Source organism: Cervus elaphus, chromosome 27 (assembly GCF_910594005.1).
Source record: "Cervus elaphus chromosome 27, mCerEla1.1, whole genome shotgun sequence".
In the NCBI taxonomy this organism is placed as follows: domain Eukaryota; kingdom Metazoa; phylum Chordata; class Mammalia; order Artiodactyla; family Cervidae; genus Cervus; species Cervus elaphus.
The window spans coordinates 41,857,951-41,930,039 of NC_057841.1; the positions used below are offsets into that span (position 1 = coordinate 41,857,951).

At 43.1% G+C, this 72,089-nt stretch overlaps 3 protein-coding genes across 4 annotated transcripts; 1 reads left to right on the forward strand and 2 right to left on the reverse strand.

Annotated features, from left to right (window-relative positions):
- Positions 1 to 17,256: 17,256 nt before the first annotated feature.
- On the reverse strand, positions 17,257 to 24,332 carry ZBTB14 (zinc finger and BTB domain containing 14). Of its 2 annotated transcripts, none has more exons than XM_043888970.1 (3): positions 24,099 to 24,332; positions 21,801 to 21,884; positions 17,257 to 20,720 (listed from the first exon to the last, which is right to left on the reverse strand). In XM_043888970.1, exons 2-3 carry the CDS (start codon positions 21,801 to 21,803, stop codon positions 19,374 to 19,376), a joined length of 1,350 nt encoding a protein of 449 aa, XP_043744905.1. In that variant the 5' UTR covers positions 21,804 to 21,884; positions 24,099 to 24,332; the 3' UTR covers positions 17,257 to 19,373. The 2 variants fall into 2 exon arrangements, with proteins under 2 accessions (XP_043744905.1, XP_043744906.1); XM_043888971.1 differs by lacking the exon at positions 24,099 to 24,332 and adding an exon at positions 21,986 to 23,083.
- Positions 24,170 to 29,643, forward strand: LOC122684717 (splicing factor, arginine/serine-rich 19-like). Its single transcript, XM_043888972.1, has 2 exons — positions 24,170 to 27,786; positions 29,166 to 29,643. Exon 1 carries the CDS (start codon positions 24,170 to 24,172, stop codon positions 25,244 to 25,246), a length of 1,077 nt encoding a protein of 358 aa, XP_043744907.1. The 3' UTR covers positions 25,247 to 27,786; positions 29,166 to 29,643.
- A 24,675-nt stretch (positions 29,644 to 54,318) lies between these two features.
- On the reverse strand, positions 54,319 to 55,178 carry LOC122685015 (40S ribosomal protein S3a-like). Its single transcript, XM_043889643.1, has one exon. The coding sequence runs from the start codon at positions 55,157 to 55,159 to the stop codon at positions 54,365 to 54,367; it is 795 nt and encodes a 264-aa protein (XP_043745578.1). The 5' UTR covers positions 55,160 to 55,178; the 3' UTR covers positions 54,319 to 54,364.
- Positions 55,179 to 72,089: the final 16,911 nt, after the last annotated feature.

The following is a 72,089-nucleotide window of genomic DNA, read 5'->3' on the forward strand; positions in this document are numbered from 1 at the left end:
ACCTGAGAATTTGCATTTCTGACTTCTAGTTCCTAGGTGATAGTGATGCTGTTGGTGTGAGGGTAAAAGAAATTAGAAGTAACAAGAATATCAAATGCTCCGTGGTGCAAAGAAAAAGATCATTAACTTTAGAAAACTTGCCCTTGTGGCCTCTTTCTCTGCCTTTTGAAATGTATGTAGGTCTTTGTGAAGGCTGAGTAAGCCCCTTGCCTAGTTTACAACACAGGAATTTTCTCTTTGAAAGGGGCCTGGGAGCCAGCACAAGGAATGTAACCATCAAGAAAGCAGTAATAGCTCACCTCTCTCCCAGTTTCCTGGGAGTCTAGAAGCCTAATTCTAGCCGGGGGTGGGGGAGGGCAGGGGGCGGTTACTGTGTGTGTGTCTGTGTGTCTGTGTGTCTCTGTGGACCCTAGCCCATGAGGCACCTGTGTCCATGGGATTCTCCAGGCAAAAATGCTGGAGTGGGTTGCCATGCCCTCCTCCAGGGAAGATCCCAATCCATAGATCAAACCTGTATCTCAGGTCTTCTGCATTGGCAGGTGAGTTCTTTACCCCTTCAGTTCAGTTCAGTTGCTCAGTCGTGTCTGACTCTTTGCAATCCATGGACTGCAGCACACCAGGCCTCCCTGTCCATCACCAACTCCCGGAGTTTACTCAAACTCACGCCCATTGAGTCGGTGATGCCATCCAACCATCTCATCCTCTGTCGTCCCCTTCTCCTTCCGCCTTCAATCTTTCCCAGCATCAGGGTCTTTTCAGATGAGTCAGCTCTTCACATCAGGTGGCCAAAGTATTGGAGTTTCCGCTTCAACATCAGTCCTTCCAATGAATATTCAGGACTGATTTCCTTTGGGATGGACTGGTTGGATCTTCTTGCAGTCCAAGGGACTCTCAAGATTCTTCTCCAACACCACAGTTCAAAAGTGTCAATTCTTTACCCCTAGTGCCACCTGGGAAGCCCAATTTCAGCAGGTACCTGTCCCCAAATGCCTTCTGTCGTAAAGGTAGAAGAAATTAATTTTTCCTTCATATGAAGGTAGTTAGTCCTCTCACTTGAGCATCAGTTACCCTTTATCTTGAAAACATGGAGGTAATGGGTTTCATTTTCCTGGCTACCTAAATAAGTGCAATTTCTTGATGTCATTGCTATCTGTTTAGTGGCTTTTTTGTGATTCATATCACTTTCTGGTTTAATGCTTATTCAAAACAAAACCATTTTCTTTCTCGTCTATCTTTCTGAAGAGGTTTTCTAGGTTGACAAGAGATTTTGTTTTGACTCTCTTTTCCTGACATCGGTCAGAGCCACACTTTGAGAACCACTGCACAACATGAACCGACCTGTTGAATTTAAAATCTCTCTCTGGAACTTTACCTTGTTGGTCTCAGCCTGTGGTATTTTATTTGATTTTTGGCTGGGCTGGATCTTTGCTGCTGCTCATGGACTTTCTCCAGTTGCGGAGAGCAAGGGCTGCTTCTCTAGTTTTGATGCACAGGCTTCTCCCTGTGGTGGCTTCTCTTGTGCAGAGCACCAGCTCTAGGGCCTCTGGGCTGTAGTAGTTGTGGCTTCCAGGCTTCAGTCAGTTCAGTCGCTCAGTCATGTCCGACTCTTTGCGACCCCATGGACTGCAGCACACCAGGCCTCCCTGTCCATCACCAACTCCCAGAGTTTACTCAAACTCATGTCCATTGAGTCGGTGATGCCATCCAACCATCTCAACCCCTTCTCCTCCCACCTTGAATCTTTCCCAGCACGAGGGTCTTTTCAAATGAGTCAGTTCTTCACATCAGGTGGCCAAAGTATTGGAGTTTCAGCTTCAGCATCAGTCCTTCCAGTGAATAATCAGGACCGATTTCCTTTAGGATGGACCAGTTGGATCTCCTTGCTGTCCAAGAGACTCTCAAGAGTCAAGAGTCTTCTCCAGCACCGCAGTTCAAAAGCATCAGTTCTCTGGCACTCAGCTCTCACATCCGTACATGACTACTGGAAAAACCATAGCTTTGACTAGATGGACCTTTGTTGGCAAAGTGATGTCACAGGCTTAATAGTTGTAGCGTACAGGCTTAGCTGCTCTGCAGCATGTGGTATTGTCTAAGATCAGGGATCAAGCCCATATTCTCCTTCATTGGCAGGCAGATTCTTGACCACTGAGCCACCAGGGAAGCCCCAGCCTGAGGCATTTTAAATCTTTGAATTTTCCAGTTCTGAGTCTGTCATTCTCCCTACTTTATATCAGAGTTGATGAACTGATGAATCTACAAAACTGATGAATCTACGTTTTCCAAAGCATTAGTCAGTTCAGGAAAGAGGCAGCACGGGTCCCTGTAACTGCACTGCTTACACTATTAGTCACCAGCCAACCATCTATTACTTACTCGGCTAGTGCTGTGGACACAGTACTAACAAGACAATCCTGATTCTCCAGAAGAGAAAGAAACTGGCCAGCATCATGCTAGACTGCAGCCAGGAGGAGGCAGGAGGAGCGTGCCTGTGATGCACGAAGGGGTGCCCCAAGCCCAGCCATGGACTGAATGTGTGTGTCCCTCCAAAATGCACATGATAAGTCCCAACCCCCAGAAGGGATAGTTAGGGAGTTGGGAATGGTCATGTACATGCTGCTCTATTTAAAATGGATCACCAACAAGGACCTACTGTATAGCACAGAGGACTCTGCTCAATGTTAGGTGGCAGCCTGGATGGGAGGGGAGTTTGGGGGAGAATGGATACATGCATATGCCCACAAGGTTGCTCCCTGTTCACTGAAACTATGGCAACATTGTTAATTGGCTATACCCCAATACAAAATGAACAGTTCAAAAGGAAAAAAAGAGAAATCCTAAGCCCCCCGACATGCTTGGGAGTAATTAGGTCCCGATGGTGGGGCCCACATAAATGGGATTAGAGGCCTTATAAGAAAAGACTGGAGAGCCTGCTTCCTCTCTCTACCAGGTGAAGGTATGGAAAAGAAAGAAAGAAGGAAAGTGAAGTCGCTCAGTTGTGTCCATGTCGGACACCACTGAGCCACTAACACTTAACTTTGGAGATGGAAATCACAGACTAGACAGATAAATGGATGTGGCGGGTGTTTCTTCCTCTCTCCACTGTCAGGAATATTGCAGATCCTATTTCCATTTTTCTGCATCCCATTTGTTTCTCTCCAAGAACAAAGGAGGGAATAAAGTGATTGGGCAAAGCTCACTAGTCTTCTGACATCTCTTTCCTTGTGGAGAGGTCTGGGGACACTCTTAGCCCCACCATTTGCTCTGCAGAGCCGGTCCTCTGGTTCTTACTGTCCCTCTGCAGTTTGTCACTATGACAACAGACTCCCGGCTACATTCCTTCTTACGCCCCTCCAGCCCACTGTCTACACAGGTCATGGTTACTTTTTTTGTTTAATTTCCTCAATAGTTATTTGATTTACCTGACCAGACTTGGAAGTCTATTTTTGGCCTGCAACAATGTGGATGTTAGTAAGAAGCATTTCCAGTCAACTTTCTTCTTCTTGATGCAAAAATGATGCCACTTTAATAAAATAGTATTATTCACACTTTCCATTTTTCTCACTGGCCTCTATTGTTTGGCATCACCCCTTTGTCAGGGGAGTGTAAATATCTGCATCAAAAACTAAAGCCATACAGAATCTCCTGCTGTTTTGAAAATGAGAGACGAATAGGTTGATAGAGATATTTTCCATGTTTGAAAGGCTTATTAAAAATAAAACCCCAAGAATCCATTACAAGTTATGAAAAATGCATTGACTGACATTTGATGTTCAAGCAGGCTCCAAAAGAGCAGGATAATTAAAGAAGACAAGTAAAAAGCCCAAGAAAATATATGAAGCTTGACTAATGAGCATGTTTAAAATAAATAATGCATCTTTGAGTTATTGATGATCTTATAATTCATGAATGCGGAGAAAAACATAACAAGGAGTGATTTGTAAAAAGTCATCAAAAACAAGGAAGGACATAACCAGCTCATTGCTTATCTTGTAACTGATTAAAGTTCTAAAAAGAAAGGAAAAAAAGCAAAGCAGGGTGGAGGGGATGGATAAACAGAAAGGAGTCTGATTGAATAATGTCTCCCCCCAACTTTTTTGTCCACCCAAGAACTTAAAACATGACCTTATATAGATAGGACCTTTGCAGATTTAATTGGTTAGGTTAAATTGAGAGCATGTTGGATTAGGATGAGTCCTAAATATAACAAGGCTGGTGTCTGTATAAGAGGAGAGGATGCAGAGAGCCATAGAAACATGCAAGGCAGATAGGCGAGTGGCCACGGAGGCAGAGACGGAGCCATGCAGGGGAAGTCAAGGATGCCAAGGCAGAAGTTGTGAAAGAAACACGGAAACCCCAGAGGGAGCATGGCCCTACTCAAACCTTGACTGATGCTCCCTGAACTTTGAGAGAACTGTAAGCCACCCAGTCTGTGGTACTTTGCTATGGCAGCCCCAGTAAAGTAATACAGAAGAAAAGAAAGAAAGGGAGGCGGGGAGGGAGAGAGAAAAAGAAGGAAAAGAGGAAGAAGAAGAAAGTGGGGGAGGGGGAGGGAGCGGGAAGAAGGGAGGGTAGAGAAGGGCAAGGTAGGGAGAAAAAAATTAGTGTGATTTCAGACAGTAAGTCATGCCTTAAAGAACAGAGAAAGATCATAATCTGTGGGTCTCTCTCCTCCCCTGGCAAAGTCATTAAACTCATCTGACCATTGTGAAGGATTCATGGTCAGATTCTGCCTTATTTTCTACTTCCACGGAGACCTTAATAGGCAGAACTCAGTCTCTGCTTCTATCTCCCCAAACTCTGAAACTGAATCCCCTGCAGGACTCCTCCTAGAACCTGGTCTGTCTGCCTGGCTCTGACCCACTCAAGACTGAGATCTTACATCCTGAGCCCCTGAACAGCTCGGGTACCAGATCTCTGACTACCCGTCTCTGTGGATCGGTCCTTAAGACCAGATCTGGTTGTTCAGTTTATCTGACTACCCAGCCTGGTTCCCAAAACTCTAGGGCCTGTCCTGCGGTCAAACAGCCAGGTTTGGGTAGAAACATGAGTACTTGCCAGATTCCTCCCTGGGAGGGGTTAATAGTGTAGACTTTGTCAAAACTTCCTATATATGCATAATTCCCTTGAATAGAACAAATGTTTGGTACTCTAGAAAACTTAACACATGAACATCTGTACGTGCAAAAATCTATGAGAGCCAAGTCTTTATGTTTAGTAAACTGCCAATGCCATTTTGAAATGATGAATTAGCTTCAGTCCCAAAAACGTATAGCTTTCATACTTACAGGGATTAAACACACACACACACACACACACACACACACACACACACACAGCCTTTTAACAGACTTATGTGAGCCTAGAAGACAGTGTAATTGCAAACAATATGATTTGTTTATGCAATAATAACAGCAAATATTAACTGAGATCTGAACAATCTGTCACCATTATAGTGGTTTCACCCCATAGAGAGGTAAGCTCAGGATGAAGTATTCTTGAAGTTTCACGTTACAGTTTTTAATGCTGAAACTCACCGAGCAAAAAACGAAGTACCAGCAGCATCCATGCTCTCAGGTTCCCAAGTAGCCACCTCTACTTTTTTTCCATGGCACTGAACTTCTTGCCTTGTTAAATAGTATCTGTGACTGAGGGATTACATTATGTCTCTTTTCTCTGCCTCCAGATTTATGTCTGGAGACCAGAGACCAAGTTTTATTCATCTTTGTGTCTACTTTTCTCACCAATATTCACAGCTTAGAGCTTCCCTTGTATATTTAATGTCCAACTGGGAGTTAATTTGAGAAACAAGAGCTGGAGATGGAGAGTTAGGGTGGATCAGTAAAGATATGTGTGTATCTCTTTGTACCAGTTCGTGATAATTCTTTCTTAGCTATTATAATGAAAGTGAAAGTGAAGTCACTCAGTCAGTGTCCGACTCTTTGTGACCCCATGGACTGTAGCCTACCAGGTTCCTCCATCCATGGGATTTTCAAGGCAACAGTACTGGAGTGGGTTGCTATTTCCTTCTCCAAGGGATCTTCCCAGCCCAGGAATCAAACCTGGGTCTCCTGTATTGTAGGCAGATACTTTACCATCTGAGCCACTAGGGAAGTCCCTATTATAATAGTGATTCTCATATTGGAATATTGTACACATATCTTTTAAAATAAAAAAAAAAAGATTCTCATCTATCCCTGGGGCTGGCTTCAATTATTAGAATGTCACGTAAGCATATACAAATTAAGGCAACTATAAATCCTTATATGAGTTAAATATATGGAGCTCTCACACAACTATTAAAATCACAAATTAAATATAAACCAAATTTCAAAACCAACAATGGGCTTAAGATCTATTTTAAAGAAAACAGTAGTATTATGGTTATGAATTATTAAGATTATGACAACTTAATCATCTAATCCACAAGAAATGTCTTGAACTTCTATCATATGGAAGTAAAAAAATGTACATTTAAGTTGTTAATGTTTAAGGTACATGTTACTTTACCAAAATTTTTGATTAAGTGACCAATCTTTTATTTGCTCAGTGCCATTTGCAAGATTGCAACTCTTAAGCACTAAATCTACCTTCATCCTTATTATTCCATGATAATACTAGTAGAATTTTCTGGTGTCCAAATACGAAAAGTAGAACATGCAAGCAACTGGCAGTCATGTCTTGTTTATCAGGGTGACTTCCACAAAATACTGGGCATTAATTTTTTATTATTATAAAAATAAAGATAATATTTAGAATTTCTTATAGAAAACATGCAGTAGTATTATGGGTGTGAATTGTTATGGGTAATATATTAATGAAATATTTCATTCCTAAGTAAAAAAATTTTTTTTTATAGGAACCTTCTAAATGAGAGTCTTTTAGAAGATAAAAGTACTCTCCAGGAAACCACTGAAAAGGTTATTTCACCCTATTTAAGTGACTTTCACAAAATTAGACTGAATATGATACCATACAGAGCATGCAATAGACCGAAAAAAGAAGATTCTTATCTTCAAAGGATCAAATCATTACTGGTTTCTTCAATTTTATCTTGAAAAACTGAAGCTATTTCTATACCCCCTACACCTGCTAGTGTGTTAAAAGAAATTGTATGAAACTGGTAGAAATATAAATAATACCACCTTTCTGAGATGCAAACTGGCAGCTGGTGACGAGACTTTATAATTGTCTATATATCTTGACCCAACGAGTGATTTTTATCTTGATTAAACCAGTCAGTCCTAAAGGAAATCAACCCTGAATATTCACTGGAAGGACTGATGCTGAAGCTGAAGCTGCAAAACTTCGTATACCGGATGCAAAGTGAAAGTGAAAGTGAAGTCGCTCAGTCGTGTCTGACTCTTTGCGACCCCATGGACTGTAGCCTACCGGGATCCTCAGTCCATGGGATTTTCCAGGCAAGAGTACTGGAGTGGGTTGCCATTTCCTTCTCCAGGGGTCTGATGCAAAGAGCCTACTAACTGGAAAAGACCCTGATGCTGGGAAAGATTGTGGGCAAAAGAAGGGGGCAGTAGAGGATAAGATGGTTAGAGAGTATTACCAACACAATGGACATGAATCTGAGTGAACTCTGGGAGGTAGAGAAGGACAGGGGAGCCTACCTTGCTGCAGTCCATGGGGTTGCAGAGTCAGACATGACATAGCAACTGAACAAGTCTACCTCCTAAGACGAATCTGAGGGACGTATCCTGTGCTGGGATGTGAACAAATATTTGGTCAGAATGCTGAGCTTTGGACACACGAAAAAGTTAAACATAGTGTTAAAAAAAAAAATCATAAAAGTAAAAGCTTGAATAAATAAACTATTTCAAATACTGGAATACTACCCAAAAACAAAATTATACTGTGCAAGAACAGTATTGTTACTGAAAAATGCTGTTTAATGAAAGAAGAATGGTAAAAACAGGGTATATAACATGATCCTATGTTTATTTAAATATATTTATAAATACATAATAGAAGGTAGCTTCTATTGGTCCGATGCATGATACAGGGTGCTCAGGGCTGGTGCACTGGGATGACCCAGAGGGATGGGATGGGGAGGGAGGTGGGAGCGGGGTTCAGGATGGGGAACACATGTACACCCATGGTGGATTCAAGTCAATGTATGGCAAAACCAATACAATATTGTAAAGAAAATAAATAAAACTGAAAAAAAAAAAGAAGGTAGCTTAAAAGAAGCTTCCCCGATGGCTAAAGAATCCACCTGCAATGCAGGAGACACAGGTTCAATTTCTGGGTCAGGAAAATTCCCTGGAGGAGGAAATGGCAACCCACTCCAGTATTCTTGCGTGAAAAATCCCATGGACGTATGATCCTGGTGGGCTCCAGTCCATGAAGTCATGAAGAGTCAGACATGACTGAGCAACTAAGGACAAGCATAAAAATCGAGAAAAACGCCTGGAAGGCGCACACAAAAATGTCAAGAGAAATTTACACATTTCTCGGATTATCTAGGGAATATACTGCGAGGGATAAAACAGACTGAATTCCAATTATAATGGAGTTTGTATTCCAGTGGGGGAAAGAGAAAACAAACAAAATAGTAAATTTACAATAGTAAGACATAGCATGTCACCTGCTAATAAGTACAATGGACAATAAATGCCTAGGTGGAGGTGGGAGGTAGGGGATACTGTCTGAATAAAGGGGTCAAGAAGACTTCACTGATGAGGTGACATTTGGGTAGTGACCTAAAGGACCTTAGGCATGTGGTGGAAGGGATATAAAAGAAAGAAGAGGTTTTATAGCCTCAACAGGTGGGAGGATGGGGTTGCCATTCAGTAAGACAGGAAAGATCGAGTGGGGAGATCTGAGGGTCAAGTCAGGAGGACGATTTTGAATTTGTCATATCCAAGATGCCTACCAGAAATCAATATGGAGACCACATGTGATGTAGTTAGTATGCAGAAATCCTTCTCTCCAAGAACCTCCCTTCACCCCAAGTATGAACTGGGTGCTCTTTCCCTGTGGGACACCACCAGTACCCCACGCCCAAACTCCCCTTGCATGAGACTACAACTGCTTCTGGATCTTTCTTTCCTCACTCAATTGTGAGGATTCTCACTGTATCCAGGCTCCTCCTACAGGACCTGGCTTGTAATAAAGTGCAGTAAGTATGGAGTTGGACCATAAAGAAGGCTGAATGCTGGAAAATGGACGCTTTCCAACTGTATTGCTCGGGAAGACTCTTCAGAGTCCCCTGGATGGCAAGGATATCAAGCCAGTCCATCCTAAAGGAAATCAGTCCTGAATATTCATTGGAAGGACTGATGCTGAAGCTGAAACTCCAGAACTTTGGCCACCTGATGCAAAGACCTGAATCATCAGAAAAGGCCCTGATGCTGGGAAAGACTGAAGGCGGGAGGAGCAGGGGGCAGCAGAGGATGAGATGGTTGGATGGCATCATCAACTCAATGGATGTGAATTTGAGCAAACTCTGGGAGATGATGAAGGACAGAGGAGCCTGGTGTGCCGCAGTCTGTGGGGTCACAAGGAGTTGGACACAACTTAGTGACTGAACAACAACAAAATATAACTGAGTTACGTTGCTGTATGGCAGAGACTGACACAACATTGTAAATCAACAATACTTCAGTTAAAAAATTTAAAACCCTAAGAAAACCCAAAATAATCCAATTAAACATAGTCAAAGGACCTGAATAGACATTTTCCCAAAAATACATAAATGGCCAACAAACACATAAAAAAGGTGCTCAATTCATTGCTTCCTCGTAGCTCAGTTGGTAAAGAATTTGTCTGCAATGCAGGAGACCCCAGTTTGGTTCCTGGGTTGGGAAGATCTGCTGGAGAAGGGATAGGCTACCCACTCCAGTATTCTTGGGCTTCCCTTGTGGCTCAGCTGGTAAAGAATCCGCCTGCAATGTGGGAGACCTGGGTTCAATCCCTGGGTTGGGAAGATCCCCTGGAGAAGGAACAGGCTACCCACTCATGTTCTGGCCTGGAGAATTCCATGGACTGTATAGTCCGTGGGGTCGCAAAGAGTCAGACACGACTGAGTGACTTTCACTGATTAGAGAAATGCAAATTAAAACCACAAGGAGATATCATCTCATGCTTGGTAAAATGCCTGATTTCACTTATATGTGGAATCTAAAAAACAAAGCAAATGAAGAAGCATAACAAAACAGAAACAGTCATAAAGAGAACAAACAGGTAGTTGACAAGGGGAGGTAGGGAGAGAGAAATAGGTAAGGGAGATAAGGAGGTACAAACTTCCAGTTACAAAATAAATGAGTCACAGGTGTGAAATATTCAGTGTGGGGAGCAGAGTCAATAATCACCTAGTATCTTTGTGTGATGACAGATGGTAACTAGACTTTCCATGACGATCATTTTGTAATGGATGAAAATACTGAATCACTATGTCACGAACCAGGAACTAACACAGTGTAGGTCAATTATATCTCAGAAACAAAGTCATAGGAAAAGAGATTAGGTTTGTGGTTTTCAGAGATACAGGGCCGGGGGAGGGAAATTGGATGAAGGTGGTCAAAATGTACAAACTTCCAGTTATATGATAAATAAATACTAGGGATGTGATACCCAACATGATAATTTACACCAGAGTATGTTAAATATGAAAGTTTTTAGGAGAGTAAATCCTGCATGTTCTCATCACAAGGAAAAATAAATTTTTATATTTATTTAATTTTGTATCTATATGAGATGGATGTTCACTAAATTTACATGGAAAAAAAATCAAGGACTCTTATGGTCTCATAATTCAAAGAAGTGAGTTTAGGGAAGTAATGATTAGTTACACAGGACCTAAAATTAATTCATCCCTACTATTTTTCATTCCTCAGTTCTCAATGCCACATTTTATTACAGGCTATCAAATATAATCTTATCTATGCTTATCAGACCAATTGATCAGTAGCCTTCCAATCTGGTTAATACTTTCTGCTTCATACTGGCTGAAAGCTTGCTGGGAGATTACAGAAAAGCAGCTACAATATTCTAAGATTTAGAAAAACCCAGTCCTCATACACATGCCTTTCACTTAATTAAATGTACAAGAATGAAGTGTAATTAATTTCCTCTTATCCTTCTAACCTCTGTATGGGTCATCCAGCTTGAGGCCGGTAACATTTTAAACCAATTATATTTGATCTTACAAAACATGTTAAAACTAAACTTCCTGTTAAATTATGCAAAAAGTGAATTTATCTTTGAAATATTAAGCAAGAGTGGAGTCAGCTGAGCAAGGAATCACTGTTTGCATTTTGGCTGAAGAAATTAAGAGATTATGCAACCAGCCCAAAGTGGTGACAGCTTGAAAATGGTAGAGATAGAACCTGAATTCGCGTTTTCTAGCACCTTTCAGAGAGAAGGGAGTGAAGGGAGAGAAGGGAGAACTCCTGACATAGGTAACTATTTTTATACCTAAAGAGTTAATCCTGCTGCCAAAGTCGATGGTCTCTGGTCTGGTGGGATTTTCCTGGCTCAGTGCATAACGGGACGTGTAAAGAAAGCAGACGGCTAGCTTTGTTATTTTGCAATCATCCATGACATTCTGTCTGCAGTTTTCCACATTATTTGGGGGCAGCCTCCAGACCGGAAAAGAGACAAAACAATGTTGGTTAGTATTTAGGTCCCTTGCATGGGAAACATCCACAGAAATTAAAATACTGGTACTAATTTATTATACAAACTTAGAGGCAGCAGTTTACATAAATGCCCCCTCTGTCCTCCAGTTGCTCCCCTAACAATGGACTGAAGGTGGTAAGAACGTGGGCAGGGTCAGAGTTGCTCCTCTGCCTGTTTGAGGGCATATAACACAGTGACTACGGGCGCAGGCCCTGGAAGCAGGTGGCCTGGTCCCTCTGTTGTGGCTCTGAAGACAACTTGACGTTGGCAGCATTTTTAACTTCTTTGAATCTTGACATCTTAATCCATAATAATGCATACCCACGAGTCGTCACAAATCATACAAAGAGATTGTCTGAATAGTGCCTGATACCTGGTAAACATTCCACATGTGCTAGTTTTTATGCTTTAATTCCTGATCCTCTTGACTATCCAGGGACAGAAGTTCAAAGCGACAAGTGAAAACAAAAAAAAAAAAAAAGGAAAAGAAACAGCCATGATCTGTAAGAATCACTTATAGGAATCATCTATGAAAGACTTCTGCCCTCTGATTGAAACCAAAAAATAACCACATTCCAAGTAAGTGGAACAGCACCGGATGCTTTGCACAGAGCTCCATCGAAATGGCAGGGCACCTCATGGTGACCCAAAAGCAACAGATGAGATTTCCCTTCTTCTTTCCTTTAGCTTGCTTGCCACCCTGCCCTGACCTGTGCACTCTAAAGGAAGACCTGCTGAATCTCAGTTGGATATTCTGTATTGCTCATAGAGGTCCCTTCTTCCCAGATATTACTATCTTTGTTCAATGCTGTAGGAAGCCCAAGTTATCATGCTTTTACTCTCCTAACTTTCTCTACATCAGTACCCTTTTATTTTTATTTATTTATTTATTTTTTCATTTATTTTTATTAGTTGGAGGCTAATTACTTTACAATATTGTAGTGGTTTTTGTCATACATGTAAATCCATGGCTGATTCATCAGTACCCTTTAAAAAAAAAATACTTGACTGTGCTGGGTCCTAGTTGTGACATGTGGGATCTAGGTCCCAGGGATAGAACCTGGGCCCCCTGCATGCACAGTCTCAACCACTGAACCACCAGGGAAGTACCTAAGTACTCTTACTTGATAACAGCATTCATTATTTTTAAGAAATAAACCATAGTCTCTTTTTACACACCTAATTCCAAAATCCAGTATCAGTGAGAAAAGTTGAGAACCATTCTATGAAAATGGTCACATTGAACAAATATATTTCCTCAGTATACATTCAAATGTCATCTGAGAATGTTTCTTTTGGTACAACCAAACTTCAAGACTATGCATTCAAAATGTTTACTTATATCCTAAAGTATATTCCATGAACTGCACTGAAATACACGTGAGAACAGAGTTTTTAAAGCATTTTTCACATTTATGATTGCTTGTAAAATTTAGCAAAACTTGGGGAAGTCATTGTTGAACTCCATCCTGGAACGTAAGCTCCATGAGAATAGGACAGGTGTCAGCCCTGTTCACCATCACCTCCCCAGTGTCCGGTCCAAGGCCTGGCACACACGAGACATCCAGGAAGCATTTGTTGACCAATACACTTTAATCTTAATCTACAGAAAGTAGTTTTATGTAAGATTGATGGAAATATCCTCCAAAAAAAAGAGCAAAGTGATTCAGTAAAATGGTATTCTGGAACTAAAAAAAGACCTGAATTCCTGAGCAGTAGTGTAAGTCCCTTTTGTGAGAATGCAACAAGTCATCCTGGAATTCATGTAAACTAGAAAGGCAAAGGTCAGGTGTAGGCCAAACACACACAATATCTGAAAAGTACATGTAAACGTATCTCCCCAAACGCATGATTTCTGAGAGGAAACTCAAAAGCCAGCTGTCAAAACTGCAATTCTGACTCTGCCATCACAGATATTTCCGAATAGCAGGGAGCCATCCGGAGACCAGTGTTTACACTTAATCACACTCCCGTGAACTACTTAAAGGATGGGAGACTACAGAACCAAAGACAACTCTTAGAGGAATACAGGAGTTTGTGAGGACAAGGCTGTGAACTGGTTAAAGATTACAGAAATGCTACGATAAACACATCTTCTACAGATATCACCTGATAAGAAGACTAAGTGAGATCTAGGTCTACAGCTTATGGCCAATGATTGATGTCAGTCAAGAGAAATTCAATCTTGTTTCTGCTTCTCTATTGAGAACGCCCCTTAAGAAGCAGGGAACACTTTTGGTGCACCTCAAAAGCAGTAGGTATGTACTGGTTATCACTAATTTTTGTAGCAGACCATGAAGAAGAAATCCCAGTCACTGTTTTAGAAATAATGAAATTAAGGCTCAGGGCAGCTAAGAATTTGCCTAAATGTATGTGATGTGATGTGCTCAGTCACTAAATCATGCCCACCAGGCTCCTCTGTCCATGGGATTCTCCAGGCAAAAATACTGGAGTGTGTTGCCATTTCCTCCTCCACGGGATCTTCCTGACCCAGCTATCAAACCCTCGTCTCCTACGTCTCTTGGATTGCAAGTGGATTCTTTACCGCTGAGCCGTCGGGGAAGCCTAAACGTATACATTAATTGAAAAGCAGAATCGGGATCCAATTCAAGTCTGACTTGAAAATTCTTCCCATGAACCCACCATCCCTCCTTGCTATACTGAAAAGATTTATGTGAAGAAAGGTAATGGGGAGCATCTCTGGAAGAGATCATGGAGTCACAACTGATAAAATCAGTTGTAATCCAGATAAATCACACCCAGGCCCCCTGAGATAAGATCAGTATGGTGACCTTTAAGAAATCAGAGGCAAACACCATCTTTGTTTTATAAGATTGCTGAAGACAAGACTGGGAAAGGACTACCCTCCTAGCCAGGGTCCAAATCTTCCTTTGTATCTCAGGGTTCAGCCCTTGGCCTCACACAATGCTTAATACACAGTGAATTAAGGACATGCTATTTTCTCCATGGGCTTCCCTGGTGGCTCAGGTGGTAAAGAATCTGCCTGCAATACAGGAGACCGGGGTTTGATCCCCGGGTCAGGAAGATGCCCTGGAGAAGGGAATGGCTACCCTCTCCAGTATTCTTGCCTGGAGAATCCCATGGACAGAGGAGCCTTGCACGGGTCACAAAGAGTCGGACACAACTACTCACACACACTTATCTTCACGTACCTAAAGCTTTGTCAACCAGGGTTAAACCAATTTTGAACAGTTCCAATAGGTAGAAGGTTCAAGGAGGTAGGCAAAAAATGGATACAGAAAGGCACAAGGAGCAGTGAGAGGTCCCAGGAAAGGAATGGGTGTTCACCAAGGGGACAGGGAACCCCTACCACTTCGAGTGCTCACAGTTTTCAGTGGAGGACTAGAAGGAAGGAGGGAATACATTTAGGCCCTCGTCTGTCCCTGGAATGGTTTTCAGCACTCACTCTGCCTGCAGTTGGATGTCTGGTTTCCCGTACATTTGGTGGGGGTGGGGAGCTGAATGGGAGAGAGAGGCAGGCAAATGCTCAAGGTGAAGGGCAGAGAGGAACCTGAGAGTTGTTCTCCCTTCTTCCTTAATTCCTAACTCAGAATTCAAGACCAGAAGTTCTGTTAAACTAGTTCATTTCCACTTACACAAAAGGCTTTTTACATCTGCTGGGGGAACTAATCACCACTATCACCACTACTTGGGAAAATTCCAGGTTCCCAAAGACTCAAGTTCCTGGAGGAGGGAATGGCAATCCACTCTCATATTCTTGCCTGGAGAATCCCCATGGATAAAGGAGCCTGGAGGGCCACAGTCCATGGGGTTGCAAAGAGTCGGACACAACTGAGCAACTCAGCACAGCACACAGAGACTAAGTTGGGCTTCCCCAGTGGCTCACCGTAAAGAACTGACCTAATGCAGGAGACACAGGTTCAATCCCTGGGTCGGGAAGATCCCCAGGAGGGCACAGCAACCTACTCCAGTATTCTTGCCTGGAGAATCACATGGACTCAGGAGTCTGGCAAGTTACAGTCCATGGAGTTGGCCTGACTGAGCATACACACACAATGACTAAGTTATAGATAACCTTACACAACATAATCCATGAAGTTGGAAACTACATCAACCAGAATCACTCTCTCATCATAAACACCACCCCCCTCCCAACAGGAGGAATTTGTTACTATCAGCCTGACTTGATAGTGACCTCTGTGATTTCTAACAATTCTAAATTTGTGATCAAGTTAAGAGAAGGCAGATTACCTGCATTTTAGACTGTCTAAAATTCCCTTCCTCAATCATTACCGAAGCCATGCAAGTTGGCATAAAAGCTACCATCAAGCTACCACCAATGTTTGTAGACATTCTCTTTGAACAAATAGAAAAAAAAAAAGTAGGTGGTTTTCATATAATGAAAAAGTAGTTCTAGCAGTGGACAGAGAACCCTGCACCTGCTCCACAAGTGAAAGGTAGACTCAGGAACTGATACTTACAATCATGCCCCGAAATGAAAGAAGGAAGCGGTCACATCAGCATGGCAACAGTCTTACCGTATTTACTGCCCAGCAGGACTGTTTGAGTGTCAGTAAGCTACAAGTGAACACAAAACAGCCCGCTTTCAGACTGGCGACCCTGATCACAGGACTCAAAGAGTGAATTCCACCAGCCATAGGAAGCCAAGGACCCCCATCTCGACTGATCTCCCTGGCATCAGTTCCATGGGAGTGCCCCCATGGGACATAATCCTATTATAACATGCGTCTCCCCAACAATGTGCATGGGAAGCTGCAATCTTCATTTTACACTCTGCACACCTATCAGTAGGGACCATCTCAGATCAATGGTGTCCCAAGCTCTCAGTCTAGCCAGTCCCATTTTACACCTTGCTAAAAGGCACCAAACCTCAGAGGGCAACCAAAACGACAAACAGCATTTTTTTAAATTAAATGATGTCTGATACTGCTGTAAGGCAGCAGCATACCCACCCAATGCTAGGGGCCATCAGAAAAACCACCAGGCATGTACCCCGAATGCGGCTCCAATTCTGAGTTGCCAGGCTAGAACCAGGCAGACACTTGGATGCTTCGTGGGCTTTAAAAATAAATAAAAAGTGATCCTTTAATGATATTGTTAGAACTTCAAAGGGCTTCCTTGATGCCTTAGCTGGTAAATAGTCCACCTGCAATGCAGAAGACAAAGGAGATGCATGTTCGATCCCTGGGTGGGGAAGATCCCCTGGAGGAGGCAATGGCAACCCACCCAGTATTCTTGCCTGGGAAATCCCATGGATAGAGGAGCCTGGTGGGGTAGCAAAGCGAGCATGAGCACTTCAAAGGATTAAAATATATCTTTAAAAAATATTATATTTTCATTCTAATCTGTGGAAAAACAAAGTAGTAATGTTGACACTGGCATTTCCTTCCTTCTCACAAGGCATATTCGGTGTAAGCATGTTAACTCGCTGTGAAGGGAGGCACCCCAGAACTGCTGGACACGAGGGTTTCATCGTCCCCGGGACACTATAGCCAGCGAGGTGGGAGAGAGGCAGGCTTCAGGACCAGGAGGCAGGAGAGCTGCCATGTCACAACCTCGCTGCCCAGAACACAACAAAAACATGCACCCTAAACACAGATGAACCCAGCACCGGCGGTGGAAATTACAACACAATTATATTTCTCATGCAAAATAGGACCAATGACACATATTTACACGATGCAAATAAAGTGCTGAAAAACCTTTCTCTTGGGGATACCATTGTGATTATGTGGTTTCAGTGAAGGTTAATGCCACATGGGGAACTTGCAACTCTGTATAACCAAGATGAAGATAGTATAGAAAATGCACTTGGGTAGAAACCTGGGTGTGTGACAGGCTGCTAGGAAAAAACGAAAACAGGAATGACAGAAGTATATTTTCTTTTATATACAAAAACGAAGGCCCCAGGTATGATTTGCTGAAGTAGCCATCCACAAGATGTTAAATTACTTTTCCTTTGCTTTGGTTAAAACAGTCTACGAACGGCAATCAGTTCCCCTTCTATGAAGAGCATATAAACACAGCGACAGGACTGCTTTCAGGAGAAAATAAACAACATTTAAGAAAAGAAATTAAATTAGTTTTAAACTAAAACATTTACCAATAAATAAGATTCTTAAAAAGGTAACATCTTCATCCTACAATTATGGGCATAACATATACAAAAAATAAACTTTCTCTCACAATAATAATAATTACAGGTGTTAATGCAACGAGCTAGAAAATGAAATTACTTTAATGTATCTTAAGAAAAAAAAAATCCTAGCAACCAAAAATAAATTTTAAAAATCGACTTTTGAAAATGGTACATTCTAAAAGAACTAATTATTACAGAACATAATTCAAACTATTGTTGGTATTTCAATGTATTCCTAAAGAAATGTTTAAAAAGAAATTTCGTACACCAGAATTGGAACAGCACTCATAATTCAGTTTACGGCTATGAGAAGGCAATCATCTTCCACTTAAAACTGTAACCCGTGATGAAATATACTTCAAGAACATAAACATTTGGTCTGACAATCTTTAATACTGGTTGAAAACAGACTGATGTTTGTTGCTGATGGGAGATATCGTTAACCCAATGTGCAAAAAAAGTGCAGCTGTCTATTTGTACTTGAGATATGTAAGACCAATGCTTCTGTACTATTTACATATGTAAAAGATTTTAAACATAATGATTTCAGGAAGGACACTGCATCTTCTTTATGGATAATCACGTGCTACCGAGAGCCCAAAAGCTTGATGACACTCTGTAAGTTACACAAACGTATCCAAAGAAGTATACCTGTTCTTGCCCTAATTTTGATCCTAAACAAAAACCCAATTTCAAAATCAGGAATTATTTTGATCTAGGAAATCTTGGACTTGTTGCAAATGTACAAACCTTGTCTCTGAGAGCCAGTTTCCTACACTCCCTTTTCTAATCCCGTCACCACTCATCCAGCCCACAAACCCCATCAGCTGCAGAGTAGCAATACCCCAAATGAGAGTAAAAAAAACTCAGCCCTCAAACCACCCACATGCCTTCTGGTCATGTGACATCTTCAGGGGCGGGTACAGGCAATCAAAAAGGATGAAGAAACACTTCAGCAAAGCAACCATTATTTGTCCACAAAAACCATGAAAAACAGTGATAGAAAATTAACAAACCAAATATATAAATCTGACACCATTTTGCATTTCCAGAACTTGTTTTCCTATCTGTGCACGCAGGGTTCTTGGTCAACCACCCACCCGTATTTCCTGCGTCTACACGAAGTACTTTTACTAAAGTTCTTAAAAATGTCGCCGTGACCCGTAAGTCACACAGAATGGTGATGGTCAGGAAATCAATCCACTCAATTATCACTCTGTGCGGTGCACTCCCTGGCGCAGCAGGCGGAGAGGGGGACTTTTAAAAAGGGACAAAGTCTCTCACTTCTGAACTGGGCCCAGGAGTTCTCAAATTAAAATCAGAAATCATAAAAAAAAAGGGGAGGGGGGGCGCGGCGGGGGCCGGGTGCTCACTGGCAACATTAATACAAGACACCAGACGGGACAGTGAAACAGTTTGGTCAGAACCAAGGAACGGTTATTTCCTTGCAAAGTTTTCAGAACACCCAACCAAGCACTGCCTTATGTCCAGCGAGTACAAGTTCTCGGTAAGTTTTCACCGAAACGGGGAGGCTGGCGTTCATGGGTCGGGATGCGGGATGCGGATAAAGGGTGCTGAGCATCCCGGCCCCCCGCCTCTAGCTGCAGGCGATGGTCTCCAGCTGCTGCTCGGCCTCCGCGGCCATGGCCGCCGCCTGCAGCTGCTCCGTCTCGCTCTGCATGGCGCTGGGGGTGACCTGCTTGCGTTCGCTGTGCATGTTGTTCTCGTGCCGCTTCAGGTCGGACGCCTTGGCGAAGGCCTTGGTGCAGGAGCCGCACACGAAGGGCTTCTCGCCGCGGTGACGGCGCTCGTGGTCCTTGAGGTGGGACTTGTGCTTGAAGGCCTTGTCGCACATGTGGCAGGCGAAGGGCCGCTCGTTGCTGTGCACCCGCTCATGCTTCTTCAAGTCCGGGGCGCGGATGAACGACTTGCCGCACACCTCGCAGCTGTAGGGCTTGTAGCCCGTGTGGATCTTCAGGTGCTCCTTCAGATGCGCCTGCGTGGTGAAGCCCTTGGTGCACATCTCGCACACGAAGGGCCGGTCGGCCGTGTGCAGCTTCTCGTGCTTCCTCAGCCGACCCTCGTCCGAAAACGTCTTCCCGCACGCCTGGCAGGCGATCTGCTCCCGATGGTGCCCGTACAACAGGTACTCGAACTTCATGTCGCTGGCCGCCGTGGTCCAGCCCGGGGTCTGCTCATCCTTCACTTCGCTCATCCCGTCGTTAAAGGTTAAGGCCTGAGGGGTCTGGGACCCCAGGTCCTTGGACTCGGGGGTCTCCATGGACTCCACCTCCTGGCCGTAGCAATTGACCTTCCGCACCTCCTCGCTGCCCAGCTCTTTCAGGATGGCCTCCTGCACCCTGAGCGTCGTGGTGGGCGATTTGCCGTCCTCCTGACTCGGGGGGGTGCCTTCTACCGTGTCATCCGAGGGGCTGTCGTCCTGGTCTCCGATTTCCTCCACGTCGTCATCCTGGGGGTCGGCAGCATCCCCAATGGGGCGGTTGATCTTCAGGCAGTACTTGCTTTTCGACTGACCGTTGTTTTCGTCCGGGCTGGACACGTCCCGCTTCTGAGAGCAGAGTTTATCCAGGAATCGGATGCCGAGAATCTGACCGGATGACATCATTAAGTTAACATCTTCTTTTTTCACGGAGATCTTTGCCGTGTACATGTAATTCAGGACCTCTTCAAATATATCAGAACGGAGGAAATCTATTTCTATTACTGAGGAACTATCTACCTCAAGTTTCTTGAAAAGCTTTTTAAAGTAGGTGCTGCAGGCAGCGAGGACACACCTGTGCGCTCTGAACTTCACATCCTCAACCACAATCGCGATGTCGCAAAATTCTCCTTCCAAGCGTTGCTCGTTGAGTGTTTTCAGAAACAGAGTTTTATGATCATCGTCATTATATTTAATGGTTTCAGACATACTGATGAAAAACTCCTACAAGAAAATGTTTACAAAGAAAAAGAATTTTGGTAATTATGAACAGTACTTTTATAAGAATTTCAGGGAGATTTTCATTTTCTGACCACTTTCTGGTTCCTAACAATTTCAGAAACGTCACTGTCAGGAGGGGGTTCAAGAACAGGAGGAGAAAAGACAGATCCAAATTTAGAGATTTCCACACTGTTCCTTCTACTTATCTTCACTGTACTCAGCGTATGCTTACTCATAATAACAACTCCTACTGAGCGCGCAATACGTGCCTGGCATTGTGCTATGCACTTTTCATGTCTTCACAAAGGCAGTGATCAAAGGACCTTGAGAGATAGGCATTATTACCCTACTTTATGGATGAATTGAGGAACCTGCCCAATATTCTAGCTATTTAGTGGACCATCAGGGCTCTAGCTCTAGCAAATCCAGGCACTCTAGTTGCAAAACCAGTGCTTCCTGATAACTAGAGGTAATAATGACAACTCAGCTTCAAGGCAGTGCCGTCTGCTATGTCTAATCTCATGCCGAGGAAGATTCAGTAAAATAACTAGCAGCTCTCAAGGTTCTGTTTCCTTGACGGAAGAGACAGATCACTCCTGCAGACCCAGAAAGGGAAATCATTTCCAGAACACTCCATTCAGTGTTGTCCTCTAGTTTTTTCACACCAGTGTTGAGCTACTTCTGAACAAGGGGCAGAGTTTAATAGGACCCTCAGAGAATCAGATGACATTTGGGAAGACAGTGACAAGCAGCTTCATTCCCCTTGGATGCCAGTCTATCTGTCATCCGAATCAAAGTGTCATCAGAACTGGATGCACGTGACAAGTGCGGCGGGGGTTTTATGAGCAAATGATATGTAGAACTGGCAGGGAAGACATCTGCCACGTGTTAAAGAAGTGATCATTTTTAAAATAATGTATCCTGTGTGTTTCTTTTCAAAAACCTTGCTTTTCTTTTATTCGACCAAGCATAAGTATGAGGAAAATACCTAGTCCCCTAAAGAATGCTAATACATAACTGAGAGACATTTTAAAGCTGACACCAATAATATTCTAAAGACTTAATATGCAAAGTCATAGTTACCATGAACAACTCAGGCTATTATCTTAATGCTTTAAACACCAAAATCTTCGGATCAGAATAACTCTGATCAGGGGCACACCAGTCCTACAAGAGAAAAGGACATACAAGAGTAAAGTTGGCTCTTTCCCTATCCCCAGTTGTAAACAAGAATGTTCTCAAAAATTAATTTTTAAAAAGAAACTTTCCTTTTTTGTCCTGTCACTGGCACCTGTACCCATTTTCAGGTTGGGAACAAAGAGGAGGGTGGCTGGCAGCGTCGGGTTCAGCTCTGAACAGATATGAAGGAGAAAAGGTAAGGGCTGGAGCACTAGCAGCCTGGAGGGGGTGTGAGACGGGAATGGGAAGGAGGGGCTGGGGAACCACTAAGGGATTCCCCCAACAAAGCCTCCGTCTGTATTTGCAAGGATTTTGATTGCTGCACAGATAGAGTAAAAGCTGGTAAGTACCTCGTTGCCCCTACCATTTCCTGCTGGATTCACAGCCTTCCACATTTTTTTCTGCTTGGCTTATATAAACATAGACTATATATTTTTTACATCGACATATATAGACAAAGTTAAGAAAAGTACATATACTCAACAGTTAACAGTGGGGGAGAGAGAACAGTAGCTGTTTACTTCTATCCACTCTTCTGTATGATGTAGTACAGTTACTTAAATCACTGGTCTTGAGCTTGCATTAGAGAACTCCAGGTGTGTCTGCCTCTATCCCTACAGGGAAGCTCAAAGGATTCTAGATTATTTCCAGTTTAAACTCCATTTTGCAGACCAACATCCTGAAAAACATCAAGCCTTCTCTACCGAACCGTGATCACACAAACTTGAGTGTGGCAGAACCAGAGTCCTGAAAACCGTTTACAGAAAAGCAAAAACATCATTAAGCTGCCTAAAGTGGCAGGCTGTTTTCTTATTTGCCAAGTGCGAGGACTGGACAGAATAATTTCTACGGGTGCACCCCAGCCTGTAGCCGTCTCTCTGGAGCTTGTGGGATAAAGGTGCATGGACTTGGCACAGGAGAGGCGTACAGTACCCATGGCAACATACTTGGATTTTTTTTTTTTTAAGCCTATGTGTTATTTGGCCCCACTCTCTCTCCAGATCTCCATTTTCCCCCCTCTGTTGAGATGTTCCCATTGCTAAGTTCAGGTGAGTCAAAAGGGAAGATCCCCGTTGCCAGTATCCCTACAGGTGGAGGGCAAGATGCCGTCCCAACCACACCTCCTGGACGAAGCTGCCCCTGCATGTCGTTTCTCCAAAGCGCCGGCGCGTGGGGCCCCGCTAAGGTGAACCTACAGAAGCCGCGGCGACCAGCCGGCCGCCTCCCCGACCCCGGGGCCGCCGCGACAATGGCGGCGGCACCACTTCCCGGTCGAGAGCTCGCCGCTTCTGGATGGGGAGGGAGCAGGGAACCGAGCGCAGGACCCGGGCCGCCTCCGAAACCTCTCCGAGCCTCGCTCCCATCCCGCTCGGCCCGGGAGGTGGGGAACGGGATCCAGCGGCTGGCATTCCTTCCCGAACAAAAGCTCCGGCCCGGGAAGCCGGGCGGAGCACCAGCCGTTTTCCCTTTTAGAATCGGGCTCTTCGGCGCGGGCTAGGGCCGCGGCTCCTAGCGCGAGAGGGAGGACCCACGGCGGCCCCGGCGGCGGAGATCGGGAGCGGGCGTGCGGCCGGGCTCCGCAGCCCCGCGCCGCGCCGCGCCGCGCCCCGCTCCGCCCGCGAGCCCGGAGCTCGCGCCCCGCGCACTCCCCGGCCGGCTCGCGCCGGGCCCTCCCCCGCCCTCCCGCGGCCGGGGGCGGGGGCGGCGCGCGGCCGGCTTCCCGAGCTCCGCGGGCGCTCCCGGGAGTGCGAGCGCGGGGGTCCCGGCCCCCTCCTCCGCGGGCTGCTGGGGGGCGGCGCGGCGGGGCCCGCGGCGCGGAGGGGCGGCGCCCGGCGGGCCGCGCTCGGCGCCGGGCTCCGGGCCGTCCCCACCCCCATCGCGGTGCACTGCGGCGGTGCGAGCGGGGGCGGCCATAAACTCCGCCGCCGAGGCTCGGCGAGCGCGCGCGCGGGGCCGCCACTGTCGCCGCCTGGCCGCTGCCCGAGCCCGCTCGCCGGCCTGCGCGGCCCCCGGAGCGCCCCAGCCCCACGCCCGGCCCCGCTCGAGCCGCGCCACCGGGGCCGCCCGCACCTCCTGGAGCTGACGGGTGCCCCAGAGCGCGGCGAGAACGCGCTTCTTCCGGGCAGCCCCGCCGCGCCCGCCGCCCCCGCGCCCGCCTCGCGGCCGGCCCGGGCCCCTTCCGCACCCCCGGCCCGCGCTTACCTGCAGCCTGGCACAGCCACAGACACTCGCCGTGGGCTCCCCGCGCTCGCTGCACGCAGGCCGGGGACGGGATGGACGCGGGGCGCGGGGGCACGGTGGGTGGCAGTGTGTTTTGGATTTTTTTTTTTTTTTTTGGAGTTTGGGGAGGGGGCGGGGTGGGGGGGAAATCGTGCACGTCCCTGATGGTAGCAGCCCTCCTCCTGCACGGGCACAGAATGTCTAGCCGGCCGCGAACACCCCCACCGGCACCCCCCCCTTCCCGTGCATGCGCGGTGCGGGCCAGGGGGAAGGCGCGCCGCCGGCTTGCGCAGGCACGGAACCCGACCGGGCCTCTAAATGGGCGAGCGGGGAAAGGGTTAATCCGGGACCTTGCGACGTTTTCGTTGGAGTCTACGGGGCCGCCCCCGGAGGGCCCTGGCCTGCGCACGCGCGCGCACGCGCGCGGGTTGGGGCGCGCGGAGCCCGCGCGCGGGAGAAGGGGGTGGGCGGGGCCGGGGCGGGGCTTAGGAGCGGAGGAGCGAATGCACGAGCGCCGCTCGCGGGCACCCGCCCCGCCTGCCGCTCCCGCCTCCCGCTCGGACGCCCGAGCTCCCGCCCGCGCCCGGCGCCGGCGCCGGCGCGGCACCGGGGACGCGGGAGCCCGGCGCTCCCGTGCGTGTGCATGTGCGTGGGCAGTGCCGCCCTCGGGCGCGCGCAGGGCGGGCGCCGCGGCTGCGGGGCTCGCCCGCGAGTCCCAGACGGGCGTTCAGGGCACCCTGCCTTCCGCGCTCGCCGGAGACAGCGAGACGCGCGCTCGCGGGCGTTGGGTCTTAGCGGGTATCGCCGCCGCATTTTGTCTATGGGCGAGTTATAGGCGCTCAGTAAGCGTTTGTAGAAGAGATGCAAAGGTGCTATCTTTTCATTTGGACTGTAAGGGGCGATCCCAGTCCCAGAGAGGAAAGGGATCTCATACACACACACACCCAAAGCTCGGGAGCCAGTCAGGGACGCGCCCACGCTCCCGCATCTCCCCGGAAACTCGCAAGGAAACGTCTCAGGGCTGGAGGCCGAATAGCCCATCCCTGGCGGTGGAGCCCCTGGGTGAGGCTTCTTTTGCAGCTCGCTCGGAGAACTCTGATAACTCAGCGCCGTTTCTACATCCCTGTTGAGCAGAGTAACGACTCCTGAGCTGTGGGAGCATCATTGCCTCCCCTCCCTTGCGGTGACGGTGCTGGGGAGTCCCTCCCGCTCCCCCGTTTTCTGCTCATCTATGCACAGGAAGCTGGACGCTGCCGCGGCTCCCTCGTGTCGCTTGTGCAGCTTTATCACACTTGTTTTAACAGTGTTTCGCCAAAACATTCGTAATTCACATCTAAAAATTAGAGCAGGACCATCCTTGTGGGCTTGTGCGATAATTAACAAAAATTAATGCTTGTAACGGGTCCATCATACACCTTGAAGAAATTATATTATGATTGTGTTTAATTCCAAAGAAATTCTGTTCGTCCTGAGGTGATTTGTTGTACTAATTGATGTCGGTTTCAGTGTTTCCAAAGGTGCTTTTCATACACATCCTTTTTGATGTTCACAAAAGCCTGAGGGTTAGTGGGTCTGTTGAATGAAGAGAGGTAGAATAGACCAGTTCTAAAGTCAGACATACTCAGCTCAAATATTGGGTATATGATCTAGCTTCCCTAAACCTTACTTCTTGTTCTCTGATACGAGCAGGAAATTGTGAGGATTAAATGGAATAATGCTCAATTAGGTGATTAGCTCAAATACTAGCGCCATGGTGTTAAGTGACCTGCCAAGTCTGTCTGGATAGTGGGTTTCAATGGCAAGAACAGAACCAGAACCACCAGGGGTCAGGTCCACACTAGATCCCTAGGCAGCCCACATCCCCTCTGATGCCACGCTGGGCCAGATTATGTGTTTCTTTAGTCACTAAGTGGTGTCTGACTCCTTTGCAACCCCAGACTGTAGCCCACCAGGCTCCTCTGTCCTTGGGGTTTCCCGTAGCTTTTAAGGTTACATTTCAATCCTGTCTGTGGTTTTATAGGGGGATAACAAAAGCAGTATATCATAGGATTATGTTATCAAGCAATAAAGCTGTCATTTCATTTAGCAATGTGTGGGCATAGCTCTCTTAGTTAGGGTTCATCTGATGCAACCACTCCCTCCATACCACTTAATTGCATAGCTTTATACACTCATTCTGCATATATTGATTACCTATCTACTATGTAAAGACTGTCTCTTGGCATATGGCTAGGTAAAGTCTTTCAGGATTTGACTAATCTGATCCAATTAAAATGGCTCAGAAGAGTTCTTGAGCAGCAGAATGCAGTTCTCAAGTGACAGATCCTTGACATCTTGATTTTGCGTTAATCATTCTGCTTTTTCATTTGCTTTTTTGCACTCATCGCCTGGGCTCTGACCGACTATCCCTTACTGAATGGGAATCATGGGATGAGTGTAAACGAAAGAGGAAATTCTGTGGGCTGGAGGAGGGAGGAGGGGAAGCTACAAAGGAAGTGTCTGACCCACACCTGGCACCTCGCCTTAGCACAGCAACCTTACCTCGGGCCTCCCAGCATCCCTTAGGCCCTCCATAAATACGGGCTGACAGGTAGGTGATGACTCACGCAGTACTGTAGGGAGTTACAAGGACATGCTGTGGGGTTGATGTGGGCTCAGGACCTTTCTGAAACTCACAGATCTGAGGCCCTTGAAGGAAGTCTTCTGCCTCTCCTGCTCCGAATGCTGTCACTCTGTGGGACTCTCAAGCCAACAACCATGCTGGGAACACACTGTTCCTCCCCCTAGGGTGCTCATGGCTGCCTCCTAACTGGAACCTGCTTGTAAGGCCAGGACCTCCCTGGTGGTTTGGTTAAGAATCTGCCTGCCAATGCAGGGGACATGGTTTTGATCTCTGGGCTGGGAAGGCAACTAAGCGCTGTGCCACAACTACTGAACCTGTGTCTAGCGCCTGGGAGCTGCAGCCACTGAACCCACACATTCTGAACCCATGCAAAGCCTGCATTCTGGATCCTGGGCTCTGACCAAGAGACGCCACCACAGTGAGAAGCCTGGACGCCACAACGAAGACCCAGTATATCCAAAAATAAATAAAAATCTAAAAAAAAGTAATTGTAAGGCAGGAGTCTGGGGTGCCAAGGCCTAGAATGGCTTTGGAACGGCCCCAGAGGGACATGGGTGATGTTAGATCATTTGCATGGAGTTGATTCTCTGTTACACTGACCTTGGGCCCTCTGATCAGTGGAAGATGTGCAGAAAAGTGGGCGCCATATGTTCTGAACAGAGGCTTTGAGAAGCGGCTTGTGTTCCCCTCTCCCGCCTAGGTTTGTGTGGTCGTCTGTGAGGACTGGGCCTAGGTTGCCACTGTTTCTTTTGCCTGGGCCCTCAAATGACAAGCAGGCCTCAGAGAAGGAAGCTGACCTGAAACCCAAACCCTGCCAAGCCCAGGCAGGCGACAGCTCATCCACAAACTCATGAGTGAGAAAGAAACGCTTGCTTCCTTAGGTGCCGGAAGGCTGTGTTTTATACTTGGTCATTGCAGCCAAACGTAAAACACCTGCACAAGGAAAAGTGTCCCGCCAAGTACCAGGAGCACTCTCCCCCTGCTGCTCGGAAAACACTGCACACGGTACATGCATCGGAAGCAGACCTAATCCCGGATGATGCGGAGGTATGGAAACACACATTCAAACAGGATCACATGAGTAATTTTATAACTGCACATGCTGATAATGCTACTATTAAAAAGGTGCAAAGCTCAGGATGTCATGAAACAGAGGAACTCAGTCTGGTTGCGAACTCAGTGAAAGCTTCTTCGAAGATGGATATTTGAGACCAGAAGAGTGAGGGGAGACAGGCATCTTTGGGGTTGGGGGCCAGCATTTCAGGCAGACAGGGAATAGCATGAAGGAAAAGATGGAAGAGACTTGGTGGGTTGAGGCTCTAGGGGAGGACAGTGACCAAAGCTCAGTGGGCGTGAGACAGGTCAGTGGGAGAGTGGAGCTCAGCAGAGCCGGGGCTTTGCCGTCCGCAGTGAGGGCTGTGGATTTTATACTATGCACAGTGAGCGCCATCAGAGGGTAAGCTAACATTCACTTGGGTAAATATGTTAATCGTATAACTAGGGTAAATGCAGGCTATGGAAAGCAGATGTAGACTTTGAATTTCAAATACCTCCAATGGTGTGACTGCTCATGTAAAACTTTTCTCATAATTCAGGTTGTGGGAAATGATTTTCTGACACCAGCAACTGAAATCCTATCTTTCTTTATCTAGAAATAAAAGTTAATAATTCCCTCATGAAATTTTACTTTCGAATGAAATACATTCATCACACTATCCTAAGAAAAGATTCTGATCAAACTTCCATTTGAATGACTATATGAGGACTTAACAGCTTTGAAATGAAATGAGTGAAAATGCTGAATTAGCAGAGATACAAAACACTGCTCTATTTCTGGATCAAGATAAGAAATTTGTTATTAATAGATAGCAACAATGGAAATACTATACACTATCTGGAAATCAAATAAAAATAAAGCTAACTACTGATGAGATTCACATTTACAGAATACACATTTATAGAACATTATCCTAAGAATTATGTTCCTATGAGGTTTTCACTGGAGTTACTGTATAAACACTTAAATGATAGCAATGAAACCAAAAGAGAAAAAGCTCAAACTCATTTTAGAAGAAAGATCAAAAATTATTGCTGTGTTTCTGGATGATTTCAGTGGTCTTGTTAAGAACAAAAATACCTGAATTATACTACCTAGAAATAGAATAAAATGGAAGCAATTAATTGATAAGATTCACATTTAAACAATCTACAGTTATAAAACATTATTCTAAGAATTCTAATTATATCAGGCTTCCACTTGAACCACTGTATAATCTCTTAATTAACAGCAATAAAAGTAAGGGACAAAAAAAGTTTTCTTCAGTAGAAAGAGGGGAAAGGCACCTTGCTATATAGTTCTGTATCTTCAGAAATATGCTTATTGGAAGATGGGTCTGCTTACAAGATACTTCACTCTTGTTTTCCAGCTTTGTAGATACAAGATTTAACTGAGCCCTTGCTATGGACATTTCTTGCTGCCCATTTTGGCTGTGCTGGGCCAGGGAATTCCCTCGGTGGAATGAATTTCTAGGGAGGTTTATTCTCATTTTCGAGAGGAAGAGAAGAACAGGGTATCCTCAGGAAGTGCCCCTTGGAACTTCTCTGTCATACCTGACCTCTGAAGAGAGAACCTAAGCTAACAGCAACCTTTCAGGTGGGAGGGGTGAATCAAAAAAGTTCCGAACATCTTCCAAGGTAAGGAGCATAAGGACAAGCTTTGCTTTGCCCATGGGGAAAAACTGTTGCACAAAGATGGGTTGGCTGCCACCAAATGACCCTGCAGTCTCACTCCTGGGCATATATCCAGAGAAAATCATGGCTCAAAAAGACACATGCACCCCAGTGTTCACTGAAGCACTGTTTACAATAACCAAGACACAGAAGCAACCTAAATGTCCATCAACAGAGGAATGGATAAAGAAGATGTGCTACATGTATACAATGGAATATTACTCAGCCTTTTAAAAGAATGAAGCAATGCCATTTACAGCAACATGGATGGATCTAGAGAATGTCATACTGAGTAAAGTAAGTCAGATGGAGAAGGAGAAATATCATATGACATCCCTTATATGTGGAATCTAAAAAGAAATGATACAAATGAACTTACTTACAAAACAGAAAGAGACTCACAGACTTAGAAAACAAACTTATGGTTGCTGGGGGGAAGGGATAGTTAGGGACTTTGGGAAGGTCATGTCCATGCTGCGATATTCAAAATGGATAATCAGCAAGGACCTATTGTATAGCACAAGAAACTCTGCTCAATGTTATGTGGCAGCCTGGATGGGAGGGGAGTTTGGGGGAGGATGGGTTCTTGTATATGTATGACTGAGTCCCTTCACGGTTCACCTGAAACTACCACAACATTGTTAATTGGCTGTACCCCAATAAAAAATGTTTTTGATGTTAAAAAGAAGATGGAGTTGGCTGAATGAAAGGATCCTTCCCCTGTAGGCTTGAACTTGGTGGGGAATCTGGTCTACCCTGGGTAGACCTTCACACCTAGACAGCCTTTGTCTTCCTCCTCTTGAAGCTGGTCATCCAGAGGATGCTCTCTTGGTTCTCTTGGGTTAACATTAGAGGAAGCTGGGTGAAGGGTTTATAGGAGCACTTTATATTTTTGATAACTTCTGCATGTATATTATTATTTCAAAACAAAAAGGTTTTCTGTGTAGGTAATTCTTTTTCTCTGGTTACCTTCAAGATGTTTTCCTTTAGTTTTCAGCATTTTAATTATGATATTTCTGGGGATGCATTTTATTAAGATTATCTGATTTGGGATTTACTGAGCTTCTTGAATCTGTAGGTTTATAAATTTCTGTAACTGGGAGAACTTTTTGGCCATTATTTCTTCACATTTTTTTTTTCCAGTATCACATTCTTTCTCCTCTTCTGAGATTCTAATGACATAGACATTGGATTAAAAATTTTTTTTCTCTTAGGATTGTAAGACTTCTCATTTTTAAAAACATTTGTTTCCCTCTTGTTCAGATTGAATAATTTCTATTGCTCTATCAAGTTAACTGATTTGCCCCTTTTTCATCTCCAATCTGCTAGTTAGCCCACTCAGTGAGATTTTTCATCTGTCTATTTCAGTCTAAAATATACATTTTTTTTCTTTGTCTTTCTTTTCTGAGACTTTCTAGTTTTGTATTTAAGAGTGTTCCTAATTGTTTGTTGGAGAATTTTAATAAAGCTGCCTCTAAGTCTTTGTTACTTAATTCCAGCATCTCTGTCATCTCACTGTTACTTTCTATTGACTGTCTTTTTAGAAGTGAATTGAGATTTCCTGGGTCTTTTCATACACAGTAATTTTGAATTGTGTCTTAGGCATTTTAAATACTATGTTACAAGACTCTGGGCCATGTGAAATCCTATGGAAAAATGTTGATTTCTTTTTCTTTAAATTTTGGTAGACAATAAGCTAGGTTAAGTTCTGGTCAGTTTTTAACACACGTTCAGAGGGTGCTTGCTGGGTAATGTGTGCTCAGTCAGTGTCTGACTCTTTGAGACCCCTTGGACTGTGGCCTGCCAGACTCGTCTGTCCATGGAATCTTCTAGGCAAGAATACAGGAGTGGGTTGCCATTTCATACTCCAGGGGCTCTTCCGGACCCAGGGATAGACTCTGGGTCTACCCACATTGCAGGCAGATCCTTTACCATCTGAGCCACCAGGGAAGCCCCCTTGCTTGGTATATTTGGATGCTATTCGGATCTATCACAAGTCTTCTCATGCATTGGCCAGCGTAGGACCTGGGCGGCAATCATTAGTTCAGGATCACATCCTTCCACGTGCAGCTCAAAGGTGAACCTAGGATTTATAAACAGCTTTATGGCATTGCTCTCCTGGACTTCTTTCTTTCTGTGGCTGCCTGGTAACTTCTGCCTTGCTGGGGCTCCTTTATCTATCCTTCAACCAGAAACTGGGGGCACCTGATGGCTGCCCCTGCATCGAGAGCCGAGCAGTAGGAGAACCAGAATGAAAAAAAATTGGCTTGCTGATAAGGTTGCTTGTTTTCTTTCTTTCTTTTATTTTCCATTTATTTTTATTAGTTGGAGGCTAATTACTTTACAATATTGTAGTGGTTTTTGCCATACATTGACATGAATCAGGTTGCTTGTTTTCTGATGCATTTATTTCAAAGAGCTCTGTCTACATTTCCTCATCAGGACTGCTTTTCCCTTTTCAACATATTTGTCTGTGTAGTTTTACTTGCATTTAGTTCTATGTATTTCTTAGGTTTCTTTATGACTGCCTTTTTAACTCATGTTATTTAGTAATCCAAGTGTGATAAATGTTATTTTGTTTCAAATTATATGGAAATTGAGTTATCTTTTCTTGGGTAGCTTCTTATTTTGAAAGAATACAGTAAGAAGAATTTCTATGTTTATTTTGTGTGTGTTAGTTGCTCAGTGATGTCCAACTCTTGCGATCTCGTGGACTGTAGCTCGCCAGGTTCCTCTGTCCATGGAATCATCCAAGCAAGAATATTGGAGTGGGTTGCTATTTCCCTCTGCACGGATATTTATTTTACCTTATCCAGATTTACAGGGGGGCTTCCTGGGTGGCACTAGTGGTAAAGAACCTGCCTGGCAATGCAGGAGACATAAGAGATGTGGGCTTGACTCCTGGGTTGGAAGATCCTCAGGAGGAGAATATGGCAAGTCACTCCAGTATTCTTGCCTGGAGAATCCCATGGACAAAGGAGCCTGGAAGACTACAGTCCATGGTTTTGCAAAGAGTCGGATATGACTGAAGTGACTTAGCATGCAAATTTACCAGTTGTTAACAATTTGCCACCATTTCTTTAATGTTTGTTGAAGAGGAAATGGCAAAACACTCTAATTTAATGATGACCACATTCTTCCAGGCAGATTCTAGCAAGGCTTCAGACTCCTGGGATTAAAATCTTCTAAGGGGAAGTGACAGTGGTGGGTAGATCATGATGGCAACAAAGAGGGGTAGTAGGTTGGATAGTTAGATGATCAGATAGTCACAGCTGTGGGCTTTTATGGAGAAGAGAGGGGGAAAGGTTTGGGAAGAGAAGGTGGGCACCTCTCAGCTCTAGGCAGGAGCACAAACAGTCACTGTCCAGAGGGGTACAGGGAGCCACATCCTCTGGTGAAGACCAGAGTCCAGCAGATGCCTGAGAGCAGTCCTTGTCAATCTTGGCTACTCACAGTCATCACCTGGGAGACTTTAAAGATACTTCCCCCGTGGTCTCACCCTCAGAGTTTCTAATTAATTGTGTTGGGGTGTAGACTGAGTCATCTGGAGTTACAACAGATCTCCAGGTGATCAGAAGGTACAGCCACCCATGAAAATCAGCAAAGAGGAAGGGGCCAATCAGGGACATTCAGAGTGTCGAGAGATTTACATAAGATGATTCTTTTAAGATATTAACACAGTTCCTGGAACAGAGTCTGCTGTTGGCTTCCCTCTTCAGGCTCCAGTGCTTAACTTCTGGCATGACTAAGTAGGGAACATTTGCTTTGCAGGACAGGGTTGACACTAAATGGATAAGGACATCTCAGTGGAATTCTTCACTCCATCACGTTAATATCTCTACAGCCCTCATCCATCTTTCATGATCGGCTCATAGTTCTTTCCAGATATGAGCTATTCCTCAGCTTCCATGCTTTACAAATGAGACAGCAGATAAGGTCAAGTGGAGTAAGTAGAAAGTTCATTTTCTCCTCTTAATCTAGTTGACGACTCACACAGATTTGTCTGTATAACTAGATACCACTTTGATTCTAAATTCTTTGGGATGAATAGGTTGAGCATGAATTTCAGCCAGTTAATCTATTAGCTGCTACAATATTCAAACTGTAAAATAATAAATGTAACAGATGACCCTAAATATTCCATGACTATCTTTATGCTTAGGGAATAAGTTAATATATTTTCCCATGCTTCTCTTATCTGATATTAATAAAAGTCACAGTCTCAATCACCAGTTAAAAGAGGAACAGTTCAACAAGAGTCCTAAGAAATTCATCAAGACACATAAATCTTTTCAGAGTTAATATTTGAGCCAATTCTGTAATAGGAAAAGGAAATGATCTGACAGATTATGTCATTGGTTTCTCCTACTGTGTCCTCAGCTTTGGAGGGAAACTGTTTATCTTTCTAAATAGATCTTTTTGGAAAAATCTACACTATATTTAGGGGCTTCCCTTGTGGCTCAGATGGTGAAGAATCTGCCTGCAATGTAGGAGACCCAAGTTTGATCCCTGGGTCGGGAAGAGCCCCTGGAGAAGGGAATGACTTCCCACTCCAGTATTCTTGCCTGGGAAATCCCATGGACTAAAGAGCCTGGTGGGCTATTGTCCATGGCGTGGCAAAGAGTTGGACACAACTGAGTGAACACACACAGTTCACACACTATTTTCTAAATAACTAAATATATATGTATTCCAGTTTTCTAAACCTTGGCCTCTAATTTCACTCAAGTGATGAGTGGGCAGGGAAGCCCACATAATACATGGACCGCAGAAGATTAATTTTATGCTTTTCCCATAAGCCATGTGTCCTGCATGCATTTTTAGATTTATGATAGATTTTACCAGTCTACTAAATATCTCCATTCTCGGCTACAGTTATCCATTGAAGACAAATAGATCATATGTTACTTTAGAATAAAAAGAAATAAATGAACAATCCAATTTCTAAAAAAGAACAGCAATGTATTCAATTATGGGGCCATCAAGAATGAGACAGATGCTTCCAGGTGTAGGAATCCATGATGCTGGAGTGAGAACAGGAGGAAAAGTTTGAAGAGAAAGAAATGAACAAAGAGAGGGGAGGAGAAAGAAGGAATTGCTGGTCAGCAGGCAATCCATTTTGTCCACCAGATTTTATAGTTGCCTTATTTCCTTTTATTGTTGTTCACTCAGTCATGTCCGACTCTGCTACCCTATGGACTGCAGCATGCCAGCCTTCCCTGTCCTTCACTATCTCCTAGAGTTTACTCAAACTCATGCCCATTGAGTCACTGATGCCATCCAACATCTCATCCTCCATTTCCTTTTGTGATCATTCAATTTTAAACTTGAGGAGCAAGTAGGACTTATCAGACTTGGAAATTAATAATCAAATGTTTTCATAATAAATAGAGTGCTGAATACACCCTGTACTGATACATTCACTTTGCATGTGTGTGATACGTACACACTCACTGATCATTGTTATGGCCCCTGTGCATTTCCATTTTAGAAGGGGAGAAATTGTTACAGGATTTGAAATCCAGAAGTCCTTCCATGTGGCCTACTACCTTGTTTTACAGATGAAAAGACAAAAAACTAGAGATGTTAGCACCAGCACTTGGAGCTAGTTACTGGTACAGCCTAGAAACAATCTCTGGTCACCTGGTCCTGCAGACCTACTTGCTGGCTTCTTGAGGGTAAATAATAATAATGTAAACAGTGAATGCCTGTACAGTAGTCGTCATGAGTCAGGAAGTCTTCCAAACACTTCACGTGTATTCATTCATGAATCCTTACAACACTCCAAGAGGTAGGCATCCCCATTTACAAGTGATCAAACTGGAGCACATCAAAATTAAAGAATTTGTCAAACATCATCCACCTAGCAAATGGCCAGCCAAGGATCTGAACCCAGATCACCTCACTCCAGGATCTCTTAACCACTATACCAGTCTGCCCTGACTCAAAAGCTGATTTTCTTGTCTCTGAGCTTCATTTTCTCTCTCATGAATAGAAAGCTTTAAACTGTTGTTATTGTCTCAAGCTTTCACAGGAGTCTCAGGTTGCTGGATGTTGACAACATGGAAGAGATTCTCCCAAGTTAAGCTGAATTAAATTTGCTCTCTTGAGATCATTGGGACAGTTGCTGAATTTCTCCTTACAATGGTCCCCTCTACTTTTGCCTTCACAGTGCATTGAAAAGAGGCTCCTGGATCATACGTTAACTCTAGAAATGTCCCACTCCTGGGCATATATCTAGAGAAAACTCTAATTTGAAAAGATACATGCACCCAATGTTCATTGCAGCCCTATTTACAATAGCCGAGATATGGAAACAACCTGAATGTTCAGCAACAGAAGATTGTATAAAGAAGATGTGGTATATATATACAATGGAATATTACTCAGCCATAAAAAGAATGAAATAATGCCATTTGCAGCAACGTGCATGGACCTAGAGATGATCATACTAAGAGAAGTAAGTCAGACAGAGAAAGACAAATATTGTATGATATCACTCATGTGGAATCTAAAATATGATACAAACAAACTTATTTACAAAACAGACTCACAGACATAGAAAACAAACATGTTTTCCAAAGGAAATCTGTCCTGAATATTCATTCATGAAGGACTGATGCTGAAGCTGAAGCTCTAATACTTTGGCCACTTGATGCAAAGAACTAACTCATTGGAAAAGACCCTGATGCTAGGAAAGATTGAAGGCAGGAGGAGAAAGGGGAGACAGAGGATGGGATGGTTGGATGGCATCACCAACTTGATGGACATGAATTTGAGCAAGCTCCAGGAGCTGGTGATGGACAGAGAAGCCTGGCATGCTGCAGTCCATGGGGTCGCAAAGAGTCGGACACGACTGAGTGATTGAACTGAACTGATGTTTTCCAAAGGGGAAAGCTGAAGCAGAGGGGGGGAGGTTAAACTGGGAATTTGGGATTAGCAGGTACAGACTACTATATATAAAATATAAATAATAAGGACCTACTGTATAGCACAGGGACCTATATTCAATATCTTATAAGTTATAGTAAAAATGTGAAAAAGAGTATATAATATATATATAAATGAATTACTTTATTGTGTATTAGAAACTAATACAACATTGTAAATCAACTATACTTCAATTAGGAAAAAGAAAAGAGGTTTCAATTCAGTCATTCTCTGCAGAAACGCACATTGAGCACCTGCTATACATAAGGGGTTGAGGACAGAGCTATGAGCGAGACAGACATAATCCTGCTCTCAGAGAGATTGTCACTTGTTCATGGTAGGGAAGTGGGGACAGAAATTTGAGATGGTAGAGAGAAATGTTCTCACCATACCAGCACAAAGGAATTAGCTGCTGAAGGAAAAAGAAAAAGATGTAGCAAATTGGAGCTACAGAAATAGTCACCCCGAATAGATTAATAAGTTCATGATGAAATACTAGGTAGGATCCTGGTAATGTTTTAGAAGAGACAGTCATCATGACTATGACCATAGTAAGTTGAGTAACAGTGGCTTAGACAATGTAAGTGTCACTTCATTTCTAATATCCCTTAAAAGAAGTCTGTTTGCCAAAGTTTGTTTCCCATATTTCAAAGGGAAATACATAACTGTATTTTAGGGGAAGTAAGTTGCAGAATGTGTGAAATTCAAGAGGGGACACATTCTTTTCTGGTCCTAGATAATCTATCCTCCGAAGACAAAAATTTCCGAATGTACCTTACAACATCCTGGAGGTCTCCGGAAGCTGAAAATATTTTAGTGCCTGAGATTTAAGCTAAAAATAATTTTTTCATTTTTATCTGCTGACAAGAGGGAGCTTATGACATCTTCTTTAGTAGATAACAGTCCATGGAATGGATTATATCTGATAACTTATCTTTAAAAATCTTCATGCAGAATGCTGACTTTATTTTGAACTTCCAGCTTGTGGGCATGTGTTCATACTATTCAGATTTCATTATTTATGATTCTCATAGAACTTTAAGAATAGGCAGTTAGACAGGAAATAGAGGCAATTACTTAGTCTCCTAGTCAGCATTTTTATTTATTTATGCTGACTCATAAATTCCTTGATATGGTCACATCATGCCAACTCTTCCTTAATTTGCATGCTGTCCCAATAAGGAATTATGACCCTGAAATCACAGCCAGAAATCTCCCTTTCAGCTTCTATGACTCCACAGGGCATCCATTGATAACCAGCTTGTCATGTTCATTTTTGGCCTTTGCTATTATTTTGTCCCCACACAAATCTCTCGCCAAATGTTTCTGAAAGCAGCACAGTTGTTTTCACTTGGAACAACCCACTGTTGGATGCTTATATTTCTTCAGCCGTCAAATTCAGTAACTTGGTCTGAACTGCTATAGCTCTAATCATGAGTAAATCAACGCTTCATGTGAAATTTCTCATTTTTATTGTCAAGGTGTTAAATGCAATTGAGAATCATAAAAAGATTTATTCCCCTGCCGAGTAGAAAGGACAGTAATCGAGTATACCCAGAATCATTATAGTCACCACAGCAGCCAGACTGACCTAGAATCCAAATGATCTTTAGGATGCGTCATGCATCCCAAGTCTTTTTTTTCCTGCCATACTTGCTGGTCTTAGAAGAACAAATATTCATCTCCGTAGCCTTTAGTTGAGATGGTCACTATGATTTTTGTACAGTGCTATGAAATTAACATTCACATGTATATTTCTCGTGGGTCCCCTGTATGTACAGCATGCTATTGGGAGGGCAATGGGTTGGTAGAGCTGATATTTTAGAAATGGAATAACTGAGGCTGGGAAGCTAAATGACTCATCCAGGATGATAAAGGTACCAAGTGGCTCTGAGGGTGCTAGAATCCTGACTCCCTGACCATGCCCCCTTCTCTGTACTCCTTCAACAAACCAAATAAATGAAGTTAGGAAGTAGAGGTGATGTGTCTGACAATTGACAAAAGGACCTCGGTTGCTGGAATGGACAAGCAAATGTAATCTTTTGTTTAGTTCTGTTAGAATACCACAATCCTCTAATTTTCATTTGATGTCTGTAGTTCCTGTCGTTTCTTCCACTCCTTTCACCAGTTCCATTAGACAAACATACCCTTTTGCCTAATGTTGCATTTTCTTTCAGTCAATGAAAACAGTATGGGCTTTAGAATTTATCAACCTAGGTTTGAAGTTCAATTCTGTTACTATTTGTGTGACCTAAAGGCATGAAAAAAAAAAATCTCTTCCAAGCAAAAGAGAAGGTTTCCCCCATGGTCAGTGGTAAGAGTTCGCCTGCTGATGCAGTAGACACAGGTTTGATCCCTGGTCTGGGAGGATCCCACATGCCATGGATAAACAAAACCTGTTCACAACTACTGACACTTGCTCTAGCACCTGGGAGCTGCACCTACTGAAGCCCATGGACCCTAGAGCCTGTGCTCCGCAACAAGAGAAGCCACTGCAATGAGAAGCCCATGCACCGCAACCAGAAAGTAGCTCCCACTCGCCCCAACTAGAGATAAGTCCACGCAGCAGTGAAGACCCAGCACAGCAATAAATTAATAAATAATTTTTAAATCACCTCACCAAACTGCTAGAACATTTTTGTTTGTTTGTTTGTTTTCAGTACTTTATTTATTTTTTCCCCATTTATTTTTATTAGTTGGAGGCTAATTACTTCACAATATTGTAGTGGGTTTTGTCATACATTGACATGAATCAGCCATGGATTTACATGTATTCCCCATCCCAATCCCCCCTCCCACCTCCCTCTCTACCCTATCCCTGTGGGTCTTCCCAGTGCACCAGGCCCGAGCACTTGTCTCATGCATCCCACCTGGGCTGGTGATCTGTTTCACCCTAGATAATATACATGTTTCGACGCTGTTCTCTCAAAACATCCCACGCTCGCCTTCTCCCACAGAGTCCAAAATTCTGTTCTGTACGTCTGTGTCTCTTTTTCTCTTTTGCATATAGGGTTATCGTTACCATCTTTCTAAATTCCACATATATGCGTTAGTATACGGTATTGGTCTTTATCTTTTTGGCTCACTTCACTCTGTATAATGGGCTCCAGTTTCATCCATCTCATTAGAACTGATTCAAATGAATTCTTTTTAATGGCTGAGTAATATTCCATGGTGTATATGTACCACAGCTTTCTTATCCATTCGCTGCTAGAACATTTTTAATGATAATTCCTTATATGCACAGTGCCTGCCACAGTGAAGGTAATCCACACATGTAAACGCCTTTCCTTTGATATGACCACATTCTGCCTTGGGTGTACATTTAGATTATGTGCTTGTTTCATAGTTACAGTGCATTGCAGTGAAGGCCAAGAGACTAAGGGGGAAACAGGGCTAAGATGAATTCAATACACATCCTCTAAGTATAATATTTATCTGTATCCACATGATGAAGCATCTATTAAAGCACCCAGAATCTCCTACTGGAGCAAAATGCTTGGTAATTTATGCTATTGTTATTTAGTCACTAAGTAATGCGGAACTTTTTTTTTTTTTAAGATTTTTAAAAAATTTATTTGGCTGCACTGGGTTGTAGTTGCTACACTCAAGATCTTCCATCTTCATTGGGGCGGCTGGGATCTTTAGTAGCAGCATACAAACTCTTTAGTTGTTCATCTTTGGTTATAGTTGTTCAGTCGCCAAGTCTTGTCTGACTCTTTGAGACCTTGTGGACTGCAGCACACCGGGCTTCCCTGTCCTTCACCATCTCCCGGAGTTTGCCCAAGTTTGTGTCCATTGAGTTGGTGATGCCATCCAACCATCTCATCCTCTGTCACCCTCTTTTCCTCCTGCCTTCACTCTTTCCCCAGTATCAGGGTCTTTTCCAATGAGTCAGCTATTCGCATCAGGAAGCCAAAGTATAATCTAGTTCCCTAACCAGGGATCAAACCCTTGCTCCCTGCATTGAGTCTCAGCCACTGGACCACCAAGGAAGTCCCAGGCAGCAGCTCTTTAAATTTTCTGGAAGTTGTTTCTGCTGGAAGAAACTGAATTCCATGGACTGCATGGTCCCCAGGGTTGCAAAGAGTCAGTCACGACTGAGCGACTTTCGCTTTCACTTTCTCTGGGTCTGTACCTTTATGATCAGAGTAGGAACCAGTGGACAGAGCACAGAGCCCTGTTAATGGAGGGCAGGGTCCTTCTTGCCTCCCCTGGCTCCTGCAAGCTACTTGCAGCCTGTTCTTGGAGCCTGCCTGCCCAGGGTAAAAGGTTGTTGCTGAATCACGCAAAGACGCCGGGGTTCTTGGCCTCCGGAGGAGAATTCAATCCTGGGCCAGAGACAAGGCTTGATCGCTCAGAACTTTTGTGTAATAAAGTTTTATTAAAGTATAAAGGAGATAGAGAAAGCTTCTGACATAGACATCAAAAGGGGGTAGACAGAGTACCCTGCCTGCTAGTGTTAGCAATGGAGTTATATGCTCTCCAAGGAATCCAAAGAACTCTGGAGGTTGTAAACACCTCACCAGACCTACTCCCATAATTTACATTTTAAAATAACAGGATTAGCCAGAAATTTTAATCCAGAGACTGTCCTCAGGCAGGATACATTATTGTTACATAATCCTTGTAAAGACCAGACCTACTCCCATAATTTACATTTTAAAATAACAGGATTAGCCAGAAATTTTAATCCAGAGACTGTCCTCAGGCAGGATACAGTATTGTTATATAATCCTAAGGAATGTAGAGGAAAAAAAAGTTTGTCCTTTCTTCCTCCTTGAGAGTTCCAGACCCCTCTCTCCTTGGGGAGGGGACCCCTAGACTTCTTATCAACCTGCCTAGGAAATGACTCTCTCAGGGGGCAGCGGTGGGGGCAAGTGCTGCGGCTGTGATAGGAGATGAAATTGACCAATGTGGAGCTTTTTGAGACCCCATGGACTGTAGCCCACCAGACTCCTCTGTCCATAGGATTTCCCAAGCAAGAATCCTGGAGTGGGTTGCCATTTACTTGTCCAGGGGATCTATCTTCCTGATCCAACCCTTGTCTCCTGCACTGCAGGTGGATTCTTTACCACTAAGCTACCAGGGAAGCCTGTCTGCAAATTTAAGACTTACATTTAGAAGATGTGAACAATACAGAGATACTTTCAATCCAGAGCCACAGACACACATGGAAGGGTTTGTGAACCTCAGTGTACCTGGTTAGCCTACCACATCCTCATTTATTAAATAAACATTTACTGAGTTCCTATTATGTGCCTGGCTTCCTGGAACCTGTGTTTCCAGGTAAAGAAGCATCCAAAAGTTAGGATGGGCATTCTTAAGTTCTAATGTGTCTCCGGTGGGTGTGGGGAAAGGTGGGCTTCAAGTAAACTTGGAATCCGTGTAATTTCAAATTGATCTGAGACTGAGTCCCTGAACTGTGGAACTGTTACATGATGGCAGGTGTCCAGAAGAGGGAGCTAGTCCCTTCCGGTCCGTGTCACCACTGCTATTTCAATCAGATTTAGGGGCTGGGGCTTCCCGGGTGGCTCAGACGGTTAAAAAGTCAACCTGCAATGCAGGAGACTCAGATTCGATCCCTGGGTCAGGAAGATCCCCTGGAGAAGGGAATGGCTACCCACTCCAGTTTTCTCGCCTGGAAAATCCCACTAACAGAGGATTTGGCTGGCTATAATCCATGGAGTCACAAAGAGTCAGACTAACGACGAGCAACTAACACTTTTACTCTGGGGTTGCCTATTGTGACCTTCTGAGCATCTGGCCCCAGAGATCTGGACATATCTGGGTAAATGGGAAAGTGACATAAGAATGTTCCTTCCGATTTTAATCATGAATGTCAAAGGTAAAGGAAGCCTTAGATTACCTTATCCTTGCCTCTGTTTTATAGATAAAGAAACTGAGGCTCAGAGAGGCAGAGACTTGCCTTACATATGTAAGTGTGCATCATATTTATACTAAAAATTATCTGTTGCTTATCTGAAATTCAAATTTAACTGAGCACCCTGTGTTGTTATTTGCTGAATGTGGTAACTCTAAGCCTGAGTCATGATGTCCAACAAAATAAAATGTTAATCCAGTGTAAGTTTTGAAATAGTGTGTTCAGCCCTGTTCCTATAGTCATGGTCTTATTTAAAAGTCTGTGTAGTATTCTTAAAGCATATTATTTGGGGATCTGTAACTTCAAGGGTGGGCTTCCCTGATGGCTCAGATGGTAAAGAATCTTCCTGCAATACAGGAGACCCAAGTTCAATTCCTGGATCGGGAAGATCCCCTGGAGAAGGGAATGGCAACCCACTCCAGTATTCTTGCCTGGGAAATCATCCCATGGACAGGGGAGGCTGGTGGGCTGTACAGTCCATTGGGTCGCAAAGAGTCAGACATGACTGAGTGAATTAACAACTTCAAGGATACCTTTCCTTTGTTGCAATGCAAATGAATTTTAATAATGATCTGAGATCACTTATATAATTGTAACTAAACTTAAGTATTTGAAATATATATATCTGCCCTATTGAAGAATAATTCTAATTGGTAGTGGGCCCTTTTCTTTTTCAGAATTAGTCTGATAACCATTGAGAAAGAGACTGACATGACATTCAACTCTGAAAATGACTGGATCAGAGGTTCAATGACACATTGTCAGTGCCTCCGATCAAGAGGCTGGTGATTGAAATCTCTGGGACAGTGTCAGCAAGGAGCCCATCCCTTGCTGTTTCACAAAAGCCAACATCCCAGTAATGACTGTTTCTTTTTGTAATAAAAAAGACAGTAAAATCAAAGGGGAAATATTCAAAGTACAATGAAAAGAATTGGCATCAGAAAAGATGACGAGGTGACTGGAGGAAAGTTAGGAAAAGTCCTCCACTGTGGGGGCATTCTATAATCACTGGCTTTGTCTCTTTTTTTCCCTCGAGATTTTATTATATTGTTTTTTAATTCTATGTTAGTTTCTGCTGTACAGTGAAGTGGATCAGCCATATGTATACATAAATCCCCTCCCTCTTGAACCTCCTCCCCACCCTTTCCCCCACCTCACCCCTCTAGGGCATCACAGAGTACCGAGCTGAGCTTCCAGTGCTTTATAGCACGTTCCCACTAGCTGTCTGTTTTACACACGCTAGTGTATAGATGGCAATACAAAGGAATGAAACTGGGTCCTTCGTAGAGATGTGGATAGATCTAGAGTCCATCACACAGAATGAAAAAATGTCAGAAAAACAAATATTGTATGTTAATGCGTATATGTGGAATCTAGGACAATGGTGCAGATGAGCCTATTTCCAGGGTGGGAACAGAGATGCAGACACACAGGATGGCTTTGTCTCTTATCCAGTTTCCCTCCCTATGGTACTAACCCTGTGCTTTCCGGGTGTCTTCTGGAAACCAGCAGAAAGAGAAAAGGTTTCCACCTGTGAACATGTAAACCCAAGCAGCCCGTGTCTGCATGGAGCAACCCGTGACTCAGCGATGCTCAAAAGCAAGGTCAGAGGTGAAGCAAACCTGCCTTCTCCAGATGCCTGATGACCTGTTCTAATGATCCACCCTGCAAGTTAGTGCCAGTGGGCAAGTGTGCAGGGCAGAGGGAAGCCAGGACAGAAAACCCCTCAATGGGCGCAGTAGAAAAGACACAGGGTCAAAGGTTCTAAGTTTTGGACACCACTCTACTAGCAACGAGCTCTGATTCTGGAAAATTCTTCAGCCTCTCCCTTTATAGAATGATGGACCTGAACAAGACAAAGCATCCTATCCTATGAAGCTCCAAAGAAACTTAATTTAGCAATAATTACCTTTACTCCAAACCTTCACTTCCCTTGTCCATCTCTCCCCACAAATCTACCCTGGCAAAGCCCTCATCTTCCATCAGTCCAAATATTCCTAATCTTTGCATCACTGCCCCCAGGCTGGTGAGAGGCATGGGAGAAACTGTTGCTACTAAGAAGGTCAGTGCTACCCCAGACCTACAGCCTGCAGCCTGCAGCCTCCACCCGCACACAGCAAAGGTTCTCCCTCGGCTTCAGGAGACTAGAGAAACCCTGGGCCCCTGCTCCGCAGACTCGCTGCTGCTGCAAGGCTCTCCTCTTCCTGTTGCAGTAGAAGAAGGATCTCTCCCTAGACGATGTTCCACTGATTACCTCCACTAATTACCATTTCCAGGGGGTGTAACTTCCATTTTACTGAGGATTTCCTCAGCATAAAATGCTTATATAATCTAATATTAAAAAAAAAAAAACAAAACTCCCTTGTCTGTCCTGATGGCCATTTCCTTTCTTGAGTTAAGCTCTTTGAAAGGGTGGTCTGTAACCATCATGTCCACTTTCTTATTCCAATTCCTTCTTTCACTCACTTTTAAAAAAATTATCTATTTTTAATTGAAGGGTAATTGCTTTACAGTACTGTGTTGGTTTCTGCCATACCTCAATATGAATCAGCCATAGGTATACATATATCCCCTCCCTCTTCAACCTTCCTCCCACCGATCCTACCTCTCTAGGTTGTCAGGGAGCGCCAATTTGAGTTCCATGAATCATATAGCAAATTCCCACTGGCTGTCTATTTTACATATGATAGTATATATGTTTCACTCACTTGTACCTGGCTTCTGCCCCAGCCACCCCACATCATCACTGCCTTATTGCTGAAGCTGGTGGACATGTTCTGGCCCTCAGGCCTAAAATAGTGCTTACACTGAAATGTCCTTTCTGCTGTCTTTTACGATCTCTCTTTCCCTTAAATGTTAATCTCTCCCACGTAGTGTCTCAAGCTCTTCTTCCCTGGTTGGATTAATTTGCAACTTTCTAGCTCTCATTTTTCTAAAACTGAACTAGTCCTCCAGCTTCTTAAACCCTCCACAACCTCCTCAATGTGAGGGAGCAGCAGTTGCTTTATCACCAACATCAGAAACCTCAGCCCCACCCTTAAATTCACCATTTCTCTCACTTTCATTGTAATTGATCAGCGAATTGTATCAGTTCGACCTCTGCAATGTCACCCTCATTATCAGGCAGATCTGAGTTTGTCATCACCACCAACCATAACATCGCACTGAAAATGTTAGAGGTTCCAGAGAACTGAGAGGATACAGCCCAGCTCTGTCCTGTGGCCCTCAAGGCCTTCTGAAAGCCACCTGTAACATACCACACTGATCCAGCCACTCTCTGCTGCTGTGCTCTCTACTTTTGTCCAAATGAGTGCCTGTGGTCTTCAAAATGTCTCAAGCTGGTACTCACCCAGGGCCTCTGCACGTGCTTCTCCATCTGCTGAATTCTCTCACTGCCTCCCCGTTCCCCACGTCAGCTGACTTGCGTCTACACAGGCTTAAGACTCCGTTCTGGTGTGTTCTTCACCAAAAGTCTTTCTTGGCGTCCCAGGCTAGGTTGGGCTAGCCCAGTACCTGGAATACAGCAAAAGTTTTCAATGTCTTTGGAAGTTCAATCATCTGCTTCCATGATTTTCTCTTTTAAACAATTCGATTTACCCTAATTTCATATACCTGGTCTCTAAAGTATCCAGTTGGCCAAAAAGTTCCTTTAGGGTTTTTCCTGTGACATCGTATGGGAAAACAAACTTTCTGGCCAACCCAATACCTGAACTTTATTTGTACCTCACTCTCTGCTCTTTGAGTCTTAAGCCCAATTTCAAAGGGGAAGATGCCCTTATGCTTCAGATAATGCTCAAAAGAGGATGGTAGGAGGGGGAAGGTAGTCAGCTTTCTGCTTGGAGCTGGGGAAGAGTGGATATTACTCTGCTCCCCACATGTTGGAGATTTGATGTGGGTAATCAATAGTCAACTGAGAACAAAGCAACCTCAGAAACTCAAAGACAGGCGATGATGAACAGTACACAATAATTACATAAATGAATCTCACAGACTCAGTGTTGAACAACAGAATCAAGACACAAAAGAATAATACAGTGACATAGTGAATGTGAATTTCCAAATTTAATAAACCACTACACAGATTTTCAAAGTTCCACCATTTTATACTACTTACAGTAGTTAAGAGTTCTAGTTACTCCACATTCTCACATTTTCTCCTGTTTCTTTTCTCCAATTAAAAGAAAAATTAGCCCTTCTGATGTATATGTGTGTAATGTACAATGTATTATTTTAATTTGCATTTTCCTGTTTACAGGTGGTGGTGGTGGTGGTGGTAAAGAATCACTCAATCAATGGAAGAGATTCAAGAGACCCAAGTTTGATCCCTGGTTTGGAAAGATCCCCTGGAGGAAGGCATGGCAGCCTACTCCAGTATTCTTGCCTGGAGAATCCCATGAACAGAGGAACCCTTGTGGGCTGCAGTCCATGGGGTCACAAAGAGTCAGACACGACTAAGCAACTGAACTGAACTTTTCCTGTATGAGTTTTATGGTACCCTGTTGAAGAAGCCTTTCCTTATGTCATACTAAAAATTTGTATTATATTTTCCTTTCACATTTATATCTAAAATTCAGCTAAATTGATTAATGTGTAGTGTGGTGTCGGGGTCAAGATTCATTTTGTATGTTTGGATATCCAATCATCCCAACAACTTTTATTGAACAGGTCATTTTTCCCACCTTGCTTAGCTGTGTGACCTTTTTCAAAAATCAATCATCTATGTAAGTGTAGCACTGATTATAGATTCTCTGATCTATTCCTCTGTTGTATCTGGTGTATTTGGCTATCTTTGCAGAAAAATGATGCTCCCTTAATTACTGTAGCTTTATAATAAATTTTCTTATCCACTAGAGTAAGCCCCCCTTTTTCCCCCTTCAATATTTTTTCAGTATTCTTGGCCCTTTGCATTTTCAAATAAAATTTACAACTATCTTGTGAGTTTTACACAAAAGAAACTGCTAGCCTTTTTTAATGAGATTTTATTAAATCCATAAATCTATTTAGGGAGAATTGACTTCCTTAACTTTAATCCATTTATATGAATTTCATGTCTTATATCAATTTTTCCAAATTTTTAATCCATTAATATGTTATTCCATTTATTTTGGTCTCAATAATTTTTCTTTAGTTTTTGGTATGATGGTTTTGCACATTTTTCTTTTGACTTATTTTTTTTTAAATTTCATATATTTGATGCTATTTTGAATTAAATCATTTAAAATCATATTTTCTAACTGTTTACTGCAGGTAGGAAGAAACACATTTGGGCACCTGATTATCTTGCTAAATTCTAATTGTGTCTTATTTTGTATTTGTATTTTGTATTTGGCTTGCATAATTATGTCATTTGCAAAGAACATTTATTTTATTATTCTAATCATTATACCCTTTGTTTATTTCACTTATTTGTTTGTTTATTGCCTCGCTGTGGTGGCTAGGACACATTACTGTGTTAAGTGGTAAGATTGGGAACCTTGTCTCATTTCCAGCTCAGAGGAAAAGCTTTGTTTTACCATGAAGTATATTGCTTACTACAGGGTTTTTTGTACTCTTTATTAGATTAAGGGAGCTATTGTCTACTAATACTTTACAAAAAGTGTTGAGCTTTCATGTTGAGTTTTATCAAATGTACTTCTATCTTTTTTATGACCATATATGATCTTTTCTTTATTATGACAAATGAATTGTACTTATTACTTCTCAAGTGTTAAAACAATCTATGTTCTTGGAATAAATCCAACTTGTTAGTGATGAATTGTTTCTATATAACTTGGACTTGATCTACTTATTTTTTTTGGTTTAATATTTTACATTTATGTTTATTGGCAGTATTGTCTGTATACATGCTTTAATTTTATTTAAACTTTCCCATAATAATAATGACTTCTTCCCAACAAGATGTTCTTGTACAAATGAAATTATTCTCATTGGCTATGAACTGAATTATGTCCCCCTCGAAACTCATGTTATAAGACTCATACCCTGTGTGACTGTATTTAGAGATAGGGTGTTCTAATGCTGGGAAAGAATGAAGGCAGGAGGAGAAGGGGATGACAGAGGATGAGATGGCTGAATGGCATCACTGACTTGATGGACATGAGTCTGAGCAAGCTCTGGAGGTTGGTGATGGACAGGGATGCCTGGCGTGCTGCAGTCCATGGGGTTGCAAAGAGTAGGACATGACTGAGCTACTGAACTGAACTGAACTGAACTGAGGTCGCAAGAGTGAGGCCCTAATCCATTAGGATTGGTGGCCTTATAAGAAGAGGAAGATCTCTTTCTCTATCCCCTGATGCATGTGCTGGGAAAAGATCATGAAAGGACAAAGTGAAAGGCAGCCATCTACAAACTAGGAGAAGCACACATCAGAAACCAAATTTCCTGGCACCTTGATAATGGACTTTTAGCCTTCAGAGCTGTGAGAAAGTAAATATTTATTTAAGCCTCCCAGGCTGTGGTATTTTGTTATGGCAACCTGAGCAGACTAAGTAAGATATCACCTATAGCCAAAGAAGAGAGGTATAAAATCCCACCAGTTACATATTCATCTCGGGGTGTTGTGTTTTGTTTTTTTGTTTTTTTTGGCCACTCAGCATGTGGGATTTCACTTCCCCAACTGGGGACTGAAACTATACTGCTGCAGTAGAAGTGCTGAGTCTTAACCACTGGACCTCCAGGGAAGGCCCTCTGGGTGTCTTTAATTGTTTTTCTAGCTCATTACAACCCCCACATGAGTGTACTATGATACAAAGACTAAACTGCAAAGGCAATAATCATGAAATTTCTTTTTCCCAGTAATATAGAAAATGAGAATGAAGGCAAAAATATTCAAAATATGCAAATTCATGTAAACAAGGGGAAAAAATATGCCTAGCTGCTACAATCATTGTTTCTATTACTGATGGCAAGGTTATAGTTGATACTAACAATTTCATTTTTTCTACTAACAATTCCATGGTTCCTGGGCCCTTAGGGCCAGCACCTAAACCACTTGGGAATTTTGACTTGGTAAAGTAAACTGAAGTTTCATTTCTGAAGGGTTCGAATTCTTAATAGTTCTGTCTTTGCTAGGTTGCAGGGGTTTTCTGTTCACTTTTTAAAAATATATTTATTTTATTTATGTATTTGGTCCCTCTGGGTCTTGGTTGCAACATGCAAGATCTTTTTTTCTCATCAGTCTTAGTTGTGGTATGTGAGATCTAGTTCCCTGACCAGGTATCAAACCTGGGCCCCCTGCATTGGGAGCACAGGGTCTTAGCCACTGGACCACAAGGGAAGTCCACGTTAACTTGTACAGACAGACAGGGAAGCAGGAAGAAGTGCCCCAGGAAAGTCTTCTCATGTCCAGATTTTATTCACTAATGTCATTTCATAGTAGAAATCAAAGTTTCACTGACTTGATGATCAGAATCAATTTCCCCAACTGGTCTCTGCTTGTTCAGGGACGCAGAGACCTGAGATGGCCAGGCGGCAGTCTGTGCTTCTAACCCAACACGTCCTGCTACGGTGTCTCCTGGTGGAAGTATCCCTCCCTTGGGAGGTAAGACTGTGAGTGAAATCAGCATAAGCCAAATGTGTAGGAATTAGAAGCAAAATTTCTGGAAGTGGCTCATTAGATTTGATAGTGAGAAGAGCCACTCCCAGACCCACCTTTTCATTTCTAGACCCATATATGCCAGCAGTTGGAGAAATGGCATCACACATGGGGTGCTGCCTCAAAGCATATTCTGTATGGTAATGTCCATCTCATGCACAGAATGCCATCTCTTCACTGCACTACACTGAATCTTCAGGAGGCTGTCTGTCAGCTCTGTCAGGCTAGATGCTTCTCCTAATAGGATGTATGGTGTAAGACCAATGAATTCCATTTCTTCTCTTCTCTTATGAATTGCTTTTCCTGATGAGCAGTAGTGTTCTGTGGAGTACTTTGATGATAGGTAAGATGTTTCCAATTTCCACCTGAAATATTTTGGGCATAAATATTGGGGGCAGTGAGGTATGGTATTAGCATTAAACTGACATCTGCTCATTGGAAGGACTGATGTTGAAGCTGAAACTCCAATACTTTGGCCACCTCATGCGAAGAGTTGACTCCTTAGAAAAGATCCTAATGATGGGAGGATTGGGGGCGGGAGGAGGAGGGGACGACAGAGGATGAGATGGCTGGATGGCATCACTGACTCGATGGACATGGGTTTGGGTAGACTCCAGGAGTTGGTGATGGACAGGGAGGCCTGGCGTGCTGCGATTCATGGGGTCACAAAGAGTTGGACACGATTGAGCAACTGAACTGAACTGAACTGAGACTAATAAGATAGAATCAAAAACCCAGAAATAAACTCTTGCATATATGGTCAACTAACATTTGACAAGCTAGCCAAGGTAATCAATGGGGAAAGGACAATCTCTTTAATAAATAGTATACTGGGAAAATTGTGTGTGTGTGTGCTCAGTCATGTCTGATTCTTTGAGACTCCATGGACTGTAGCTCACAAGGCTCCTCTGTCCATGGGATTTCCCAGGCAAGAATACTGGAGCAGGTTGCCATTTCCTCTTCCAAGGGATCTTCCTGACCCAGGGATGGAACCTGTGTCTCTTGCATCTCCTGTATTGGCAGGTGAGTTCTTTACCACTGAGCCACCTGGGAAGCTCTGCTGGGAGAATTAACCACAGGAAAAAAAGAAAAGAAATGGGATCTCTGTTTTACACCACTCACGTAAATTATCTTAAAATGGATAAAAGTCTTAAATATTAGACCTGAAGTTGTAAAATTTCTGCAAGAAGACATATGGAAAAAACTCCTTGACATGGATCTTGGCAATGATTTTTTGATATGACACCAAAAGTGAGGTGACAAAAGCAATAATTAATAAGGGGACTACATCAACTAAAAAGTTTCTGCCCAGCAAAAGAAACAATCAAGAAAATGAAAAGGCAACCTATGGAATGGAGAAAATATTTGCAAACTGTTACAGGGTTAGTATCCAAAATATGTAAAGAACTCACACAATTCAATAGCAAAACCCCAAACAATCTGATTAAAAAGTGGGCAGAGGTATTATACGTATACCTCTGCCCATTTTTTAATCAGATATATACTTGATTCATGTTGAGGTTTGACAGAAAACAACAAAATTCTATAAAGCAGTTACCCTTCAATAAAAAAATAAATTAAAAAGAAAAAAAATGGGTAGAGAAACTGACTAGACATTTTTACAAAGAAGATATCCAAATGGCTGGAAGGCACATGAAAAAGATGCTCAACATTACTAATCATTAGAGAAACATAAATCAAAACCTCGGTGAGATATCGCCTGATGCCTATTAGAATGGATATTACAAAGAAGACAAGGCATGACAAGTGATGGTAAGGATGTGGAGAAAAGGGAGACCATGTGCACTCTTGCTGAGAATGTAAATTGGTGCAGTCACTGTGGAAAACAGTATGAAGGTTTCTCAAAAAAATTTAAAAAAAGAACTATCATGAGATATAGCAATCTTGCTTCTGGATATACACCTGAAGGAAACAAAAATAGGATATCAAAGAGGTAACTGAAAAAAAAAAAGAGAGATAACTGCTCTCCTGTATTCTCCGCAGCACTGTTTACAACAGCCAAGACAAGGAAACAACCGACATGTCCATCAACAGATGAATGGATAAAGAAAATGTGGCATGTATACACACAATGGAATATTATTCAGACCAAAAAAAAAGGAAACCCTGCTATCTATGACAACATGGATGAAACTTGAGGGCATTACGCTAAGTGCAATTAAGTCAGAGAAAGACAGACAGTGTACAATTTCCTGTATATGTGGAATCTAAAAGAGCCGAGCTCACAGAAAGAGAGTATAGAGTGATGGTTACGAGGGGCTGGAGGCAGAGGAGATGGGGAGATTTTGGTCAAAGTATACGAACTTCCAGTTGTAAGATGAGTAAGTTCTGGGGCTGTAATACAAGGCATGGAGAGTATAGCTAACAATATTATATTACGTACTAGAAAGCTGTCAAGAGAGTAGGTCTAAAATGTTCCAAATGTCCTCCTACGCACCAAAAGTGGTACTTATGTGAGGTGATGGAGGCATTAACTCACCTTGTTGTGGCCATCATTTCACAGTATGTATACACATGTATCACACTGTACCCTTAAACATACATGTGTGTCAATTACATCTCAATAGGCTGGAAAAAATAAAGCAGAAGAAAAGAAAATAGAGGCAGGACTTCCCTGGTGGTCCAGTGGTTAAGACTCTGAGCTTCCACTGCAGTGGGCACAGGTTTGATCCCTGGTTGGGAAACTAGGACCCTGCATGCCTTGTGGTGTGGCCCAAAATAATAATAAGAGGCTGAGGATAAACTCTAGAGAGAGAAAAGGAAAACTTACAAACAAGTAAGAAAAGCAGCCAGGGAAACAGAAGAGAAACAAGAAAAGTGGGTGATGTGGTAGCTAAGGAAACAAAACATCTCAAGGAGGGAGGTTGCAGTGGGGTCAAATGTGCAGAGAATGAGTGACTGGGAGGTCTTTGATGACCTTGGCAGAAATAGCGTGGAGACCAAAGGGAAGTGGTGGGTGGGCTGAAGTCTGAGCGGAGGCGAGGGTGTGAAGCAGCTGTGGTCGGAGTGGGGCGGGTGAGAGCCAGGTCAGCTTCCTGAGTTGCCTTTGTAGTTCTTGCTCTGCCCACTGGCTCCCAGCACCCCCACACCCACATGCGTACATTCATCCACAAGAACTCCTGGTGGCAGGAGCCCCGTACATCCTGAAATTCAGTGATGGAATTCCTAGACATCTTTCTTCTTTCATCCTTCAGTCCCTCCCCCCACCCCCCGACCGCAGGCTCAAATGGGTCATTATCCACAGCCTCCCAGCTGGCCTCTCTAATGCTAGTCTTGTTTGTTTCCAATTTGCCTGTCACACACCACACTGAGGTCAACTCTTTAAATCATGACATTTCAGGGCATGTAGTGAAAAAAGTGAAAATCACTCAGTCATGTCTGACTCTTTACAACCCCATGGACTGTAGCCCACCAGGCTCCTCTGTCCATGGAATTATCCAGGCCAGAATGCTGGAATGGGTAGCTGTTCCCTTCTCCAAGGGATCTACCCGATCCCTTCTCCAGGGATCAACCCCAGGTCTCCAGCACTGCAGGTGGATTCTTTCCTGCTGAGCCACCAGGGAAGCCCAGGAATACTGGAGTGGGTAGCCTATCCCTTCTCCAGGGGATTTTCCCAACCCAGGAATCGAACTGGGGTCTGCTGCATTGCAGGCGGATTCTTTACTGGCTGAGCCGTGTAAGAGAAGTCTAAATTGTTCAGTACAACTTCCTAGGTTTTCCAAGTTCTGGGTCCCACCTCTCTGTCGCCTCTTGACCAATGAAGCTTTGTTGTTTGTTTAGTCACTAGGTCATGTCTGACTCTTTTGTGACTTCATGGACTTTGGCCCGCCAGACTCCTCTGCCCAAGGAATTTCCCACAACAATACTGGAGTGGGTTGCCATTACCTTCAGGGGAATTTCCCAACCCTGGGATTGAACCCATGTCTCCTACATTGCAGGTGGATTCCTTATCACTGAGCCGCCAGAGAAGCCTAATGAAGCCTATGCTCTAGGAACATACGACTCTGCAGACTTTTTCAAAGAAGCCAAGGTCTCGTGTATTTTCCTTTTTCCAGGTGTTTGGAAGCCTTTCTACTCATCTTTCAAGATCAGCTTTAAGCACCTCTTCCTTGGTAATCCCTTCCCTGCCTATCCCATGATCACTCCTGCCCTTCATTCTTATTTATTTCAACTATGGTTCGCTATCCTTTATCCACTCCATCCTTTGTTGTGTTTTAAGTTTACCTTCCCCAGTAGGTGATGACTTCTTGGAGCACAAAAACTATGGTCTTCCTCTTTATAGTTCTAGGATTTATGACAGTGCCTGGCATGACAAGTGAATCTTAATTGCTGTATCATTGGAGGGGTGAGAGAGGCTCATAGGGTGGAGATATACGTATTTATAGAGCTGATTCACTTCATTCTTTTTTTTTTTTTTTTATACCACAAATAAGATCTTCTATTTGTCACCATTAAGAGTCTGCATTTTAAACTGATTCTTGGACTGGTGGTTCGTATCCATCAGCTCGTTCAACTTTAGCACCTGTCTCGTCCCCAGTAGCTTTTCCAGAACTACTACCTTCACCATGTAGCTCCATGAGTTTTCCCAATTCAAATTTAGGCTTCTTCAGCATTTTTACTTTTCTAACGAAGACATCATGGAGTGGATAAATAGATTGGCAAGCCTTTTCTGTGTCTTTTCCAATGCTATCTGGAATCAATTTATTGACCACCTCTTTCAAGTCGTTTGTCTGCACCTCTCGGGTCATGATCTCCATCATCTTCTTACGGATCTGGCGCACCTGCTGGTGCTGGGCATAAGAGGTCTTCCGGATCTGATTGTTGCGCTTTTTAGTAAAACCCACACAGAACAGACGAAGCAAGTAACCATCGGTAGTCTTGACATCAATGTGAGCTTCAATCATGGTCTGCCATTTTTTGACCATGGAGCACATTTTGTCACGGGTAAGATCCATACCATGAAAATTAGTCAGGCAGTTTTTGCCCTGAACATCCTCAGTAATTAGCTTGAATTTTCTAAATGCTACTTCATCATTCTGCAGATCAGCAAGACTCACTTCAAAAACACGACCTTTGAGGCCATCAGACGCGATTTTAGTTCCTTGAGTTCTCGTGACCAATGTTTTCCCAATATTCCTTATATTGAACATAGCTGGTGCTTTCACATCATACCAATCTTTTTTAGAAAATGGGTCAACCACTTTCTTCTTGGCTCCCTTTTTGCCTCCTTTCGTAAGGCGCTTGTTCTTGCCGACCGCCATGGTGCAGCTCAGAGAGCCAAAATCGATTCACTTCATTCTAAAGCACAAACTAACGTAACATTGAAAAGCAATTATACTCCAACAACAAAAATTTTTTTTAATTGTTTTAAATTTAAATTAAATTCTGCTAGAGGAGCAGTACTGATATTTCTGGCATCAGCGCTCCTGCTTCACCAGTACTGAAGGTGTGTCTGCAGCAGGTGAAGGATGCATGTCTTGTCCTCACACTAAGTCCCCAGTTGTCCCTGGGCTCCAATGAGCACACTTGGGTCTTTTGTTCAAGTCCACCTGGGACATCAAAGGCCTTTCTTCCCCTCTGGGGGCTCTGGAGCTCTTTTCTTGGCTTTTCCATCCAATTGGCTTCCTAAGGATTCTGTCCCAGAAACCAGAGGAAGCCCCATGGACTGGGTGTGAAAGGGAATGCCAGATGGCTACTGCCTGTGTGTCTCTTGACTGTGGACTCAAGGCTAAATAAAGGGGATTTTTGCTTTTGAGAAATATCAAAAGCTGCTGTAGCACCAATGAAGCCTTTCTAGGTAAAATTCAAAAGCTAGAATTATTCCAAATCAACCTATCTTTTGTGCTGCAAGGAGATCAAACCAGTCAATCCTAGAGGAAATCAATCCTGAATATTCATTGGAAGGACTGATGCTGAAGCTGAAGCTCTAGTACTTTGGCCACCTGATGCAAAGAGTGAACTCCCTGGAAAAGACTGAGGCTGGGAAGGATTGGAGGCAAAACAAGAAGCGGGAGGCAGAGGATGAGATGGTTAGATAGCATCACCAACTCAATGGACGTGAATTTGAGCAAACTCTAGTAGACGGTAAAGGACAAGGAAGCCTGGCGTGCTACAGTCTGTGGGGTTGCGAAGAGTTGGACACGACTTAGCAAGTGAACAACAACACATCTTTTACTCTTTCATTTGATTATATTTTTTCTGCTTTTATCCTGTTCATATCTGCTTCAGACCAGTTGACAATGGGTACAAATGATTTTTTTTCTTGTTCTTTTTCTGGCTGCATCCTGCGACATGTGGGATCTTAATTCCCCAACCTGGGATCAAACCCGTGCCCACTTCATTAGAAATTCGGATTCTTAACTACTGGGCCATTAGGGAAGTCCTAAGCTTTTTCTTGGTCACTTCTTCAAGTAAATCACATTTTCAACCAGTCTGAGTTGCTTTAAAATGCCCCTGCCCCCTTGCTTGCTATTGTAGTTTAATTCTTGAATTCTGATGGCAAAGAAAGAAAATGACTCCATGCAAATATCTCCTTATGATCAGTTAGGCACGACTGAATTCCCATCCACTCAACTGATATCAACATGAGGCATGGAAGATGGTTCTTAATAGGCCAGCTTGTAATAATTGTTCTTGCTATAAAGTGATTTCCACTTCATTTACATAGCACTTCATTTTTAAATGTGTTCTAAGGAATAATCTGACAGGGTCTAATTTGACCATTTCTATAGATCAGTTATTTCAAAGACAATAACTTGCCTTATTAAATGACTGAAGTTATCATCACCTCCACCTGGGTTTTTTGGAATTGCACTGTCTGAATGAACCAGGAACATCTTTATGTACTTGGCTCACATACACCATATTTTTGTGTGTTTCCTCCTCGGTCAGATGAGACTCTAAAGACGGTAGGAAAACCACAAGCAGCCATCAGTGAGGGCCAGGTCCAACCTCTAAGGCCAGACTCTTCCCCCAATAGACAAAATGGGGTACACTTCACTGCCCCACTATGTCTAGCACATGAGCTTCTCCCTTATCGCTGTGTGTGATTATAGACTAGGGTAGGATCAAACTCTGATGATGTAAAGAGGATGGCAATCTGATTCTTCACCTGGTCAATTTCACCCCTATGTGGTACAGTCTCAGGGTGAGTTGCTGTTTACCTGTCTGTAAGTCTGCTTCAGGGTAAAAGCTGTCATTTACCGAATTACTCAGTAGCCCCCCCACCCATGACTTTTATTAATAAAAGTTCTTCCTGAGTGACAGCAATGAGAATCTTGATGTAAAAGGTGGGACCCCCTAAAGCCAGTGCTACTCAGGATCCCCCTAAGAGCCCTTTTATCACTCGAGCCTCAGAACCCAGAACTATTGCACCCAGTAAAAGCCTTGGACATCTGCAGAAGTGGCCAGACTGTCTCTTGGAGAAATATTGCTCCAGGGCCTTGGGGCTTTCAAGTTTATTTTAGAGAACTCTTCATTCAGACAAACCCAGACCTAATGACTTGTGAGATTTGAGGACAACAAAGATAATGTACGGAGATTTGCAGAGGTAAAACGAGTTCAGCAAGTGTCTTATCACTTTAGAAGAAGAAATGGCCATGTTCTTGGGAAATCTAATTTGTTCAATAACAAATTGCCCCAGAAAAATGACAACCCATGCTCAAAATGTCACAAGACTTGTTGTGCAATATTCCAGTGTTGAATTGTTTATTCAATAATATTGACTGTCACCTACAGGTTACAACCCGAAGGAAAATATCAAATTATGTAAGATTTTATCTGTAGTGCGTAAGTCAAGCTCAAAGGGAAATTGTATTAAAGCAAAACCAAAAGTCTTTGAATGTCTTTCTGGACCCTTGGAGAAATGCAAATTGCTTCTCGTATTCAGATTAGCATTCTCAGGTGACTTTCTTTAGGTTGATGTCCATGTTGATGCCAGAGGTGATGCCACAATCACTCCATTCAAAGGCTTGCCTAGTCTTGGGTTGGGAGAAGAGTTTAGTTTCCAATGCCAGGTGTCAATGACAAGTGTCAGGTCATGTTAAAGTCTCCAGTCAAGTGGAAGCTACATTCAAAGTCTGACCCCTGCCCTCCACCAAAGGAATAAGAACTCTATTGATAGATAAAGAATCTGGCACAGGGAGTGAAAATAATTTAGTGGAGCCCAAACCTATATGAGAAATACTGTTAAAGAGTCATTTGTACATTGTTCAAGGATAAGGTTAGAAAGACCCAGAGGTGCATTTTTATACCTCTGTCCTCATTTCTTTCAATAGCATAAAAGTTAAACATGACATGAGTAGGGTGTATATAAAAGTATATCGTCTATAAAATATGACATGATAACATTAGAAGACATTTCATGTTAAGAGTTTTTCCAACTGGGACAAAGAGGAGAAAGAAACTACCTCTGGCCTTAAGATCTCTTAACCTTAAGAGACAAGAGACTTTGGGGTGCAAGGAGTCGGGATTGACTCTTCTTGGCATGTGGATGGGGAAGGTGGGGATGGGTGTTGGTCATGGAAGACTTAACAGAAAAGAATCTTACAGAGTGCCTTTAGGATGGACGTGGCGTAAAAAAAAAAAAATGCATTTCAGATATAAGAATTGAAGATGCAGTGTTGAAGGGGAACTTAGAGTTTAACTATTTAGCTGCAACATTTTTAACTAAATAAAGAGAAGATGCCTTTGCAGGCTGTGACCAGCTCAGTATCACACAGTTAGTGATGAAGCCAGGATGGAAATAACTGAGAAGAAAAGCTGCCACATACTAGCCACATCGCAAGGGCTGTACTTGCAGCATCTTCCTTAGCCCCTAGCTCAGTCTTCCTTTCCAAAGAAGGTATCTTAAGGTCCAGAGAGGTGACAGGATCTGTCCAACTAAACTGAATTGTCTATTAAATGGCAGAGCACTTCAAAGCCCTGAGGCCCTGCATTATGCAATATTCTCCAGGTTTTAGAAATCCCAGAGCTAGTTTTCTTTCCATCCTCCTACATTGCCTTACAACAATTTATAAAAGATCGCATTTAAACCAGGCACTTCCTTGTAAAGTCAATTAAAACTCCTGGAAAGAAATTAGAATTAAACACGTAATTGTGCCTTTAGGCCTCGCATTCTTCCAGCCTCAACAGGATGTACTATTCATAAATCTTGTGAATGATACAAGCGTAGTCATGTATTCATATAAATATTGAAATTAAATCACTATTCCTGTTGTCATTGCAATCGTCACAGATAATGGATAAGATTTATTTCCCTTTCAAATTTCAGAGGGAGAAAAATCTAATGAAAACGATTGTTATACACTGATGTCCAGAGGGGTTGTGATACTAAGATGATTTAGTCCCATGAATATTTCCAAATTTATTGAAAATGCATATTGATGGTCTTAGAGTTCATGTATATGTGTAATTTATATAGATAGAGAATAACCCTGAATTGTTTAGTTGCTCAGTCATGTCCGATTCTTTGTGACCCCATGGACTATAGCCCCCCAGGATCCTTGGTCCGTGATTATTTCCCAGGCAAGAATACTTGAATGGGTTGCCATTTCCTTCTCCAGGGGATCTTCCTGACCCAGGGATCAAGCTCATGTCTCTTGTTTGGCAGGCAGATTCTTTCCCGAGCCACTCGGGAAACCCATGAATTAGTCAACAAATGTTGTCATACCAAGGTAAGGGGTATCCCTTGAAACCTGAAGAAGCAAACTGAGGGCTAGTCAAAGTAATTCTGATATATAGAGCAATAGTAAATTTACAGATGCGTTGTCCTTGGAGGTAAAGACAGAGAAACTGAGATTATAATGGTGTCACTATGTCCTGAGATGGATCATGCGCTAGTCCACGGGGTCCGGGGACGGCTGCTATGTTTATCAAAGGCTTGGGAAAATACATGGGAAGGAGCTACAGAGAACTTCTGACCCTTGGGTATCTGTCTCAGTGACTCTCAGTAAATCTTCCTTATGCATCTTCAGTGAGTGGCTTAGCAATTGAGACCCTGTAAAGTCTATCAATCAAGGCCATCTGAGCATCTACCAAACATGGGTCACTTCAAAGACATCTGCATTATTGGAATCTGTAGCCAAGGGAATCTGAGCAAACTCCAGGAGCTGGTAAAGGACAGGGGAGTCTAGCGCGCTGCAGTCCATGGGGTCGCGAAGAGTCAGACATGACTAAGCAACTGAACAACAGCCAAGCAAAGAAAACCTCAAAAAAAAGAAAACAAGTTCCTTTACTGATCTACTTGAAGTCTCCCTTTCTGGATTTCATTTCCTGGAGATTAACCTCTTTCATTGAACCGCAGCCCTGATCCAGGAAATGACTATACGTTCCACGGTAAACGACAATTTTGCCAGAGGGTTAAGGGATTAGTCTAAGAGACATTCAGGGGCATCCATTATATTCTATAGGGATACAATGCAAAACACCCACATTAACATAGAAGATTTCTGCAGCTAGGAACATCTGTGCTGGGGGTTTGGCTTTCACTGCAGTGAGTCTCAGATTTTTTCCACAGCTGTAAATCATTCAAGGAAATCAGAAACTGGAGAGTGATTCTCCTCAATCACTGCTCAAGACTTTCAGGTCATAGAATTGGTCCTACAGCTCAGGGTTAATTACTCAGTCATGTCTGACTTTTTGTGACCCCATGGACTGTAGCCTGCCAGGCTCCTCTGTCCTTGGGATTTTTCAGACAAGAATTCTGGAGTGGGTTGCCATTCCCTTCTCCAGGGCATCTTCCTGACCCAGGGATCAAACCCAGGTCTTCTGCACTACAAGCAGATTCTTTACCATCTGAACCACCAAACTGGTATAGAAAGTGTAGGTGTGTTATTTGGCTATGAAACACACAACTGATTTTCATTCCTGGCTTATAGACATCAACCTTACTTCACAGCTGTTCCTTACCATGAGCCAATCCCTTACCTGAGTTAAAAAAGATTTTCCTGATCTTTGCGTGGTCTAGTTACTTCATTTATGGTTTCTTTTCTCGGCAAAGATTTTAAATATTCTACAGTCTTTTTTAAAAGATAGCTTCTGGGTTTCCAGCTATGCACAATAAAGTCTCCCTTGTTGTTGGATTAAAGTTTTGTGGCATTTCTTATATTAAAGATTTTGTTAATGCCAGTTACAGCCGTTGTACTTCTGGCTTGAATTTTTGTCTACGCTAAGTTGGAGGCCAACTTTTATCTTCTAGAAAGGTAGCTCTTTACACTGAAGGAGGAAACAGACAGAACAGGCCCCATCTCGAAAGCAGAACTCCATCTTGGGCCCAACTGTGGACTTTGAGCTACATGCCCAGTATCTATGGAAACGACATGCCAACTGGAAAACCAGACCTGTCCCCTGCCAGCACACATACCCCCGCCCTCCCCTCCATGCACACCCCCCCCAGTGGAAGAGCCCCAGGGCTCATACTTAGACTGGTCTAAAAGAATATCCTAATTATCTGTGTTACCGAATAAAATCATAAATTCTATTATGCTTATTGCAGTATGACACAGGCCTATTGATAATTGTCCACTGTTAACTACCTAGGCTTAAGGCATATGAATCACATGTTAACTTTGATTATATCTTTCTTTTCCTTTGTTCAGACTAGTTTCAGGGAACTTTATACACTTATGGTATATAAAGTGAAAAGTGAAGTCACTCAGTTGTGTCCAACTCTTTGCGACCCCATGGACTGTAGCCTACTAGGCTCTTCTGTCCATGGGATTTTCCAGGCAAGAATACTGGAGTGGGTTGCCATTTCTTTCTCCAGGTATGGTATATAAGGTTTTCACAAAAACTGGTCAGGGTCCTTGGCTAAGAGGAGACTCTGCCTTGGGCCTACCGGTGTAATAAACTGCACTTCACTATCTGCATTGTCCTTCTGAGTCAGTCTGTTTCCTGGAACGCGTGGCTACACCACCACCAGCACCGTTAATAAGACAAACCATTCCTCCCACTGGGTTAAACGTTTTTCGTAAAGTAATTCTCACTCACCAGTGTCGTCTGTTGCTCCTTCTGTCCCACGGACTTTGTCCCGGTTATGACCCTGGCACCATCTTGTTCTGACGGAGGTGGCTCACTCTGGGTGCTGCTCCATGGCCTGGGGCGGCCCCCTCATGCCTGCTCAGATCTCCTGCAGGAGAGCCCTGCAGGTCAGCCTGGAGGAGCTGGAGAGCTGCTTGGGACTTAGCGCCAGTGACTGAGCTGGCGTGGCAGAAGCTCCAGGGCCTGGTCACTTCTACCCAGGGTGGGATGCCAACAGCTGTGGCAGTTTTGCTCCATCCTGAGCTCTCCACTCTCAGGCTGTCTGAGATGCGGTGGTCACGACTGCCTGGTGTCTGCCCTTGCAGCTTCCCTTCCACGGGGGTCAAGTCTCATCAGGGCCTGAGGGCTTCCTCCCTTTTGTAGGCATTCTTTATCCCCACCCCCAACCCCCCACCAATCAACCCTTTCCTGTCCTTCCCTGGTGGCTCAGGTGGCAAAGAATAGGCCTGCAATACAGGAGACCTGGGTTGGGTCCCCGGGTCGGGAAGATCCCATGGAGGATGGAATGGCAATGCACCCCGGTATTCCTGCGTGGGAAATCCCATGGACAGAGGAGCCTGGTGGGCTACAGTCCATAGGGTCGCAAAGAGTCAGATATGACTGAAGCGACTAACACTTTGGGTTCTAACTCTATCTCAGTGCTTTCCAAGGATTCACACTTAATATCCAGTGTAAACTGCACCACCCCAGCCTCACCCAACTCCTTCTCCTCTTGGCTAGCCTTGGTCTTTTATTCTTCATGGACACATGATCAAGACACTACAGAATCTTCTCCATCAAAGGAAAAAACAAAAAAAGCTAGGGTTATAAATAGAATTGTCTTAAATTTAGATACAAATTTTGGGGAAATTGACACAATTTGTAATTCTATATTTAACTATGTATTTGCTTTCTGTTTACATCTCCCACTAAACTGTAAATTCCACGAGGACAGATTTTTTTTGTGTGTTTGTTTACCTCTCTGTACCTAACACACATCCCAGTGCCAGTTCATAACAGATATGTGATAAATATTTGCTGAATAAATGAAATAACTAACATCCAAGTCTCCCCATTTTAAAAGGCAAATAAAGACACTTATGGCAGGGGGCATCCCTGGTGGTCCAGTGGTTAAGACTTCACCTTCCAATGCAGGTTCGATCCTTGGTCAGGGAACTAAGATCTCACATGTGTCACAGCCAAAAAAATCAAAACATAAAACAAAAGCAATATTGTAACAAATTCAATAAACACTTAAAAAAGAAAAGATATTTAAGTCAGACAATATATGATAAGTAGAGTAGTTGTTACTAAGAATATTCTTTAATAACTGGGCAATACATGATGCTGTTTTTATTACCCATAACCGATTCTCCAATACAAACAGATTTTTTTATTTAAAAATTTTCATTTTAGGGGCTTCCCTGGCAGTCCAGTGGTGAAGACTTTGCCTTCCAAATCTGGGGGTGTGGGTTCAATCTCTGGTCAGGGAACTAAGCTCCAACATGCCTCTCAGCCAAAAAACCAAAGAACAAAACAGAAACAATGTTGTAATATTCAACAAAGATCAAAAAAAAGATCCACATCAAAAATAAAATCTTACTTTTTTTCATTTTAGATATATTAGCTAAACTTGGAATACATTTGCCTATGGAAACAAAATGTATTAAGTAGAAGTTAGACTCTCAGCCTCTTCCACAGTGTATGCAACTCTTGAAACTATATTTTGGATTAAATGGGCTTCTGTGGAGCTAATTGCTATTTGGAAAAGTATTGTTAATAAGATGAAAAGCATTAACCGATTCAGTTAAGAAGGCAGGAGACTCCACTCTGCTCTCTCCACCACCCCCACCTCTGATAAGAGAAAAGGAGGCACTGCCCAGGGCAAGAGCAGTTCAAGTTCCATCTCCATCACTCAGTGGCCAAACAACCTTGCACAATTTACCTGACTGGAGAAGGAAATGGAAACCCACTCTGGTATTCTTGCCTGGAAAATTCCAAGGACAGAGGAGCCTGATGAGCTACAGTCCATGGGGTTGCAAAGAGTCAGACACAACTGAATACATGTGCATGCAGTCTAAGCCTCATTTCTGTAGTATCTGAAGTGACAACGATGTCACCTTTCAGCTCTTGTTCTTCATTAGGCGAGCATGCATCAGACTCGCCTGGAGAGGTCTTTTGAATCAAAACACAAGGGCCCTGACCCCAGACTGTGGTGGGTCCTAGGAGTGGTGATTTAAAAATTTGCTCAGGTGATTCTGATGCGAACTCATCAGCCTGGAACGTCTAAGTTATGCTGTAGTAATAAGGAAACCTGCATTTCCCAGGGCTTAACACATAAACATTTATTTCCTATGCATGTTGTACATTCCATGTGGGTTTAGTGGGGTGGAGGGTTCAGTTCCACAGTTATTTGAGGCTCAGGATCACAGAGTCTCCATCATCTGGGACACTCCCATCACCACAACTGGACAAATGAGGTGTGCCATGCACAAGCAATAAGTATTGGTCCTGGAAGTGACCTTTGTCACCTGCTCACAGCATTTTGGCCAAAAGTAGTCACATGATCCTGCCTTCCTGCAAGGGCAGTGATCTCCCCTGGGTGCCCAGGAAATAAAGAAGAACCCATCTGGTGAGCAAAAGTAATGCCTACAGACAGACAGTGTTAAGAAGGACTACATTCAATTCACTAATAAAATGAGATACTTAAAGTAGGGTATTATTTATATAATATGGTATCACTGCACTTACATGGCTATTTAAAGTTGAATACAATTTAAAATGCAGTTCTTCAATCACAGTAGCCATGTTTCAAGTACAAAATAGTCCGAAGTGGTTTGTGGCTACCCCCATGGGCAGCTCAGATGTGAAAGATGTCTGTCACTGCAGAAAGTTCTATCAGACAAGGCTGCTCTAGTCCATAACCCGACTCCTTCCCTTTATTCTATACCCACACGTGGCTGTCAATAGAAATACTCTGACTATGTGCTGGCAACTGCTCAGACGCTTTCCACGTGAAGGGCATTTGCAAGCTCGATGTTCACAAGGCAGAGAATGGAGGTAGTCGGCTGGGGGAAGGTGTGTGATACATTTTCAGGTTAGCAAAGAAAGTAACTGAAGTCGCTCAGTCATGTCCTACTCTTTGCAACCCCATGGACTGTAGCCTATGAGGCTCCTCTGGCCATGGGATTTTCCAGGCAAGAATACTGGAGTGGGTTCCCATTTCCTTCTCCAGGGGATCTTTTCAACCCAGGGATTGAACCCAGGTCTCCCGCACTGTGGCAGACACTTTACCATCTGAGCCATCAGGGAAGTCCAGGTTAGCAAAACTAACGATAAAAGGGCTAGAGTAAAGAACGACAGGTGCACCTAAAAAAGGGTCACGTGGAAGACGTGTTGGTCAAAAAGGGGATAAAAGTGGTTGTCAAAGCAAACCTGTAATGATTATGATTAAACACATGCAGAAGGCAGGGAGAACCCACTTCACATGCTTTTACAAACAGGTCTTATGGAAAGTTGTCTAGCCAACCTCCATCTCTACTGAAAACAGAATCAAAAGTGATGAGATTAAATTTGACTTATATATAGGGTAGAATGCATTGGGTGAAAAATAGCTGATTGCAAATACTCATCTATAGTATTGTAAAATGGAGGAGGTATTACATATTTATAGTTTGGAGAACACTGTACTATTTGAAAATGTGGGACAACACGGAGATCCTTTTGCTGAATGATCTAAAATCTCTTCTAAAGCTGTGATTCTATTTGGGGTCCCTCACATATCCAGTGACCTATGACTCTGTAACTGTTTAGGACAGTGACTCAAAGTGTGGCCTGCAAATCCCTGGTGGTGCCCAAGAAATTTCAGCTCAAACTATTTTCCTAATAACACTGAGATGTTATTTTCCATTTTCAGTGTTGACATTTGCTTTGAAGGTGCAAAAAAGCCTTAGTGAGCAAAACTGCTGGCCCTTTAGTATAAATCCAGTGGGGCAAATCTATTCTATCAGCCATTGTGTTCAATAGAGTGCACTACAGTAAAAAACAAAACAAAACAACCCCTAAAATTTAAAAATGCTATTTTCACTAAAAATGCCCTTGAGGAAGCCATAAAAACCACTACTTTTATTGTATCTTGGCTCTTAACATGTCTTTGAATGTTTTGATGGTGACATTGGAAGTACATGAAAAGCGGGGGCACAGTTTGCAAATAAGAGTTTGATCTCTTATTGGGAAACCTAAATCCTGCATGTGGCACAGTGAAAAAAAAAAGTCCATGGGTTACAAGTCCAACTAACAGTTTATTTTATGGGATATGACTGAGAGACTAACCATAGCTAATCAGGCTTACGGATTTGGCGGATATTTTCTCAAAGACCAAAAGAGGTTTCCACTTCAAGGAAAAATACTTCAACTGAAATTATTTCTGCCAGTAACAAAAGTCAACCTTTCAAGTGAAAATTAGAATAATGGAAAACTTGTCTTTCCCACTGTAAGCTTTTCAGTTTTCTAACCCTCAAAGATTTTTAAGTATTGTGACATTAGTGGTTATATGAATGAAGGAGGTTTTTGGGGGATTACATAATGAAATATGTTGGTGCTTAAAAGATCTGTGTAATCCAGTGAGCCAACATTTTCCAAATGACTGATGCATCATATTACAATCATAGAGTTCAGTTGCTTAGTTGTGTCCAACTCTTTGCAACCCCATAGACTGTAGTTCGCCAGGCTCCTCTGTCCATGAAATTTTTCAGGCAAGAATACTAGAGTGGGTTGCCATTTCCTTCTCCAGGGGATCTTCCTGACCCAGGGATTGAAACCATGTCTCCTGTGTCTCCTGCATTGCAGGTGAATTCTTCATAATTTAAATCCTAAGTGTGAGATACAAGTCAATGTGCAACAATGTGTGAGTGTGAGAAGAATGTTGATAACAGCTTCAGAGTCCCCATAAATCACTTGTGGAGTTTAGTGTCATGTTAAACAATGCTCAAAATTTTGTGAAAAATATTCTTTTCTTTTCCAACTACATTTCCATGTGAGACAATTTTCTTCATATACTTCAGCCAAGATAACACACCACAACAGACTGAATTCAAAGCAGATATTAAAACTCATCTGCTTTTCTATTATTCTAGACACCAAAGAGATTTTTCTTAAATGTAAGACAATGTTACTGTTTTCACCTTTTGGTTTTGGAAAATAAACCATTTTTCAACAAAAATCTCATCTATTAACACAAAATGGATTTATTATTTTAAAATGGATACATATTTTAACATTTCTCCACTTCTAATAACATAAATATTAGTAGATGTAACTGATATAAACACCTCTCTTTGAGTTCTCACTCATCTTTGAGTGTGAAATTGTCCTTGAAACCAAGACATTTGAAAACTACTGTCTTGAGACCTTGTTGTTCAGTTGCTAAGTCATGTCCGACTCTTTGCCACCCTGTGGACTGCACCACGCCAGGCGGATCTGCCCTTCACTATCTCCTGGAGTTTGCTCAAATTCATGTTCACTGAGTCAGTGATGCTATCTAACCATCTCATCCTCTGTCACTCCCTTCTCCTTTGCCTTCAACCTTTCCCAGCATCAGGGTCTTTTCCAATGAGTCTGCTCTTTGTATCAGGGGGCCAAAGTATTGGAGCTTCAGTTTCAGGATCAGTCCTTCCAATGAATATTTGGGGTTGATTTCCTTTAGTATTGACTGGTTTGATCTCTTTGTTGTCCAAGGGATGCTTCTCCAGTACCACAGTTTGAAGCATCAATTCTTTGGTGCTCAGCCTTCTTTATGGTCGAACTCTCACATCCATACAAGACTACTGGAAAAACCTGTAAAAAACTGGAGAAGGAAATGGAACCCACTCCAGTATTCTTGCCTGGAGAACCCTATGGACAGTATGAAAAGGTTACTCTGCACTTATAAAACAGAAAACCATGGACAGCTCCTACAGATGCTTTAATTGCACCGGAAATACCTAAGATCTAGCACATAATAAAAAATGATAGAATTCTGCATGTTCACTCTATTGATCTTAAACATTACAGACCAGGACAAACATTTTCAGAGAGCTTTAGAAAAATATTTCAGAACTGAACGGAGTATCTATTACTACTGACGTTAAGTGGACATTAATTTTTATTTAAAATATCTGACTAAACTATCTAAAACTGCCAGAATGACACACATTATGGGATAAGGTGCTATATTGTTCATAAATATGAATAAAACATAAGCAAATCCTGTTTAAAAGGTACAGTCATCTGGAAGAACAATTTTATTTTAAAAATGTCCTAGGATTATATGAGCAAATGCACTACTAATTGCTCTTTAGTTGTTATGCAAGTGTTTCCAGGGTAAGTTTTCTTGTTATATAACTATTCTACTACTTGTGGTAGATGCTTATTTTTTTTTGGTGCTTTTTTTTTTTTCATTAAAAGTTCCCGTCACGGTGTAAGAATGTGAAATTAAACAATATGTACTGTGATTTGCTAGAACAGTTAGGAATAAAGTCGGGCACACTAATTTGCTGTTGTTCATTCACTAAGTCATATCCAGCTCTTTGCAACCCCATGGACTGCAGCATTCCAGGCTTCCCTATCCTTAACTATCTCCTGGAGTTTGCTCAAATTCATGTTCACTGAGTCGGTGCTGCTATCCAATCATTTCATCCTCTGTCATCCCCTTCTCCTCTTGCCTTTAATCTCTCTGAGCATCAGGGTCTTTTCCAATGAGTCAGCTCTTCGCATCAGGTGGCCAAAGTATTGGAGCTTCAGCATCAGTCCTTCCAGTGAGTATTCAGGGTTGATTTCCTTTAGAATTGGCTGGTTTGATCTCCTTGCTGTCCAAGAGACTCTCAAGAGTCTTCTCCAACACCACAATTCAAAAGCATCAATTCATTGGTGCTCAGACTTCCTTACGGTCTAACTCTCAGATCTGTACATGACTACTGGAAAAACCATAGCTTTGACTATAAGGACTTTCATCAGCAAAGTGACGTCTCTGCTTTTTAATACATAGTCTAGGTTTGTCATGACTTTCCTTCCAAGGAGCAAGCGTCTTTTAATTTCATGGCTGCAGTCACTGTCAGCAGTAATTTTGGAACTTGAGAAAATAAAACCTGTCCCTGCTTCCACTTTTTCCTCAGCTATTTGCCATAAAGTGATGGGACCAGATGCCATGATCTTAGGCACACTAATAAAAACATCTAAAAAAACTACACCACTGAGCTTCCTTCCAAACTCTTTAGGTTGCTAAGAGTTTGCAGTTATCCTAGATTGGAAATGACTTGTGATCACTGCAGTTTTTAAAAAAGGCAACGGAAAAGAAAAAAGAAAAGAAAAAAAAAGCAATGACATTCCTCAGAGTTGAATCACACTTTAAAAAAAAAGTTATTTGTTGTGGTGGGTCTTTGTTGCTGCATGTGGGCTTTCTCCAGTTGTAGCAATTGGGGGCTAGTCTCCAGTTGCAGTGTGTGGGCTTCTTTTTGCAGTGGCTTCTCTTGTTACGGAGCATGGGCGCCAGGGTGTTTGGGCTCAGTAACTGTTATGCAGGGGCTTACTTGCCCCATGGCACGTGAAATCTTCCAGACCAGGGTTCGAACCAGTGAATCCTGCATTGCGAGGTGGATTATTAACCAGTGGACCACCAGGGAAGCCTAAGCCACACTTCTTGAGTAGCAGTTCGGAGCTAACTTTCAACATATTATCGACCAGAGACAACGTATTATAGGACGTCTTTTGTTACCTGAACATTGACCAGAGACATTTCATTATTCACTTACATAAAAATTCACCAGCCACAGGCATTAATTTCTGCAAAAATCCCCTGAGTGAATAATGAGTTAAAATACAGCTCAACAGCTGAGGCTAACGAAAAAACACCTTGAACTCATCATACCCAGAGTCTCCGAGTTTTACGAACGGCTAGACTCAGGGTGGCAGTGAGGTGCATCCCCAGAGAGTCAGGAGGCAGCTCACTAAGCATCCTTCTGGTCCCCAAATATCCTGTATCCTTTGGCTGCTCAGTACTGGATGACAACTTTTCTGAAATCAAACTAGGAAGCATTCCTCCAAACGAATTCAAGCCTCCTGACAAAACTGTTGCAAGTAGAGCAAAATGACCCCTGAAATGTAGCAGTGTCTTACAACATTGTCACAAATACACAGGAAAGTGAAATGTTATACAAATCTGATGATGTTTAAATTTAGAATGCATGTGATATTTGAGTGGGCTAAATTTCCATGAGGCAGAAGATGCCTTGGGAGGCTCTACAATCCGGTACTGGTATTTTCTCTGAGTTAGGAAGAGGAATTATATACCACTATTTGAATTGGCTTATATATGCAAAACTATACACTTAAAATATGTAAGAGTATGCTAAGTTTGCATTTAAGATAGACTTTGGAAATTCACACACGTTCTCTGTGTAAGAAAAAAAAATCAAAATTATAAGTATACAAGTACCTGACAATGCAAAATGTAGATGTTGATAAGGGGGAAACTAGTTTTCACAGGAAAAAATGAAAAAAAAAAAGGTAACTGGGTGAGTTGATTTATCAGCTCCTCATTCCACACTTCCCAGGTGGCTCAGTGGTAAAGAATCCTCCTGCCAATGCAGGAGACCTGGGTTCAATCCCTGGGTTGGGAAGATCCCCTGGAGAAGGCAATGGCAACCCACTCCCATATTTTTGCCTGGGAAATCCCGTGGACATAGGAGCCTGGAGGGCTACAGTCCATGGTGTTGCAAAAGAGTTGAACATGACTTAGCAGCTAACCAACAAGAGCAATAATCTCATTATCAGCACCAGCTGTGAATAGAACCCTGTGAACTACGTTTGTTGAATTCCATTTGAATTAACATTTGCTGTTACTCTCTTCCTTCCACTCACCCTATACCCAGAGTACAGGTGGGGTGGTGGGTTTCCATCTCTTATCAACAGTGTGGAAAAAGTGTTTCCACTTTAATTAATATGCCCCATCAGCCCAGTGCTTTCCTTGTTAGGAGTTCATCCCTAATGTATTTGCTAATGTAATAGGCAAATCACTGATCTTTCCAATAGTAGGACCCCTGAAGGATGCTCAGCCAACGGAGCGTGCCTGGAGGGAAACTGACAGTGGATGTCACAAAAGTAAGGGAAGATTGGCCTCAGTAATACCATTCTTTTCTTTTTTTGGTGGTGGTGGCGGGGTGTGATATGCCGCCGCTTGTGGGATCTTAGTTCCCCAATCAGGGATTGAACCTTGGCCCTCAGCAGCGAAAGCATGGAGTCCTAACCACTGAACCACCAGGAAAATCCCCCCTCCCCTTTTTTAAATCATAATTTTTATTTTTGGCTGCGCTGGGTCTTTGTTGTGCATGGATTTTCCCTAGTTGTGGTGCTCAGACTTCTCACTGCTATGACTTCTCTTGTGGGGAACATGGGCTCTAGGGCTGCGGGGCTTTAGCAGTTGTGACTCACAAGCCCTCGAGCACAGGTTCAGTAGTTGTGGAATCTTCCTAGACCAGGGATAGAACCTGTGTCCCCTGCATTGGCAGGCAGATTCTTAGTCCACTGAGCCACCAGAGACGTGTCCCCTCCCTTTTTTAAGGCCCCCTCCCCCCAAAAAGACACCACCTCCTTACCCTCCTTTGTCCTTCAGCATATTATCCAGAAGTTCACAGGGGATAGAGAGGTTTACCTTCAACTTGTCTTAAATTTTCAAAGTTACAGGTCTGCTTCGGTTCTTTAATATTTCACTTTCATAAACATGCTCTAAATTAAACTCAAAGGTGAAAGGACCTAGGACTTGGCTGGGACCTGGTATTGAGAGGCAGGATGCAGAAGTTTTATGACAAGTCTAGACATTAAAGAGGGACCTCTGAGAGGTTTTGATGTTATTTAGAAGTGACAGCTTACATAGGAAGCACAGATTTAGAATAAATGAGCTGCAAAGAAATAGAGTGAGGACAGTTGGGGCATCAAACAGACCCACATGTATGTTTTAAACTATTTGGAGTGTTCCTACCCAGGGAAAATCACCCCCTTCTCCTGATCCAGCCCTGGACACCTTAAGCTCTGTTCTAGATTTGGGTCATATTCAGTCAATCAGGTAGCTCAACAGCCCTTCTCCCAAGTCCTGCAAGTTACATTTATTTGTAAAAGCCCTTCCCCCAAGTCCTGCAAGTT

Excerpts from the sequence above, each read along its gene's own strand:
- LOC122684717 (XM_043888972.1), top strand. The coding sequence starts at position 24,170 with ATGGACGCGGGGCGCGGGGGCACGGTGGGTGGCAGTGTGTTTTGGATT.
- LOC122685015 (XM_043889643.1), bottom strand. The coding sequence starts at position 55,159 with ATGGCGGTCGGCAAGAACAAGCGCCTTACGAAAGGAGGCAAAAAGGGA.